General features: G+C 45.3%; 7 protein-coding genes and 1 long non-coding RNA gene across 8 annotated transcripts; 5 read left to right on the top strand and 3 right to left on the bottom strand.

Annotated features, from left to right (window-relative positions):
- Window positions 1-9,314: 9,314 nt before the first annotated feature.
- LOC112349000 (pentatricopeptide repeat-containing protein At2g33680-like) lies at window positions 9,315-12,016 on the bottom strand. The gene is made up of 3 exons (XM_024682560.1): window positions 11,947-12,016; window positions 11,806-11,887; window positions 9,315-11,750 (listed from the first exon to the last, which is right to left on the bottom strand). Exon 3 carries the CDS (start codon window positions 11,748-11,750, stop codon window positions 9,555-9,557), a length of 2,196 nt encoding a protein of 731 aa, XP_024538328.1. The 5' UTR covers window positions 11,806-11,887; window positions 11,947-12,016; the 3' UTR covers window positions 9,315-9,554.
- Window positions 11,991-14,906, bottom strand: LOC9655746 (phosphatidylinositol/phosphatidylcholine transfer protein SFH3). The gene is made up of 14 exons (XM_002977309.2): window positions 14,576-14,906; window positions 14,179-14,518; window positions 14,007-14,106; window positions 13,679-13,945; window positions 13,545-13,622; window positions 13,389-13,490; window positions 13,289-13,338; window positions 13,135-13,234; window positions 13,025-13,081; window positions 12,881-12,973; window positions 12,606-12,813; window positions 12,252-12,550; window positions 12,120-12,194; window positions 11,991-12,061 (listed from the first exon to the last, which is right to left on the bottom strand). The coding sequence occupies exons 1-14, from the start codon at window positions 14,607-14,609 to the stop codon at window positions 12,038-12,040; spliced, it is 1,827 nt and encodes a 608-aa protein (XP_002977355.2). The 5' UTR covers window positions 14,610-14,906; the 3' UTR covers window positions 11,991-12,037.
- Window positions 14,907-15,141: 235 nt separating this feature from the next.
- On the top strand, window positions 15,142-17,086 carry LOC9655745 (cytochrome P450 71A1). The gene is made up of 2 exons (XM_002977473.2): window positions 15,142-16,340; window positions 16,397-17,086. The coding sequence occupies exons 1-2, from the start codon at window positions 15,447-15,449 to the stop codon at window positions 17,015-17,017; spliced, it is 1,515 nt and encodes a 504-aa protein (XP_002977519.1). The 5' UTR covers window positions 15,142-15,446; the 3' UTR covers window positions 17,018-17,086.
- Window positions 17,087-17,181: 95 nt separating this feature from the next.
- Window positions 17,182-19,206, top strand: LOC112348904 (pentatricopeptide repeat-containing protein At2g35030, mitochondrial-like). The gene has a single exon (XM_024682259.1). It carries the CDS (start codon window positions 17,182-17,184, stop codon window positions 19,204-19,206), a length of 2,025 nt encoding a protein of 674 aa, XP_024538027.1.
- Window positions 19,207-19,660: 454 nt separating this feature from the next.
- On the top strand, window positions 19,661-22,554 carry LOC112348999 (putative leucine-rich repeat-containing protein DDB_G0290503). The gene is made up of 9 exons (XM_024682559.1): window positions 19,661-19,776; window positions 19,841-20,110; window positions 20,171-20,383; window positions 20,440-21,183; window positions 21,232-21,260; window positions 21,314-21,444; window positions 21,499-21,800; window positions 21,846-22,070; window positions 22,124-22,554. Exons 1-9 carry the CDS (start codon window positions 19,702-19,704, stop codon window positions 22,523-22,525), a joined length of 2,391 nt encoding a protein of 796 aa, XP_024538327.1. The 5' UTR covers window positions 19,661-19,701; the 3' UTR covers window positions 22,526-22,554.
- A 7,389-nt stretch (window positions 22,555-29,943) lies between these two features.
- Window positions 29,944-31,185, bottom strand: LOC112348940 (glucan endo-1,3-beta-glucosidase 11-like). Its single transcript, XM_024682363.1, has 2 exons — window positions 31,021-31,185; window positions 29,944-30,963 (listed from the first exon to the last, which is right to left on the bottom strand). Exons 1-2 carry the CDS (start codon window positions 31,166-31,168, stop codon window positions 29,945-29,947), a joined length of 1,167 nt encoding a protein of 388 aa, XP_024538131.1. The 5' UTR covers window positions 31,169-31,185; the 3' UTR covers window position 29,944.
- LOC112348903 lies at window positions 31,099-39,529 on the top strand. The gene is made up of 10 exons (XM_024682258.1): window positions 31,099-31,188; window positions 31,265-31,338; window positions 31,395-33,938; window positions 34,104-34,448; window positions 34,536-34,682; window positions 34,939-35,127; window positions 35,239-35,544; window positions 35,972-36,040; window positions 36,404-36,976; window positions 37,245-39,529. Exons 3-10 carry the CDS (start codon window positions 31,428-31,430, stop codon window positions 39,498-39,500), a joined length of 6,396 nt encoding a protein of 2,131 aa, XP_024538026.1. The 5' UTR covers window positions 31,099-31,188; window positions 31,265-31,338; window positions 31,395-31,427; the 3' UTR covers window positions 39,501-39,529.
- Window positions 35,702-36,072, top strand: LOC112348941. Its single transcript, XR_002993225.1, has 2 exons — window positions 35,702-35,922; window positions 35,972-36,072. It is a non-coding gene; the product is annotated as an uncharacterized LOC112348941 (long non-coding RNA).
- Window positions 39,530-69,539: the final 30,010 nt, after the last annotated feature.

Below are 69,539 nucleotides of genomic sequence, written 5' to 3'. Positions count from 1 at the left end.
CAAGGATTAACTTCCCACACATAGAGACATCCAGCTTTAGTAATGGCAAAAGTTCACTTGAGCAGAGCCATTTAATTCTTGGTGTTCTTAGGCAGTGACGAGGAAATATTGGTGTTTATTGGGGAGAGATGATCCCCATTGGATTTAAGGAAACACAAAATCATAATTATGATCTCAAGTTCTATTTTGAGCTCTCATCATAATGGCTTTGAGAATTAACCATTTTGGTTATAAATATCTACTAGATTTTGGGAGGTTGCTTAGAAAAAGTCTATCAGCTAACACAATGAATGGCTTAAGCTAGGAGAAATTAGGAAGGAAATGATATTTACTTCAAGGATTAACCTCCCGCACATAAAAACATCTAGCTTTAGTAGTGGTACAAGAAAGGGATACATACTCGTTATAGTATTGTGTAAGCGACTAAATTTTCCATTCTACTTTAGTCACTTAACCACACCTCTGACCACTTGGAGGAGTCTCATTCACAACCTCCATAAGTCCAATCCAGGACTTGGGACTTGCTAGCCCCGAGAATAGCATCCATGCCACTCAACATTTGCACTTGGTCCAAGTGCTCCACGTGTCCGATCCCATGACCGACACTCAAAGGTACCACCGACATAGCAGCCCGTTACGCTAAGGCCATGCCCAATCACCTTTGCCACACTGGTAGTCCAATACCACTTGCATCACCGTCTTGGCTCTCCAAGACTAGGCAAACCATCCGTGAGTGGTCATCTCAGATCCACTCCTTAGCATCCTTAGGATGCCCACCGACAAGGGGAATAGCCTTCCCCAATATCCCTCTGTCAGTCCCCACTAAGTCCCTTTTTGCCCCTGGCCGTGTTTGTCAACACTGCCACTGGATCGAGACCCACAGGCCCGACCACTAAGTCCTACGGTCCTCTGGGACTTCCTCACCACACGACTGTGTCCTTGGTCACTACCCCAGAGGACTGCTCCTCTTCCTTTCCACAGTCTGGGCCTTTGGGACAACATTTCGGAACACCGTGGCCTTACGCGAGCCACCTGGGTACTCTCCTCGCCTTCTGCCCTTGGGTGCTCTAGCCATGGGCTTAGAGCGGGTTCCGTTGAGCCACACCAGGTATCCAAGTAGGTAGTGCCACCCAACCTTGGACTGGGAGCATCGGCCAGTCGATCTCCCGGGGGAACTAGAGCCGGCTCTTGAACACTTCACCAAGCTACCCCGCTTGTCGGTCTGTGTTCACTCTAGTCTTGGACTTCCCAGTGGGCAGCTCATCACCCAACACTGGGTCCGGCCTTCCTGGGCCAAACTGGCCTTTCCTGGCCAAACTGGCTCCACTGCAGTCCTCCCCCTACTATACTTTTGGAGCTCACCAAACCCCCCAGGGTCTGGGAGACGAACGCTTTGGGCTTTCACCCTCTCAGGCTCCGGACTCGGACTCGGACTCGGACTCGGACTCGGATTCGGACTCGAACTCGGGCTCGGGCTCGGTCTCGGCCTCGGCCTCGGTCTCGGTCTCGGTCCCGATCTCGGTCTCGGTCTCGGTCTCGGTCTCGGTCTCGGTCCCGGTCTCGGTCTCGACTTCGGACTCCATCTCGGACTCCATCTCGGACTCCATCTCGGGTCCATCTCGGGTCCATCTCGAACTCCATCTCGGGTTCCATCTCGGGTCCATCTCGGACTCCATCTCGGACTCCATCTCGGGTCCATCTCGGGTCCACCTCGGACTCCATCTCGGACTCCATTTCGGGTCCATCTCGGGTCCATCTCGGACTCCATCTCGGATTCCATCTCGGACTCCATCTCGGACTCCATCTCGGGTCCATCTCGGACTCCACTTCGGACTCCAACTCGGGTCCATCTCGGGTCCACCTCGGACTCCACTTCGGACTCCATCTCGGACTCCATCTCGGGTCCATCTCGGACTCCACTTCGGACTCCAACTCGGGTCCATTTCAGGTCCACCTCGGACTCCACTTCGGACTCCATCTCGGACTCCATCTCGGGTCCATCTCGGACTCCACTTCGGACTCCAACTCGGGTCCAAACGTGTTACGCTCGTTTGGCTCTCGCTTCGGCCACTACCATGTGGCGCCCTTCCGGCTCCACTTTGGGGCCTAGGGATTTTGTGTCTCACATATTGTTTAAAGATCAAACAAAAGAGATGATAATATAATGCTTTAAACATTAGATTTATGAGACTATAGATGGCCATGAGATGGGGCCATTGGTAGGCAGTTGTCTTACATAGATCTGTTTGACACATGTTTTGAATAAAATTTCATACATTATGTTTTCACACATTTATAAATTGCACATTATATCATTGATTGAGTAACCTTCTCAATCACATCCTTAAACAATGCATCCCCTTTTCTTTTATTTCATTTGAATTTTAAATTGCTTTGCAAAAGGTACTTATAGCATGAAGTTATATATATGTAAGCTCCTGAGTTTGGACTTCCCGGGAGGTCACCCAGCCCAGTACTATTCAAACCCAAGGACGCTTAACTCCAACTATCCCAAGACCCTTAACCGATTGGAAAAGGGGGTGCACTCTTATTCATGGGCCCTTTCCCTCTATATTTGAACCCCAACGGATCGTCTCTCGAGTCGTTCCCTTTGGTTGCTTACAATATACTCTAAGGTTAGGATCCATTTTACTAGGTTTAGATTTTAGTCCCACTCTCTCTTTTCTCTTTATATTTTTTCTTTCTTCTTTCTTTATTTTTTTTCTTTCTATAGATTTATCATTCTCTATAATATTAGTGATTTATCCTTTCTAATAATGTTTACCTATAAAAGGATATAGTAGGAAAAATATAGATTTGTGAGGGCCAAGTGTACAGCTATTACCACATACTAATATTAGCGTAGTGGGATTTTGGTAGCCGTCGGATTGGTTTCAATTTGGACCACTCGCTCTTGTATATAAACTAAGGTTTTTGGGCTAATTGATATGCATATTTTCTATATTCCCTTTCCATATTCCAAGCACTCACATTGGTGGAGGTGAGGGGCACCTTTGATTGTCCTTAAGGAGTGCTTGTATTTGGGATTTTGGTTTAGATTTAGCTTTTGCATTGTTTAGATCTAGCTTTTTCCATTTCCTTTATTTTGTTTTTCCCTTTCAGGATTTTGGTTTAGATTTAGCTTTTTGCATTGTCTAGATCTATTATTTCCTTCTAACTTTTTGTTATTTCTCTTCTTTTGCTCTTTCTTTTCGTTCATCTTCATGGCAGATCAACAATCTCCTCCTTTGACTCTAAAGTAGCAGTTGATCCAATTGCTTGATGCTATATGCTTGCAATTGGACAACCAAACTCAATTGATGGCGGCATTCATGGCACGTGGTACAACTCCCCCTCCTCTAGGTGCTAATCCTCACATTTGGCCGAAGTTCTTTTGCGGGAATCATGGGGATGATGTGTACCATTTATTCAATCACTTCACAGTGATTGCCACATATCATTCTTGGGATGATGCTCAACGTTTGCGTGAGTTTCCCACGTGTCTCCAAGGGATGGCATTGTAGTGGTACAATGGTTTGAGTGCAACCACTCGTGGGGATTGGAGTGTTCTCCCGGATGTCTTCAAACGCGCGTTCGGCCATGCCGATGATTATGATGATGCCTTTCAACAATTGCATCGTCTTCGCCAAAGGCCATCTGAGTCAGTGATGCAATTTGGCGTTCGTTTCCAAAGTCTTTTGCTTCGTGTGGAGCCCAATATGTCGGAGCGGATCAAGCTAGGAATGTTGTGGCTAGCACTTCGTCAAGATTTTATCGGACTTGTGCATGCACTTGCTCCCACCACCCTTGACGGTGCTCTTCGCTTGGCACAACATTATGAAATGTCGCCTCTTCCACTTCTCACTGCACGTCCTTTAGCTCCACTTTCTATGGGTGATGGTCCTGTTCCAATGGAGGTTGATGTTGCTGCTGCTCGAGTCCAAGGACAAGGGCGAGGACGTGGTCGTGGCCGTGATGTTTACTGCTAGGCGTGTGATGAAGTTGGTCATACTTATCGCCGTTGTCTGCGTTTTCTAGATTGGCGACTTCCATTTCCTGGGTGGAGACCTTGGCATGAGAAACGTCCCGTTAGTGCTGCTGTAGTGGAAGGTTTGGACATCGAGATGCATCTGGGAAACGAGGAGTCGCGCAAGTAACGGAGGGACCTTGTGCAAATAAGTTAGTGATCCTTTCATCTTTCTTTTGGGAGTATCATCAAAGGGTTCACTCGGCACCAGTTCATCCACTGTTTACTTTCCAAGCTCGTTTTTATAACAAAAGGTCTCCTATTATTCTCTCCATGTTGGTTGATACATGTTCAAGTTTATCTTCTATTGCTCGACTTGTTGCCATACGTTGTTGTCTACACTTGCGTCATGTGGCAAAACCAATTTTCATTCTTTATGGCAACGACCGTACACATGCATGTGCACAGGATGAGGCAGACCTGGTTGTGCGTGTGGGTGATCTCGAGCTTGAGTTGCAGTTATTGCAAGTGGTGCCGAGTCAAGCTTTTGACCTCATTTTTGGTATGGATTGGTTGCAGCACAATCATGCTAAGTGTGACTTTGAGGCTTCTCCCCCTTATCTCATACTTCCTTATGTTTCATCCATTCCTCTCACTTCTGTACCTCTTCGTCCCTTTACTTCTACCTCTTCTTCCATTATTTTTGTTCCCCCACTATTTCCTCCTGTGTTTCCATCTTGTTTTGCTCTTCCCTTTTCCGATCCCTCCGATGATCTTTGTGTTGCAGCTGTTGACTGGCTCATGAAGGAGTATTTTGATCTCTTTGAATTTGACCTATCATCTGGGCCAAGATTGCCGCACGTCATCCGATTCCCACTGGGGATGCTTGTCCAATCAAGGTTCCTGTTCGTCGTCGGTCACCCAAGGAGATCAAGATTTTACATGCAAACGTCAAGGAGATGTTGGAGAAGGGTGTTATTCGGAAGTCGCGGAGTCTTTAGGCATGTGAACCTCATCTTGTGATGAAACCTGATGGGAGTATTCGTTTTTGCATCGACTATCGTCCGTTAAACGAAGTGACGATCCCGGATGTGTACCCTCTTCCTCACATTGCTGATTTCTTGGATTGTCTAGGGTGAAGTCGTTGGTTCACCAAGCTAGATCTTGTTTTTGGGTACTAGTAAGTACCGATGGCCGAAGAAGATATTCCTAAGACTGCTTTTCGTACATTGTTTGGTTTATGCGAGTTCTTGGTGATGCGTTTGGTTTAAACAATGCTCCAGAAACTTTCCAGCAGATGATGGACGAAGTTCTTTGTGATATGCCAGAGGTGACTGCTGACTTCATTGATGATGTCTTGATTCACTCGGAGGGGACGTGGGAGGAGCATATTCGTGATGTGTGTAAAGTGTTGGATCGGCTACACGACGTTGGTTTAAAGTTGAAGCGGTCGAAGTGCGTGTTTGGGTCCAAGGATACAACTTATCTTGGGTACCGTATTTCTCGTGAGGGTTTGCAAGTTGATCCTGACAAACTTGTGGCTGTTCTAAAGTTCCGTACTCCGAAGTGTGTGAATGATGTGCAACACTTCTTGGGCAAGGTGCAGTATCTCGGTCGTTTTGTGGATCATCTTTCTGATCGCACTGCACTATTGCGAGTGTTGCTAAAGTCATCAACATCATCTTTCTTTTGGTCTCCAGATTGTGAGCGGGCGTTTGGGGATCTCATAGAGCTGTTGACGACTCCTCCGGTTTTGGCATATCCTGACTACATTTAACCTTTTATTTTGCGCGTAGATGCTTCTGATATTAGTCTTGGAGATGTGTTGATGCAAGAGAGCTCGAGTGTGTTTGGTCAGCACCATCCCATTGCGTATATAAGCCGTACATTACAACCAGCGGAAATGAACTACTCCACAACAGAGAAGGAGTGTTTAGTAACAGTTTGGGGTTTCGAGAAAGTTCATGCATATCTACATGGTTCTCGAACTTTACTTGAAGGTGATTATGCTGCTGTTACTTCATTATTGAAGCGGAAGAACTTGGTTGGTCATTCTGCTTAATGGGCTTTGAAGCTTCAGATATATGATTTTAATGTTGTTTATCGCCTAGGGAGTTCTATGGCTGATGCTGATGCCCTTTCTCGAGCTCCTCTTCCTTTTTCATTCTCTTTTCATGTTTCTGATGAGCTTGTTGTTCCAGCCTTTGTGGATTTTCTAGACGATGATTCTGTGCCATCGGCGGTTGCTGTACTTGACGTTTAGTGTCCACAAAGTGCAAAGCAAGATCTACCTTCTTTTGATGAGGTTCGCGAGGCTCAAAAGATTGAGCCATGGATTCGAAGGCTTCGAGATGGGTTTGAGAATCCTGCATCACTTGCTGATGACTTGCCTTTCCAGCATTTACATTCTCAATATCGCCTTGAAGACGGCCTTCTTTATTTTGTAGGGACAGATCCTGATGATCATTTACAGCTAGTGGTGCCTTCTATCTTTATTCTGCGGTTTCTTCATGCCTACCATGATTCTCCTGTTCTAGGTGGGCATATGGGACATCGTTGTGTAACCGAGAAGCTGCGCAGGTCTTTCTATTGGCCGAAGATGCGACGTGATATTATCCGGTATGTGCGTAGCTGCGTTTGGTGCCAAGCTCGTAATACTCCCCCTCAGGCTGCGGAAGGACGGTTGGAGTCAATTGCAGTTTCCCGTCCATTTGAGTTGGTGGCATTTGATCTTATAGGACCTTTTCCACAGTCAACTGCTGGCAATGAATATGTTATTATTGCTTCTGACTACTTGACTTATTAGGTGGAAGTTGGTGCTCTTGCTAGCGCCTTTGCAACTTCTGTTGGATACTTCCTCCTCAATCGAGTGGTGTTCCAGCATTCTTGTCCAAAGCGGATTCTTTCGGATAATGGTCCTGCATTTATGGCTAAGGCATTTCATGTTTTGACTCGGTTGGGGATACGCCACACTTTCACGAGTGCTTATCATCCACAATCAGACGGTCTGGTGGAACGGCTCATTCGGACATTCAAGGGGATGATTGCGAAGTATATGAACTTTCAGCATTCGGATTGAGATGGTTATTTGCTGTCTCTTCGGTATGCATATGTCACAGGGGTGCAGAGTTCTGTTGGTGCTTCACCATATAAACTCCTATATGGTCATGATCCAATATTACCAATGAAGCTAGGCTTACCTTCGCGATTGCCATGAGCTGCGGATGCTAGATCATGGGATTAGTATTTGACGAGTATTCTTCCACTTGTCCGAGCGGAGTCTACCGAACACTTAGGCCGCGTACAAGTGGGACAACAATGGCAATACAACTCCCATCATCGTCCATCTGCAGAATACAACGTGGATGATTTGGTGTTAGTCCATTTTCCCCATCTTACGGTACGTGGTTTATCTAAGGGGCTCCTTGCACAGTGGAAAGGACCGTATCGGGTGTTGCGGCAAGTTGAATGACAAGTTTATGAGGTTTGGCATAACGTCCAGTAGGTCGATCCTCCAAAAATTGTGCATGTGCAACGGTTGAAACACTTCATACAAAGGGATTAAGAGCAGTTAATACCACCTACAGATCCGCCGATGCCTCCTCCTGATGTTCCTCCAAATCCCGGCCCGTCTACAAGAGAACTCTGATGGTCTTCCATTATTCTGAGAGGAGGGGATGATGTGAGGGCCAAGTGTATGGCTACAATGCCGTATACTAATATTAGCGTAGTGGGATTTTGATAGCCGTCGAATTGATTTCAATCTGGACCACTCGCTCCTGTATATAAGCTAGGGCTTTTGAGCTAGTGGATATGCACATTTCTGTATTCCCTTTTCATATTCCATGCACTCATAGTTGTTGAAAAAAACACTATTTTAAATTCTTCTTTATCTACCCTATCTTCACTATATAAAATAATCCAATTATCTATACAAATAAAATCGTTTAGACATAGTGCTTTCTTACAAAACTTACATTTTAATTTTAAAAGACTATAATTTATTTTTTTTCTTGAGAAACATAATTATAGTTTAAGAAATTTATTACAAATTTTAAATTCACTATATTTATCTAAGTGTTATTATTTTTTACATAACATATTCCTCTTTAAAACCCTCAATACCTTTAATAAATTTTGATATTTAAATTTTTTAAAAACATTATAATAAAAGTAAAATGTGTTTCAATTATAATTATGCGAGCTACTATTTAATCTTTCCTTGAAAAGGGAAATAGATTTTTCCTATGTCTAGCTAAGCATCAAGAAGTATCAATTTATGATTTTTTAGGTAAATGAATGTTGATTATTATCATCACTTTTATTTTAATTATCAATTTTATAATGTTTTAATCACTTTTAACTATATTTATCAACTCTTTTACCACTAATTTTACTAAAAACTTATTCTTATTATTTTTCTAAAATTAATATTAATTTAATATTTTAGTTTGAAAATATCTTTTATTTTCTTTTTAGATTTCAATCATAAAGGAAAGTTCTCAATATAAATTTTTTGCTTAAAACTATATTTTATATTTCTTAAAAACCTTTAAGCTTAAATGTTTAATTAAAATTTACCATACAATAGAAAGAATGATCTTTGTTAGATATGATTGAAAAACACATGAACAATTATATATGGTTATATAAGAAAAATAATTATATGTTACTAAATTTAACATTTTTATTATAATTATATATATATTATTATATTATAATATTTTCTATATTATATATTATTTCTATATTTATAAATGAATAATATTTCTTGTAATTGTTTTTCACATTTGCTTAGTTTTATTTACCCAACCACAAGAAAAGTCATTTGTTGATATTTTGTAACATTTTGCAAAAATATTCAATATAAAAGGAATTAAAATGAAGGTGTTAAAGGGTTTTATGACACAATCTTTAAAATGTTATTATTTATGACATAATGCATAAAGTATTAAATTAATGTTAAATTTTATTATAAAGTGTATAAATAATTGTAACCTCCATGAATCAACAAAAGCCAAAATGTTATTTTTATCAATAACACCAAAGAAAGCTTTTGTGCTAGGATCCACTTTCATTTTCTTTTCACCTCTTTTAATAAAGGAGGAGAAAAAATTTTAAATGACATTGTGAGAATTTCATTGATATTTTTTTTGGCCATAAAAAATTGAGAATTTTAATTGTTAAAAAAGACATTTTTCTTGAATTTTTTTTCCATCTTTCCAAATCATTAATTATCATTTATGTCAAAAAAAAATCCCAATTATGCTAAAATGTGCATAAGAAATTTTTCTCAAAATTCTGGAGTCTATGTGACATCCTCTTCATGCTTCCTCTAACAACAATGTCAGCATGGTAGACAAGGAGTGATCAAAGATCAATATATACTCATTGTGTTTCAACGAAATCTAAGTGGGAATGCTTGCAGCATTTGCCCCATTTGGGCAAATTCTACAGTGGTGCATACTTTTAAGGCATTTGCCATGAGCTTTAACTCCCAGAGATGCAACCATCAACAATATGGCCTGAGTGCCATGCAAATGCAAACAAGCTAAAACACAAAGAGGTTACCCCATGTGGCCCACAGCTAGCTAAACATTGCTTTGTCCCTCATGGCCCCAATCTCCTCTTGTTCCCTCCTCAGCCCCAGGCCCCCATAGATATTCCCCATGAGCACGTACGCAGACTCGGCCCGTGCATCCAGTGCCACCACCCGATCAAACGCGAGCTTCCCCAGCACCGCATTTCCCCACTTGTGGCACGCCCCCAGCACCGTCGTCCAAGTTACCACCGTCGCCTCAAACGGCATCTCCTTGGCCAGCTTCACTGCCTCCACCACCCGGTTGGCCCGCCCCAGCATGTCCACCACGCAATGGTAGTGCTCCACGCCCGGAGTCACGCCATACCGCGGCGCCATCGATTCGAAGTAGGACAGCCCTTTCTCCACCAGGCCGCCGTGGCTGCACGCTGTGAGAACGGACAGGAAGGTGACGCCGTCTGGCGGTATGCCGCTGGCACGCATCTTCTCCAGCGCCGCAAACGCCTCGTCCGTGGAGCCGTGGCAGCTATAGCCGGAGATGAGCGCGCTCCATGCCACCAGGCTCTTGCTCTCGAGCGCGGAGAAGACCGCCTCGGCCTCGTCCATGCAGCCACACTTTGCGTAGAAGTCCACCAGCGTGTTGGCGAGGAAGGCGTCCGTGTGGAAGCCGGCGTCTCGGGCCTGCGAGTGGATCCTCCGCCCGACCTCCAGCGCCCCCAGCCGGGTGCAAGCGATGAGCACCGCCACGAACGTCCGCGCGTTTGGTCTCGGCCAGGAGGTATCGACGTGTTCGTCGCTGCTAGCCAAAGGAGTGATGGCCCCGGTGGTGCTCGTGGTCGTCATCCGGAAGAAGAGGTCCACGGCCAGGCCGTTGAGTCCGTTGTCGCTGTAGCCGAGTATGAGCGCCGTCCAGGAAACCACGTCGTGGCGCTGCATCCGATCGAATACTCTCCGGGAGTCGAGCATGCTGCCGCACTTGGCGTACGCATCCACCAGCGTGTTGCCGAAGAAGATCTGGCACTCGCCTTCCTCCCTGGTTACCCGAGAGTGAAGAGACATGACCTTGTCCAGACACCGGAGGTTCAGCGGCATTGTCAGGTTGATGTTGCTGCTGCCTTGCTGCTCCTGCGAGGCCAAACTCCCGCAAGCCACCAGCGCGGATATGAAGCTGCGGATGTTTGGCTTGCAGCCACTGGCTTCCATTGCGTCAAAAGCCTCCACAGCTTTCTCAGGCTGGCCGTTTTCAGCGTATCCCAGCACGAGTGTGTTCCACAACACTGCATCCTGACGATGGCTCTTGTCGAAGACGCGCTGCGAGTCGTCCATGCTCCCGCACTTGGCATACATGTCAATCAGAGTCCCTGCTACGTAGCTGTCCCTGTCATATCCAGAGCTTGCAGCTCGAGAGTGTAAGTCCCGTCCTCTCTCCAGGCATTTCTGTTTCACAGGCTTCCCGTCGACCACCACCGCTGTTTCCTTGTCTGCCAGGCTCGCACATGCCACTAGAGCAGCGACGTAAGCCTGAGAGTCCCGTTCGAGGTCCATGCTCTCGAAAACTCCCAAAGCCAGCTCGACTTCCCCGTTCTCTACGTAGCCCAGGATCAGAGAATTCCACGAGACGACGTCGTGAGATACCATCCTGTCGAAAGTCGCACGGGAATCCACCATACTCCCACACTTGGCGTACATATCAACCAGTGTACTTGTCAAGAAGATCCTGGAGCCATAACCGGACTTTTCAGCCTGTGAGTGAAGAGCCATTCCCCTCTCCAGACTGTTCACTTTCACTGTTCCTGTACCAAAATTCCTCCCCCGTTCACTCGCCGCCAAGCTCGCGCATGCCGTTGCGGCAGCTACAAACGTCAAGTCGTCGGGTGCACAGTCCATTTTCGAAAAGAGCTCCCAGGCCATCTCGCTCTTTCCATTCATCACGTATCCCTTGATGAGACTATTCCAAGTTGCCGCATCTCGAGCTTGCATGCTGTCGAAGACCTGCTTCGCATCGACCAGGCTCCCACACTTGGCATACATGTTGACCAGGCTGTTAGTTACGTAAGGATTTGAGTAGTGTCCGCTGCCAATGCCATTCAAATGAAGGGCCTTACCAAGTTCCAGCTCCTTGGAGTTACTGGATGCTTTGAGAGCGGTGAGCAAAACGTTTACCTTCAGCTGTATTCCGCAATGGTTGTTCCTTAGCTCCAGTTCCACAAAACTCCATTGATCCATTTTGGCCAACATCTGCATCTGCCACGAAAAACAATCAGAACAAAAAGAATGAAGCAAAAGACAGCGAACTTGCCTTGTTGGGTCGATCAAGTGTCCAGAATGTCTGACTCGTACACCGGCGCTCGAAACAGCAGCATCTACGGGTAGCGAGTTTTCTGACTGACATGAGGCTTCCATCTGGAAAACGCTTCAAGCTCAACTACCTACAGCATACCTCTGGCTTCCATTTTTAGGGATTAGGCAAACGACGCAGGCAGATGAAAAAAACGCATTCCTTTCCACCACTATTTACACAGAACAAAGTACTAGCACCAACATTGTACCTTCTTCTGCAATTTCGGGAAAGATGTCAAGCGTACAGACAAATCAAAACGAGCACTTCCTTACCATCCACTTCAAATCCTTGAGCCGCTCTAAAGCCTCTAGAAGTTCGGTCTGTTTTACCAGTACGTCGCCCAAAGTCTGCATCAAGCAAGTGAGTATTCGACTGCAAAAACAATTTAAAAACTCGAGCTAAACCTTCTTAGTTTCCGCGACGTCCGCTTCCAGCGTCTTGATGCGTTCTGCAGCTAGCTCCTGCTTTGGAGGAAGTGTCGCCAAAGGCAAACTGCTTAGTTCTGTCAGCTTTTTCTCCAAGTCTTCCACTCGAGAATTAAGGACGACAGAAACGTTGGGCCCTTTCGTCACGTTTTGAGGTTCAGCAGGTGTGACTGGCCGAGGGCTCTCTTGTAATTGCTGCTCCCTCCAAATCAACCGTCGAAAAAAGCTTAAGATTCCCATAAAAAACCCGACTAAAACTGAAACAAAGCTGTCATTATCTGTAAAATGTTGAAGTTCATCAGCTAGTAGCACACGCAAACATGTAAGACGTACCTCTTTTTCGAGCTGGTAATGCTCTTTTTGGTACCATGTTTTGCTGAGTTTCGTTGCTCTCCGGCGTAGACTTCTGAACCTTACTGTCGTCTATTGTAGTGCTTTCGGTTTGTTGTTCGGAGGAAGAAGTCCCAGTCGCTGGTGAATCTACGATCTTGTCTACCACCACAACATCATCTGTTCCTAAGTTCCTTGCAATGCCGTCTATCTGTCATAAAATTAAGAACAGGAGTTAGATGAACCAACAATGAAATGGGATACAAAAGGTACTATACTTCTTCCTGGACGGGCTGCATTCGCGATGTTTCTGCGAGCGTCTGCGTCGAGGACCCGACTACCTCGCCGGGGGGTGCATCACTCTCGCCGGTCTAAAGAGCAAAAGCTCAAAACATTCCGACAGAAGCAAGGTGTTTTTCTACCTGAGAATTTATGCTGACAACCTGTCTTGAATACTTTGCTTTGCCAATCATTACCGCCTGGAAAAGAACTAATAGAACTTCACGGGTGTGCTTGCCAACTTAAAACTTACCTTCAATAACTCTGGATCCTTCCAAGGTCCTTTATCAGATCTCATACATCCTCCTTCTCCAGGACATGTGCACGTACCACCTATAAACTCTGGCAGCTGACTGTATGAAGAAAACACGTCAAATTTATGCATACAATCATGTTTCAGATATTACCTTGCATCCACCACTTCCAGGAGATTTGGCTGGTACTTGTATCCTAGAACCTGGAAAGTAACAACGTTTCTGCGGGCGTAACCAGTAAGTTTTATCTCACAGTGATTTTAGAAGTCGTTTTGGGATCTAGGAACCCCTTCACTGTGTTCCATAACAGCCTGAATCCAGCACCAGCATTGATAATAAAAAGCTTGTGCAAAGTCTGCAACAATCAAAATGTTTCTTTTCAGCACAAAACTAAAGGCAACAGACTTACTTCCGGGTAGTTATCCCCATCAACTTTCTGAATTCTTATAATAAGGTCCCGTGCAGTCTTACTGAAATTTTTGAGACCCTGCAAGACAAGTGGATTACCTTAAGAGACTAGAAAGAAAAATTCCAAACCCATACCACACCAGAAACATCCAGAATCGTTGTTCCGGAGTCAATGTGCCGTTTAACTGCAAGCGAGCATGCCGGGAACTTGATTCTCAAAAGCTTCTCAAACTCCTGAACATGATACTTCAAGTATCTCTCCAATGTTGTCACCTGCATCAATTTGTTGGGCTCAACCTTTCCCAAGCGCTCGATGTAAATGGGCCTCCCTTCTTTGTCAACCCCATGGTGACCTTGAGGATAGTATTTTTTCACTTCCTCGATCTCACCAAACTCGAAATCCTGTACACAAACGAAGTTTTCCTCACAGTGACAAAAAGATATACAATGAGATATCATTTACCTCCCCAATGGTGTCCACCCCGTTCTCCGCTCGCCACTGCAGCATATTTGACCACATCAGTTTAGCCTTGTCAATATCAAGTCCACGAGCACGCAAGAACCTGAAGGATTAACATTAGAACTATACAAAAATTCGAAAACCATCCATCGCAAGCATTAGAGTATACGAGTACCTTCGCAGCTCGTGATAGTCGTCATGGCTTTCCGGAAGTAAATTCTCGGACACCAGTGTGGTTCTAAAAGTTTGCACGATGACTTGCTCCTCAACGTCGCGGATGTCCTGGATGGGAATGGACTGCCTCCGATCAAAGATTTTAGACCTCCTCCTGAGTGCTTGCTTGAGCTTGGACGAAGCGATGATAGCCTTGAGCGCGGCCTTCCTCCTGCCCTTCTTGCTGCCACTGCTGTTATGCTTCTCCAACCTCGGAGAGGTCAATCCGCTGCTACTCCGGGCAGGCTCTCGCGCATCCTCCAGCGCCGGAGGAGGCGGCTTCATTGAGCTAGAGGGGACATCTAAACGACGGAGCAACATTTCACCCCAAGATCCAATGCAAGAAAAGAAATCCCTACCTTGAGATTGCGATTGCGCCCGTGGTTCCTCCATATTACGAAGAACTCATCGCCGCGAGGGGGCCATCCCTGGACAAAGGAGGAGACGAAGAATCTAGGCGCCAGGAGCTATGATCGGGCGAGCACAACGAGATTGTTCCAACGAACCGGAAGAGCCAGCGCGATCATCATCCGTTTCCAGCGACATGGAAACTAAGCGGCATTTGTTCTGCCCTATTCCCCCGCTATCGTACAAGACTTGCGGCGAGCCGTCGGGTGCCAACAGCCCAAAAAGCGCCACGTCACCGGCGTGTCGACCGTTATGTTTTGTGAATTAGGGTTCTTTGCGCCAATCACTGCGTCAAGAAAATCGATGAATCCAATTCCTCTGCAAAAAATGTTTGGGCGCCTCGGTGGGCGCGGCAGATCGTGGCAGGGATCATTCTCCTTTCTCAGCAGCGATCTTTCAAATGCTAACCCTCGGATCGTGGATCTCCTCTCCACGTTTGCCCTTTGTGGGCATCATGGGGAACCACAAAATCTTTTTGACACAATTCAAGAACGCGATCTAATAGCTTGTATTGTAATGCTCACAGCGCTCACAGCTTTTTACGTATTGAGGAGGGCCTTGGGAAGAAATCGCTGAAAGAGATCGTCTTGCCTGGACTGCCATGGTTGCTGCAAATGCCGGAAAGCAGATTGGAAAAGTACCCAAGATGTTTAATCAAATGCTTCTCCACGTCAAAGCAGCAGGCCGCGTGTTCGATTCCAAGACCACATTGAAGAATTTCGATGATCCACGCTTCCTCAGCTTTCACATCGATCTGGTCTGGTCTCTGAATTTTTCCATCAAGCTCGTGCAAAATTCTTCATAAGTTTGCCATTCTTTCATATGGATGTGTTCACAGCTTCCATCCTGCTCATCTTGATCTTGCTTCCACTTCTCGGATTCTACTTTCGCCAGTCATGGCTCAAGCCGCCCTTGCCACCATCGCCATCTTCCGGCCTGCCGCTAATTGGCCATCTCCATCTCCTGGGAAAACTCCCTCACCAATCTTTCCAAGCACTGGCCGAGAAGCACGGCCCCATTTTCTCGCTGCGATTCGGCTTTCGCCATGCCGTGGTGATCTCCAGCACTGATCTGGCGAAAGAGGTACTCAGGGTTCACGACGCAACGTTCGCTTCCAGGCCTTCCAACGTCGGACTGGACATTGGGTTCTACAAATACTTCATGGGAGGAGCACCGTATGGCGATTTATGGAAGCAGCTGAGGAGGCTCTACAGCGTGGAGCTCCTCACCTCGAAAAGAATCGATTCCTTCCTCCCGCTGCGCTTGGAGGAGCTCTCTCTCATGCTGTCGGGCTTAGCAAGAGCACACGAGAGGAATGAGGCCGTGGACATGAGGAACCTCTTGACATGCTTCACCTTCAACACCATCACCCGGATCTTGATGAACAAGAGGTACTTCCAGCACCAAGGAGAGGAGTTGCACGGCATTGATTCGAGCGAGGCCAGCGTCTTCAAGGCCATCCTGGTGGAGTTGTCCGAGACCGCTCTACAGTTTCGCATAAGCGCGCTGCTCCCTTCCTACCTCAGGTGGATCGACTGGAGCGTCTACTGGATCCGGAGGCTACACGCGAAGCAGGACCAGTTCCTGCAAAAGATCATCGACGAGCATAAGAACGAGAAGAACACATCGACGTCAAGCAAAGACATCATGGATATGATGCTGGGGCTTCTGGCGGAGGACCCGCGAGGAGAAGACATAGTGAAAGCTGCCATGACAGTAAGCCACTGTTAGTCGAATGCCTAGAGCTTGGTGGATTTACTTGGCGTGCGCAGGAGCTTGTATCGGGCGGGACTGATACATCCGCGACGGTGATTGAGTGGGCCTTGGCAGAGATCCTTCACCGTGCTCCGCGCGTCTTGGACAAAGCACACGACGAGCTCGACGCCGTGGTTGGACGCTCCCGGATGGTGGACGAGGCCGACCTTCCGCGCTTACCTTATCTCCAAGCCATTATCAAGGAAAACTTTCGACTCCATCCCCCGGCGCCACTCCTCGTCCCTCACATGCCGACGCACGAATCCAATCTAGCGGGCTACCGAGTTCTAGGAGGAACCACCACCTTCGTCAACGTCTACGCCATCGGGAGAGATCCAGCCCTGTGGGACGAGCCCCTCGAGTTTCGTCCGGAGAGGTTCCTGGGCAGTTCCATGGACGTCAAAGGCCAGGACTTCGAGCTGCTTCCGTTTGGCTCGGGACGAAGAGCGTGTCCGGGGATGGGGCTCGGGCTTAGAACTGTTCAGCTGGCACTCGCGAACTTGATCCACGGCTTCCACTGGAGTGCTGCCGAGGAGAATGCGCTGGAGGAAGCTGGCGGCGCTGTCATCTGGGTCAAGACACCACTCAAAGCCATGGCTTCTCCGCGACTTCCAGTTGAGGTGCTCGCATGGAGTTGAGCATTCCACTCCTAGAGTTGAGCATTCTACTCCTATAGTTGAATGAAAATCTAACCTTTTTTTGAGTCACCATTTCGTGTAGAATTCTCTTAGCGCCTTGGACTCTCACGTCCCATCCCATGCTCTTCAGGCGAAGCGTCTGCCTGGAAGAGATCCAATCGTGCATGTCACCTCTCCAAGCGCGAGAAATCTATGCATCGATTCCAGGAAATTCGCTCCAAATTGACGCATTCCTCTGCAACAAGCTCGTTCAGATGTTTGGGCGCCTGGGCTGCGTGGAGCGGGCGCGGCAGATCTTTGACGCCATTGCCGACAGGGACTCCTTCTCCTGGGGGATCATGCTCTCCATATACGCGCGCAGCGGCGATCTCTCAAACGCCAAGGGCGTCTTTGATCGAATGCCGAGGTGGAGTCTCGGATCGTGGACTGCTCTCCTCTCCGCATTTGCTCTCTCCGGGCATCACGAGGAAGCAAAAACGCTATTTGATACGATGCAAGAACGCGATCTGATAGCTTGGACGATAATGCTCACAGTGCTCGCCACATTTTCTAACATTGAGGACGCTAAATACCACTTTGATCAAATGCCCGAGAGGGATCTCGTCGCCTGGACTGCCATGCTCGCTGCAAATGCCGAGCGAGGGCAAATGGAAAACGCTCGCGAGACGTTCGATCAAATGCCCGAGCGGAATCTCTTCTCATGGACGTCTCTTCTTAGCGCGTACGGACGCTCCGGTGACGTCAAAGCAGCAGGCCGCGTGTTCGATTCCATGCCCGAGTGGAATCTCGTGGCATGGACGGCTATGCTCACGGGATATTCCTTGAGCGGGGATGTTGTCAGGGCCAAGCGGGCGTTCGATAGCATGCCGGAGAGAGATCTTATCGCCTGGACAGCAATGCTCTCCGCCTATGCTTTCAACGGGCATCTTCGCTACACGCGAGAAATTTTCCAGCGAATGCCGGAGCGCGATCTAATTTCCTGGGCAACGATGGTTGCGGCACTTGTGGAGAACGATCTACTGGAGGAATCGAAGGAGCTGTTTGATCGAATGCCGCGGCACTGCGCTCTCTCGTCTAATACTCTCCTCGGAGTATATGCCCAAAAGGGGTACGTCCACCAGGCGCGGAGATTGTTTGATTCCATGGAGGAGCGCAATCTGGTGACGTGGTCCAAAATGCTGATGTGCTATGCCCTGGTTGGTGGGGTTGACGAGCTGGCGGCGCTCTCAAGGGGGCTCAAGTTCCACACTCTTGCCACGTGGAACGCTTTGCTGACTGGATATGCCCAGGCAGGGGATGTTGAGGAATCGATGCGAATATTTGACGCTATGAAGGAGCGAGATCTCGTGTCATGGACCACGCTTTTGACAGTTTTTCTTCATTCCAAATCTCTTTGCCCTTATGAATCTGTAAAACACGTATTTGATAGAATGCCTGAGCATGATCCAGTGTCTTTCAACTTGTTATTCACATCAGTAGCGCAGTTTGGCAATTTGGACTTAACCATAGAGTGTTTCGATCAGTTACCTTGTAAAGATTTAGTCGCATGGACGACATTGTTATGTATTTACGCTCATCATGCTTGTGTAGATGAAGCTAAAGTCCTTTTCAGTCTAATGCCAGAGAGAGATCTTATTGCTTGGAACTCGATGCTCACGACATATACCTCAAATGGGCATCTTGCAGCAGCTGGCCGCTTGTTCGATTCCATGCCGGAGCGAGACACAGCCTCCTGGAACGCAATGCTGGCGGCATACACACAGCACAACCAGCCTACCCATGCCCTAGATTCCTTCTTCAGCATCCCACTGATCCTCCCACCAAATGGAATCTCCTTTGTGTGCTTTCTCGTAGGCAGCAGCCAGCTCGGTAGGGTTTGGGACGGGCGGAGCGGCTGGCGGTCAATGGTAGTTGACTATGGAGTCAACCCAACCAAGCAACACTATTGCTGCGTGGTTGACCTTCTAGGCCGCGCGGGGTATGTGGGCGATGCCCAAGACCTAATCGCGGGCATGCCCTTCGTGCCAGATGCCCTAGATTGGACGTGCTTGCTGGGCGCGTGTAGAAGCAGAAGCAACACTGATCGCCAAGGAGGCGTGGAAGCTAGCAAGAGCGTTTTGGATTTAAACGCGAGCAATAGCGCGGCATATTCGCTTCTAGCCAACTCCATTGGCGGGAATCTTCCGTGAGCCTATTGTCTGGGGCGTCCGACGTGGCGCCCGGGCAAGCTTACCGGCCGGCAGATTCCCACGCGGAATTCGGTGGGCCGGTTTTTATTATGACATGGAATGGCGACGCGATGGTTTCTCACATTTGGCGTGCGATCGCGCGGTTGCCTGGGCTCCCCGCCCTCTACTGGAATTCCTCCCTCTTTTCTTTCTCTTTCTCGCTTCCCTCCTTTGCTCCACACGAGCGTCTTGTGCGTGGCTCTGCCGCCTTGCTGCTGGAGCTGGATCGATAACGGATCCTCGTGATCTAGTCGCAATAACATCTCCTCTCGATCGGGCGGTTTTGTTGCATGCTGCTGCGTGTGGATTCCTCCATCGCGCTTAGCGCCAGCGGCGACACAGGTACTAGGTTTTCGGGATTGATCGTCTTATCTTTCTTGGCCGGGAGCGGCATTGAGGCATTCGGTTGGATGAGAGATTTCTCGATCGGATCGACATTTCTTGTTTATCGTTTCGATGGGAGCTATCGCAGAGGAGGCCAAGGAGCAAACCTTCTGGACGCGAATTACTGACAATCCTCCCGATTCTCAGGTGAACAAGCCCTCTTTTCCTCGTTTTCCTCGAAAACATATGCCAGAAAAATTCTTGTTTCCAGACAAGAGTGCGTTTCCTACTTGATGAGATTGCGCTTCTACAGTCACGGTTCGAAATCAAAGATCACTACGAAAGTAAGCTAGACAGAGATCAGCGAAAAAGTAGCGGGGATGGATTGGAAAGTAAAGTCGGAGAAGAAATCGAGTTGGTTCCTCTTCAGATTGATCAAGTGAAAGATGACGCGGCCGTGGCAGCGCCGGCGTTAGTTGACGAGCAGCGAGAGTCTCAGGAAGAAATCGAAAATCAAGAATGTGAAGACATCCTAGTCCAGGTTCACCATTTGAAAACATTTCAGTCAGCTGAACTATCCTTTTCGTTTTTGTTTTTGCAGGCTTTGGAAGAGAAAGCTCGAACTTTGCTCGAAGAGAGGGCCTGGTTCTTCGAGAAGGCGGAGAAAGAGCTAAGGATCGGAAAAGTGGAGCAGTCGGACCTTGCAACGCTGTTACAACTTGAGAAGGCCAAGTTACAAAGACACAGAAGCGAGCTTGTGGCCCTCGGGAAGAAAATTGTTTATAGCACTGTTGGAGCGGCTGAACTGGCACAGGTACGTGTTGGAAAGTTTTGTTGCTGCGATCTTCTAACGTGTTTGATATACTTTAGGATATTGTTGGAAAGTTGGAAAGCTTACTCAATGAACGTCAAAGCCTTCACTTGAAATTTGAGGTGCAAGTGGAGCTGGGGCATTTCTTCAGACTTTTGAAGCTGCTGGAACTTCAGAAGGCCAAGCATGACATTTCGAGGAAAGCGATTGAAAACAGTGTGCAAGATTTTAAAGCCCAGGTAGAACAAGCCAGGAGCCAGCGGCAAACGGGGGTCCCAGGGACACGTTTAGAGATCAGCGAGCAGACACCTGAAAAAGACGGAGGAAGTGAGCCAACAGAAGCTCTAAAGGAAACGATTCTTGATTTTCCTGAAGACAGCAAGGCTTCTTCTTCTTCTTCTTCGACTGATGCCACACATTCAGATGGAAACAAGGAGAAATGGTGGAAACTCAAGAAAGAGACCAAGTCGGAAGTTTTGAAGTTGGTAGCCGCCCAAGAACAACGGTGGAAAACGCAACAAGCCGTTCTCAAAGAAATGGAACGGAGGCTGGAGGTCACCGAGCTGGAAAGCCAACGGCTTCGTAACAGGTTGGAAGAAGCGGATTGCGGCGGTGGTTGTAGAACGGAGACTGAAACTTTTTCTTGGACAGCAAGTCTTCCGCAGGGCTATTCCAGCATTTATTTTTCTCCTATTTTTCAAGAGCGAAAGCCGAGCATGAAACCTCCAAAAGATGAAAAGGATGCTGAAATTTTCAGATTGAAGACGGAAATCGGTGAACTGAAGTCGCGTCTTAATCAGAAGGTTGGTTGTCTATTGAATTCGAGCCTAACGTCAGTGTTGTTTTCTTAGCAAGGCGAGGACGACAAGTTTCTGGACAGGTATGCCATGCAACATGTTATTACTGCTGCTTATCATGTTATTCGTTCGACAGAATTCAAGTTCCTTCGGAGGAAAAAACCATTTCCATTGACGCGACTTCCAATAAAACCGAGCTTAACAAAAGGTTGTTTAAAGTATTTGGAGGTTTTCAGACAGATGTATCTCGATTGTCATCTAGCGAAGGTAAGCAGCTATTGTTTCTACATTTTATCTCACTTACGAGCTGAAACCACGCAGATGATAAGCACTCAAGCATTGACTTTGGAGAGGATTTGTCGAAAAACTCGAGTGTAGCTCCCTCTCAAAACGATGAACTGGAAGCTGACATCCAGGCGATGAAGGCAAAACGGTCTCGCGCTGCTGACGAGCATGCTCAGCAGTTGGACTTAAAAGAAAAAACTTTAGCCTACGCGCAGGAATTAAACATGCGTTTGGCCAATGACATGTCCACTGCGGAGAATGCTTTGGCAGACCTACGAGCAGAACATACTGGCTTGAGAGCCTCATTCGAAGCGAAGTTGAAAAACTCGAGGAACGAAGTAAGCAAGTTCTACTTTTATAACCGTTCTGACATATTCTCACAGGCAGAGGAGCTAGCCAAAGGGCTAAGAATGAACATCAAGGCTCTAGAAAAGGAGCTGGCCGATAAAGATTGTCTTCTAAGCGACTGGAAGAGCAGGGTGGAAGCATGCCAGAAGGAAACCGACGCTGCTGTTTTCGAGAAAAACGAGGTCCTCACAAGGCTACAGCGTGTTATGAGCGAAATGGAGAGTCAGAGCGTAAAGATCACAAAACTGGAAGCTCGTGAGGTATGCTGGTCTTTTGTTTTGTTTTTCTTTTTTCTCATATAGATCGATTGCAGCTTTATCAGGAGCAGCTCTCGTCCGATCTTCAAGCGGCGAGAAATAAACTCAATATCGAAGCTGTCGAGCACGAAGCACTTGGACAGCGTTACAGCCAGCTCCAATCCAGGCTGCTAGAGACGGAGTACCAACTTTCGCAGCGAGAGGAAGCTTTGGAACGATTGACGCTGCACTTGGCAGCGTCAGCGATACAAGAGCAGCGCCAGAGGCTCGAGGAGAGCAGCCGTGAGTCCCTGAGGAGCAAGCATCGAAAGAAAGAGCGCGCGAGGAAATCCATCCTGGAAGCCGAAGAGAAAATTGCAAGCATGGTTGCAGAGATGTCTCGAGCCAAGCTCGAGATGGAAGAACTCAAGTCGCAGAGTTTCCAGCTGCTGTCTACGAGAACAGGCAAATATTACTAATACAAACCTGTAAAAACTTTAAGCCTAAACCTTAAACCCTAAATTTATTTTAGGGTTTTAGGCAGGAAACAGACATCCAGGAGCATCCAGACACACCGCAAGGGGGATTTGGATCACAAAGTCTGGTTTCTTGGCTCTGGAGATTATTAAGCTAGGTGGTGCTCTTAGACTCTGTGGGAATGTAAATGGACTGGATACGGGTACTTGGACCTGGTGATCCTCAAAAAAGTCTTTCAGGTCTTCCGTCTTTCGGAGCAAGCTCCGAGTGCGTGTCCTCGTACCCCGTGCACACAAACGCCCAGGCCTTCGTCCTCGTATCCGTCAAGATGTGCACCAGCGGCACCCTGGACGCGGCCGCCAGGGCGTAGAAATTCAGCTCCGACCTCTGCATGCCGGCCAAGCTCATCTCCTCCACACCCAAACCGCCGTCAGCCAGGAGAAGATCACTGCTGGCGGGCACAGACGGACGTGAACAGCACCCTCGAGCCATTACTAGTTCCTAACTTCTTTTCACTCTCTCGATGGCGGTCCTTGCGTATCTTGCCAAGCAGCTAGAACTGGACATCCAAAGTTCTTACGCCCTTCAAGTGTAAACAGCGGGAATCGCGATGCCTAGCATGCGCTTATGGATCTCGCCCATGCGACATACGTGATCCATGAATCGTTCTAGTTCTCTTTTGTTTTCCTCACAAGGATCCTCGAGAAGAAAACTGCATTTTGCTGCTCCAATGGACGTTGCCTCCGATGGATCCACATCCACAGAACAGCTCTATTCAGCGACGGGATTCACACGTCAATCACCCAGCACGATCGCGGTGATTCACAAACTGGAACTTTCACAGCATGGACGTGTTCCAGTTTGGCACCCTGGACATCCTGGCCAAAAGAATGGAAAAATCTCCGCAAGATGGTTTCATCCAGCACTTGATTCTTCCAGCAAGTCTGGAGGATGGGAGTATGGATCGTCATCTCGTCGAACGAAAGGCTAGATCGGAGAAAACTATCATCAAACAAAGAAGAAGAAGAAGAAAACACCATGCGGGAAGCGTAATGGTGAAGGGGTGGCGATTTTCTCCGGATCAGGTTCGTATTTCTTTCTTTTTCTCTTTTATTCCTTTGAGTGTTTTAAAGACAATTTCTTTGTTTTGCAGTGCTGCTAGAGGATGTGCTGGATAGTGGATTCTACCCGTAAGAATTTCCGGTTCTGGATGGTGTACGTTGTCCTGCCGTGGAAGAAAACTTACAGTGTCTCTACAACCATTCTATAGCACAACAAAGACCACTGTGCCCTTTAAGAATGGGCAAAAGCTCAACTCTGGAGTAGATGAAAGTTTCTTCGATACTCCTCTTTGTTTTTGTTTTTGATCCTGACCTTTTAGAACATGCAAGTCCCTATAGGGATCTTGTAGACCCACTTTACAAAATAAGCATATGGTGTGAATAATCTGTGGCACAGGCAGCTGGAAGGCCCTACAATGCTTCCAGGGGCTTCCAGCTGCCTGTGCAGCAGATACCATAGTCCCACTTTAAGGTGAAGAAGAATGTGCTGCGTAGTTTGCAAATTCAAGTAAGAAAAAACAGTTGAAGTAAGAACGATGAAGTTTTGCTGCGTTTTTGCTTAGGAACTTGTTAAAGCTAGCAAAGGAGAAGGGTGTCGAGTACATCCCATCTCTTGTTTGTTTAAATTTTCAGGATTGAGAGTTATGCAGACAATGCTTCCAAGATTTTGTTGAATACCAACAAAGAAAATGGGTGATCGGTTTTTTTATGTTTTTCTTTCTCTTCTTGCTTTGATCAATGGAACCTTTCTGCTTTTCCTTTCAGTAAATATATTTTGTTTTGGAGAATGCTTTCTCCAAGCTAAATACTTTTCATGTGGAACTGAAGCTTTTTAATAGGAAAATATTAAAAGTATATCAAGTTATCAACACCAACATATATTAATTTACCATAGACAGCATGTTGAGAATCCATCCTTACAATACTATAAAATGTTAAATAATAAAAATAAAATTATAAATTACTAGATGTGTAAGTGCATGGAATATGGAAAGGGAATATGCATATCAATTAACCCAAAAACCTTAGCTTATATATAGGAGCGAGTGGTCCGGATTGAAACTAATCCACCAGCTACCAAAATCCCACTATACTAATATTAGTATACGGCATCATAGTCGTACACTTGGCCTTCACATCATCCCCTCCTCTTGGAATAATGGAAGACCATTAGGGTTCTTTTATAGATGGGCCAGGATCTAGAGGAACATCAGGAGGAGGCATTAATCGATTTCTAGGTGGTATTAACTGCTCTTGATCCCTTTGTATGAAGAGTTTCAACTGCTGCACATGCACAATCTCTAGAGGATTGTGGACGTCATGCTGAACTTCATAAACTTATGGTTTCACTTGCCGCAACACTTGATACGGTCCTTTCCACTGAGCAAAGAGCCCCTTAGATAAACCACGTACCGTAAGATGCAGAAAATAGACCAACACCAAGTCATCCACTTTGTACTCTGTAGGTGAACGATGATGGGAGTTGTAGCGCCGTTGTTGTCCCACTTGTACACGGCCTAAGTGTTCAGCAGACTCTGCTCAGACAAGTGAAAGAATGCTCGTCAAATACTAATCCCATGACCTAGCATCAGTAGCTTGTGGCAATCACGAAGGTAAACCCAACTCCGTTGGTAATATTGGATTATGACCATATAGGAGTTTTTATGGTGAAGCACCAATAGAACTCTACACCCCTGTGACATATGCATATCGAAGAGAAGGTAAATAACCATCCCAATCCGAATGCTGAAAATTCACATACTTCGTGATCATCCCTTTAAACATCCGAATAAGTCATTTCACCAAACCATCTGACTGTGGATGATAAGCATTAGTAAAAGTGTGGCATATCTCCAACCGAGACATTAAAACATAAAATGCCTCAGCCATAAATGCGGGACCATTATCTGAAAGAATCCGCTTTGGACAAGAATGTTGGAACACCACTTGATTGAGGAGGAAGTATCCAACAGCAGTTGCAAAGGCGTTAGCAAGAGCACCAACTTCCACCCAACAAGTCAAGTAATCAGAAACAATAATAATATACTCATTACCAGCAGTCAATCATGGAAAAGGTCCCATAAGATCAAAGGCCACCAACTCAAACGGACGGGAAACTGCAATCGACTCTAACCATCTTTCTGCGGCACGCGGGGGAGTATTATAAGCTTGGCACCAAACGTAGCTACACATATACCGAATAATATCATGTTGCATCTTTAGCCAATAAAAAGACCTGCGCAGCTTCTCAGTCACACGACGATGTCCTATATGCCCACTTAGAATAGGAGATTCATGGTAATCATGGAGAAACCGGAGAATAAAGATAGAAGGCACGACCAGCCGTAAATGATCATTAGGATCCGTCCCCACAAAATAAAGAAGGTTGTCTTCAAGGTGATATTGAGAATGTAAATGCCGAAAAGATAAGTCATTAGCAAATGATGCAGGATTCTCAAACCCATCTTGAAGCCTTCGAATCCACGCCTCAACCTTTTGAGCCTCGCAAACCTCATCAAGAGAAGGTAGATCTTTCTTTGCGCCTTGTGGACACTAAACGTCAAGTACGGCAACTACTGTTAACACAAAATTCTCGTCTAGAAAATCTACAAATGCTGGAACAATAGGCTCATTAGAAACATGAGAAGAGAGTGCAAAAGGAAGAGGAGCTCGAAAAAGGGCATCAACATCAGTAATAGAACTCCATGGGCAATGAACCACATCAAAATCATATATCTAAAGCTTCAAAGCCCATCAAGCAGTATGACCAACTAGGTTCTTCCGCTTCAATAATGAAGTAACAGTAGCATGGTCACCTTCAAATAATGTCCGAGAACCATGTAGATATGCATGAAGTTTCTCGAAACCCTAAATTACTGCTAAACACTCCTTCTTTGTCGTGAAGTAATTCATCTCCGCTAGTTGTAATGTACGGCATATATACGCAATGGGATGGCACTGACCAGGCACACTCGAGCTCTCTTGCATCAACACAACTCCAAGACCAATGTTAGAAGCATCCACGTGCAAAATAAAAGGTCGAGTGTAGTTAGGATATGCCAAAACCAGAGGAGTTGTCAACAGCTCTTTGAGATCCCTGAACGCCCGCTCACAATCTGGAGACCAGATGAAAGATGATGTTGATGACTTCAACAACACTCACAATGGTGCAATGTGATCAAAAAGATGATCCACAAAACAATCAAGATACTGCACGTTGCCCAACAAGAAGCGTTGCACATCATTCACACACTTCGCAGTAGGGAACTTTAGAATAGCCACAAGTTTGTCAAGATCAACTTCCAAACTCTCACGAGAAATACGGTACCCAAGATAAGTTGTGTCTTTGGACCCAAACACGCACTTCGACCGCTTCAGCTTTAAACCAATATCACGTAGCCGATCTAACACTTTACAAACATCACAAATGTGCTCCTCCCACGTCCTCTCCGAGTGGATCAAGACATCATTAATGAAGTCAGTAATCACCTCTGGTATATCGCAAAGAACCTCGTCCATCATCTGCTGGAAAGTCGTTGGAGCATTGTTCAAACCAAATGGCATCACCAAGAACTTGTACAAACCAAATGGTGTACAAAAAGCAGTCTTAGGAATATCTTCTTCAGCCATCGGTACTTGCTAGTACCCAGAACCAAGATTTAGCTCAATGAACCAACGACTTTGCCCCAGACGATCCAAAAGATCAGCAGTGTGAGGAAGAGGGTACACATCCGGGATCGTCACTTCATTTAACAGACAATAGTCAATGCAAAAATAAATACTCCCATCAGGCTTCGTCACAAGATGAGGTTCACATGCCCAAGGACTCCATGACTTTCGAATAACACCCTTCTCCAACATCTCCTTGACGTTTGCACGTAAAACCTTGATCTCCTTGGGTGACTGATGACGAACAGGAACCTTGATTGGACGAGCATCCCCGGTTGGAATCGGATGATGTGTGGCAATCTTGGCCCCGGACGATAGGTCAAATTCAAAGAGATCAGAATACTCCTTCATGAGCCAGTCAACCGCTACAACACAAAGATCGTCGGAGGGATCGGAAAAGGGAAGAGCAAAACAAGATGGAAACACAGAAGGAAATAGTGGGGGAACAAAAGTAATGGAAGCAAAGGTAGAAGTAAAGGGACGAAGAGGTACAAAAGTGAGAGGAATGGATGAAACATAAGGAAGTATGAGATAAGGGGGAGAAGCCTCAAAGTCACACTTAGCATGATTGTGCTGCAACCAATCCATACCAAAAATGAGGTCAAAAGCTTGACTCGGCACCACTTGCAATAACTGCAACTCAAGCTTGAGATCACCCACACGCACAACTAGGTCTGCCTCATCCTGTGCACATGCATGTGTACGGCCGTTGCCATAAAGAATGAAAACCAGATCCGCTGCACGACGCAAGTGTAGACGACAACGTGTGGCAACAGGTCTAGCAATAGAAGATAAACTCTAACCTGTATCAACTAACACAGAGAGAATAATAGAAGACCTTTTGTTATAAAAACGAGCTTGGAAAGTAAACACTGGATGAATCGGTGCCAAAGGAACCCCTTGATGATACTCCCGAAAGAAAGATGGAGGGGTCATTAACTTATTCGCGCAAGGTCCCTCCATTACTCGTGTGACTCCTCATTTCCCGGATGCACCTCGGTGTCCAAACCTTCCACTGCAGTAGCACCAAGGGGACGTTGCTGACGCCAAGGTCTCCACCCAGGAAATGGAGGTCACCAATTCGGAAAGCGCAAACAACACTGATAAGTATGACTAACTTCATCACACGCCCTGCAACGAACATCATGGCCACGACCACGTCCTCGCCCTTGTCCTTGGACTCGAGTAGCAGTAGCATCAACCTCCATTGGAACAGGACCATCACCCATAGGAAGTGGAGCTGAAGAACGTGCAACGAGAAGTGGAAGAGGCGACGTCTCATAACATTGTGCCAAGCAAAGAGCATCGTCAAGAGTGGCAGGAGCAAGTGCATGCACAAGTCCGACAAGATCTTGACGAAGTGTTGGCCACAACATTCCTAGCTTGATCCGCTCCGACATATTAGGCTTCGCACGAAGCAAAAGACTTCGGAAACGAACGCTAAGTTGCATCACTAACTCTGATGGCCCTTGGCGAAGACGATGCAATTGTTGGAAAGCATCATCACAATCATCGACATGTCCAAAGGCGCGTTTGAAAACATCCGGAAGAACACTCCAATCCCCACAAGTGGCTGCGCTCAATCCATTGTACCACTACAACGCCGTCTCTTGGAGACACGTAGGGAACTCACGCAAACGTCAAGCATCATCCTAAGAATGATATGTGGCAATCACTGTGAAGTGATCGAACCAATGGTACACATCATCCCCAGGATTCCCACGAAAGAACTCCGGCCAAACGCGAGGATTGGCACCAAGAGCAGAAGAAGTTGGACCACGTGCCATGAATGCCGCCATCAATTGAGTTTGGTTGGTCAATTGCAAGCGCATAGCATTAAGCAATTGAACCAACTGCTACTCTAAAAGTCAAAGGAGGACATTGCTGATCTGCCATAAAGATGAACAAAAAAGAAAGAGCAAAAGAAGAGAAATGACAAAAAGCTGGAAAGAAATAGTAGATCTAGACAATGCAAAAAGCTAGATCTAAACCAAAATCTTAAAAGGAAAAAACAAAAGAAAGGAAATGGAAAATGCTAAATCTAAATGATGCAAAAGCTAAATTTAAACTAAAATCCCAAATCCAAACACTCCCCCTAGGGACAATCAAAGGTGCCCCTCATTTCCATCAATGTGAGTGCATGGAATATGGAAAGGGAATACAGAAATGTGCATATCCATTAGCCCAAAAACTTTAGCTTATATATAGGAGCAAGTGGTCTGGATTGAAACCAATCTGACGGCTACCAAAATCCCACTACGCTAATATTAGTATACGGCATCGTAGCCATACATTTGGCCCTCACACAACTAAAATTTTTAATCTTTTAGTTTTAAAAGTTAAAACATTTTAATTTTCAATTTATTTTTCACTGTATATAACAAGTAAAAGATTAAAAGTTTTAGTTGTTAGGTAGAGTAAAAAATTTTGAAAATTGAAATTTTAAAACTTTAAAAATCAATTCTTGATTTTGAAATTGTAAATCAATGAAAAATAAATAAATTTTCTGAGAAAAAATTAAAAGGTAACTAATTTCTTTTACAAAAAATTAGCTACATTAAAACTTAGTCTTATGTTTTGAACAGTGTTATATATTATTGTAATTCTAGTTCATTAGATTTTTAAAATGATATTATTTATCTTAGTCAGTTTATCTTTTATAAGGATATATTAAGAATATTCATTACCAGTTTATTTAAACATGTTTAAAGAAAACTCTACGCTATACACTTGTGTCATGTTGGGATAGAAGAGGCCAAAGTTGCGCTCTGCTGTGCTCCCCTGCTTCAAATCCTCGTTGAACAGCGCAAAGATGTATGATTCAATGGAAACTTGTGGATGCAATGGCGTTCCTAGTCCCTGCTGCTGCCTACGTACGAGATTTTGCACGAATTTCCTCGCATTCTCCATCCCAGCCCCGAAATTCCTCTCGTCGCCTGCCGATGGCCACCCAGTCTCGCCAACAATGACACGAACCTCGCCGTTGCCATAGCCCAGCCTGCCCATCGCGGCATAGATTGTGTCCACCTGGGCGTCGAGCATCGTCGGGTAGTGCAATCCAGTGATCCAATCCGTGGTCCCAGATGAGTTGGGGTCGAGAAGCGCAAACTCCAGATCGATATGCTCCCCCTTGTCGTCCCTGTACGCGAAATAGGGGTAAGCATCGATCAGGAACGGGGAGGAGGTCTCCGCCAGGAAGTCCAAGAGGGGCTTCATCGTCTCCTCCATGCCGGGGCGGAATATACCAGCCGAGGGCGGGAAAGAGCGCGAGAAATCCAGGACGTCCATCGCGTGGCTCGTTGTCAGCTTGATTCTGGAATCCAGGCCCCTGGTGACTAGGGTTTTGTGGAGATTTCGCATTGCCGGGACGAGCTGGGGCGCCAGCGCTGGATCTGCGCGGGTGAGTACCTCGTTGCCGAGCAGGATCATCTCAATGCTTGCGTTAGCCGCCAGGTGAGGGAGAATCGCAGAGGCGAGCCAGCTATCGGCTTGTTCTTGGCTCGAGGCCAGCTGCCAGATTACTTCGTTGTACATCGATACGGCGATCTGGATTCCAGTGCTGGCGAAGGCGGAGATCACCGATGGATCAGCGTCGTAGAGCTTTACCTTCGTGATCCCGTGCTGGATCAGGAGCTGTGCTGCCTGGGCTGGGGATGGGAGATTATCGCTCATTCTTCCGTAGTTGACGCCGATGCTGCTGGTGGAGGACGCTGGAATGGAGGAGCGCTTTAGAGAATCTCAAGGTGGTACGTTCTTTCGATTCATACCTTTGAGGGAGAGATTGACGATTATGAGCAGGACGAGAGCGAGGATCCATTCCCTTGGGGCGGCCATTTTCCTTGCTCGGAGAGAGGGAAAGTGCTCGAACATATATGAAGCTCCCGGCCCCCCAACGGTCCTCCACTTAGCGAGCATTAACAAAAGTAACAGCAGAGGTATATACTCTTGGCGTGACTTAGAAATTTAGGCAGCGAATCCATGCTAGCTTTAATGTGTTTGCTCTCTTTTCAGCTTCTCAAAACGAATAGATTGTTCGAAGATTACCTTAGACGTTCGTCCAGGAACTATTTCCCGAGTACAACACAGTACGTTTTGTAAGCCTGGGTCAAATTGATCCGTGCCTAAGCTCTTTATGTTTCAGATGGCCTAAGCTGCAGCCTGAAGATGACTTCTAATGTATCGGCTCACCTGTCGGACGAGGGTTTACAAGCAAAAACTATCATCAAGATGTTCCAGTTCCTTGCCTTTTGCGAAGGCTCCCGAAGACCAGAAGGTGGCAGTGGATGCCTGCAGTCTGATGGCTGCCCTGAAAGCATGCGGCCGCTCGAAGGACATAAAAGGTGGCCAGGAAATTCATGCAACTGTTTTGAAGAGCGGCCTCTTTCCGTGGAATACATCACTGGGGAACTCATTGGTGAACATGTATGCGAAATGTGGGAACATGCCGGAAGCTCACAAGGTGTTTCACCAGATGCCGGTTCACAGTGTCGTATCGTGGAACACGCTCATAGCTGGCTACGCAGTCAATGGAGAGTGTGAAGTTGCTCTCCAGCTCTTTGAAGATATGAGACGAGAAGGCAGCGAACCAAACGCTCGAACGTATCTTCCTGCACTGATGGCCTGTTCCAGCTGGGCGACAAAGGAAGAAGCCATGGAAGTCGGTGGGAAGCTTGTGAAGATGGGATGCTTACAGAAGGGAATGGCGATTCACTCTCAAGCTCTATCAAATAACTATCGCTCGGACGTCTTCATTGGAAGTATGCTCGTTACTACGTACGCGAAGTGTGGCAGCATGGTGGACGCTCGTATGGCCTTCGACAAGATGCCGTCACCTGATCTTGTAGCATGGAATGCACTGCTACAAGGATATGTGGATAACGGGGAGAGCGAGCTAGCGTTGGATTTATTTTCTGTCATGGCATCACTGGAACTGGAAGCAGATACTCGAACTTTTGTCGCTGCGCTCATGGCTTGTGGTAACTTGGCAGACAAAGAAGAAGGGAAGAGACTTAACGGGAAGCTTGTCAAGGCTGGAAGCATGGAGAGAGGAAAAGAGGTACACGTCCAGGCTTCAACTAGTGGTTGTTGCTCAAACTTGTTCGTTTCATGCAGCTTGATCGACATGTACGTCAAGTGTGGCAGCTTGAAGGATGCCTTTGCGGTCTTTGAGAGCATGCCTCGTCACGACGTTGTGTCCTGGACCGCGCTGATCTTGGGGTATGCGGAGAGTAACGAGGCTGAAGTGGCTTTGGAACTTTTTGAGCGGATGAAGGACGAAGGCTGCTTGCCAGATTCTCGTACTTTCGTTGCAGTGATGGTGGCTTGTGGGAATCTTGCTGGGCACCAGAACAACCAACAGGTCATGCTTGAAGTTGGGAGAAAGTTACATACAGAGGCTGCAAAGCAGGGATTCAGCTCGCACTTACGGGTCGCGAACACGATGGTGGACATGTATGCAAAGTGTGGGAGCCTGGAAGACTCTCGCAGAGTTTTCGAGCAGATGGCTCAACGAGATGTGGTCTCGTGGAATGTTATCATTCTGGGGTGCTTGGTAAACGGAGACGCAGAGATGGCCTGGAAGCTGTTTGAGCGTATGCAAGGCGAAGGCTGTACACCGAATGGTGGCACCTTTGTAGCAGCAGCAATGGCTTGTGGTCGACTAGCAGGAAAAGTGGAAGGGGAGAGAATCAACGGAAGGGTGGTGAAAGTAGAGTGGCTACAGAAGGCAACGGATATATACTCACAGGCCAAGAAAGGTGGATTCGATGTGCATGTGTTCGTTGCCAGCGCACTGGTGGAGATGTTTGGAAAGTGTGGAAGCATGATCAGCGCGCGAGCAGTTTTCGAGAAGATGACCTTTCACGACTTAGTGGCTTGGAATGGGCTGATCGTAGGCTATGCAGGGAATGGTGAGGCGGAGCTGGCTCTTGCAGCGTACCAGCAAATGCGGGAGGAAGGTCGGTTTGTGCCAAACAGCCGGACTTGTGTCGCTCTGCTCATGGCCTGTGGAGAGCTGGCGGCTCTTGAAGAAGGGACAGCAATTTACGCAGAGATTTGCAGGAACGGACTCGAGGACGAAGAGTTTGTTGCTACTGGTCTAGTGGACTTCTACGGGAAGTGCGGCAGCACCAGCAAAGCTCGTCGAGCTTTCGATTCGATGAAGAACACGGACTCGGTGACTTGGAGCGCTCTCTTGGCTGGATACAGTTCTGCTGGTGATACGGAGCAGGCTCTACAGTTTTTTCAGGAGATGGTGGCCAAAGAAGATGGTGGTGTCGATGGAGTCGCATTGCTGTGCGTCCTGAGTGCCTGCAGCCGCGCTGGTCTTGTGGAGAAAGGAAAAAGGCTGTTCCGAAGGATGGCATCTGGGGAGTTTGGCATTCAACCTGGGATCGAGCACTATCATTGTTTCATCGACATGCTGGGACGAGCTAATATGGTACAGGATGCTACAGAAGCTGCGAAGAGAATGCCTTTTCCTGCAACTGCCGTTACTTGGACGACCATCTTAGGCGCTTGCTTGAAGTGGAAAGATCTGGAAATGGGGAAGGTTGCGTTTGACAAGTTTTTGGAGACTGATACTCAGCATCCGGCAGCATACTCTTTGATGGCGAATCTGTACGGCAGTGCTGGGATGTGGCAAGAGCAAAAGAAAGTTTTGGAGCTGACGAGGAGACGACATTGCTAGAAGACGGTCGTACAAGCTGCTTTCTGTCGTGAATGCCGCGAAGAACAGCAAAACCTCGGCTCTTCCATGTAACTTTGCCCGATTCGGTGCAGCTGATCTCCGGCACGTACGCAACTCAACACAAAATGACGACGAAGTAAACAGGTAGCATTTTGATTGTAGTTGATATCTGAATTTATCAAATCAAATATGACAGGAGGTGAGCACCTCAACTTGAAGTCTAGGAGAACCCACTGCTTCAAGCGGCGTCTTCAACCAGATGACGGCACCAGCAGCTTCCTCGAGCGCATTCTGCCCGCTAGCTTTCCAGTCGAAGCCGTGGATCAAGTTTGCCAGAGCCAGCTGAACAGTTTTAAGTCCGAGGCCCATTCCCGGACAAGCTCTTCGTCCGGAGCCGAACGGAAGCAGCTCAAAATCCTGACCTTTGACGTCCATGGAACTGCCAAGGAATCTCTCCGGGCGAAACTCGAGGGGCTTGTCCCACAGTGCTGGATCTCGTCCGATGGCGTAAGCGTTGACGATGGTCGTGGCTCCTTTTGGAACGTGATAGCCATCTAGACTGGCCTCGTGCATCGACATGTGAGGCACAAGCAGTGGAACAGGGACATGGAGTCGAAATGCTTCCTTGATAATGGCTTGGAGATAAGGCAAGCGTGGAAGATCGGCCTCGTCCACCATCCGGGAGCGTCCAACAACGGAGTCGAGCTCCTCATGAGCTTTGGTCAAGACGTGTGGAGCACGGTGGAGGATCTCTCCGAAGGTCCACTCGACAGTAGTTGCTGATGTTTCTGTTCCGGCTGACACAAGCTCCTGCAAGTAAGTTTAATAAGTTCCTGGTTTTGAGACTAAAATATTGCCTTCGGCTTACTGTCATTGCAGCTTTGATCATGTCGTCGCCTTTGGGATCCCCATTTAAAAGCTCTAGCATGAGGTTTATGAAGTCTTTCTTTGAGGATTTGTTTTTCTCGTACTTATGTTCATCGACAATCTTTTGCAGAAACTTGTCCTGGTCAGCGTGCAGCCTCCTCATGTGATAAACGCTCAAGTCCATCCACCTGAGATAGGCTGGAACAAACTCGCTGATGTGAAACTGCAGGGAGATCTCTGTGATCTCGCTCAAGACGGCCTTGAAAACACTAGCTTCGCTGGAATCAATGCCTTGCAACTCCTCTCCTTGGTGCTGGAAGTACCTCTTGTTCATCAAGATCCGGGTGATGGTGTTGAAGGTAAAACATGTCAAGAGGTTCCTCATGTTTACGGCCTGATTCTTTTCGTGTGCATACAACACCGCTGACAGCATGTGAGAGAGCTCCTCCAAGCGCAGCGAGAGGAAAGAATCAATCCTTTTAGCGGTGAAGAGCTCCAAAGTGTAGAGTTTCCGCAACTTCTTCCAGTGATCACCGTAACCTGCGAGGGACATCCCCATGAAGTGGTAGCCAACATCCTCTCCGACAAGAAAGTAAGGCCTGGAAGCAAATGTCAAATCCTGATTCTTGAGTACTTCTTTTGCCAGATCAACGCTAGAAACCACCACAGCAGGGATAATCCCAAGTCGCAGGAAGAGAATGGAGCCGTGCTTCTTGGCCAGTGCTTGGAGGGATTGGTGAGGCATTCTTCCCAGGAGATGGAGGTGGCCGATTAGTGGTAGTCCGACAGATGGTGATGGTGGTAACCGCGACCGCCGAAAAAGGCCTCGAAGAATCGGGAGCAAGATCGCGAGGAGCACAATGAAAGCGGTGACAAGGTCCATCGAATGGAAGCAAAGGAGGGAATTTGGACGGAGGTCCCGGGATGGCAATTATATTTGGGAAGGCAGGCCGATCGCATTTTGGAAAGGCATTGCAAGACAAACATCAAACATCCATATCGAGTGGGCCACGATTCTATAAAGGTGACATCGCAATTGACACCAATGACTTTCGTGCAGAGGACAAGCTGTTATATGACACAGTTTGAGCATGGCATTTGCGCAGCGTCCAAGGTAGGAATCGCGAAACATTTACAGCATAGCTCTGGGCTCTATGTTTCAGGTGAAAGAGGCGCTTCTTTTTCCCTCGGTGATCTCCAAGACTGTTGCTTACGGAACGTTTTTCTTTCACGTTCCTTTATAACGAGAAGGATTTTAAAGATAGACTGGTCGGTTGATTTGCATCGCTGATTGTGTTCGTGCTGACAACATCCTTAGGTCATTTCAGAGTGGTACACCTGCATTGAATGTTAATCACTTTTGCCTAGATTACTACTGAATGCTGAGAAAATGAAGCCATACAATGCTCGGAGGAGATGGAAGTGGCCAATTAGTGGGCCATGGTGGCAAGGACTTTCTCGTGTAGAAAGTAGTGAACTTGCAAAGAGAAGAAACAGATCCAACGTTAGGTGGTCTTGATTCCAAAGACTTCACACTGGAGAACGCTGTAAAGTAACTTTTTTTTATTTTTCCTTTCCGTTTTGACGGTGGCAAGGATCTTGACTACCCGAGCCTGGCAAAGAAGAAATTACGAGGCCCGCAACCTCAAGAACACCTGCACATCGAGGATGACAGACAGCGGCGGGATCATCTTGTTGGTGGAGATGATCGCGTAGCCCGCGGCGGATCTAAACGCGCCGGTGCCACCGATGACGGCGATCTCGCGCTCCCGGTCCAGAACATTGTCCTGCCCGTGCAAGCTGATGGTCCCGTTGTTGAGCACCGCCGTGAATGTGATGAAGAGGCCCAGGCTGGAGATGGAGGCCGAGTCGCTCATGTAGAAGCCCTGTGCTCGGCCGACGAGGGGCGAGTCCGGGGATGGCCCCTCGGTGAGCTTGTCGTCGATCACCATCACGGATCCCAGCGATGCCAATGTGGCGAGGTTGTTCTTTGGGCCGGCGACGAGCGCGGTGGTGGCGTTGGCTGGGTTCTGGAGATTTACCATGTCGTGCATGAAGAAGTGGAGCCTGGTGGTGCTGGATCCATCGCGCTCCACTCCTGCTGCGCAGATCAAGCAAGAGAAACAAGAGATTGTCGCTGCTGCTGCCAGAGCGCCATGGATGCTGAGGCGCAGCATTGAAGATCAAAATCAGTTAAAGCGCTCTCTCTCTCTCTCTCTAGACTCTCTCTAAACTCTCTAGGCTCTCTCTAGACTCTCTTTTTCTTTTGTTCTATGAGTACACTCTCTTTTAGTTATTTTATAGGTAGGCTCAGTGCGCTGGTAGAGTCTGTGAGTTGATTAGAAGTTGATCCAAGTCATTCTCCATTGGCAACTTTCAGTCATGATCAGTCAGTCCACTCAGGAATTTCTATAACACTTTGTTTGACAAAACTAGATCGAGAATCTAGGGCAGAATATGCTTGTGCTCGGTTCCACCCTGTTTTTGGAATTCCCGGGTAGGCACCACCAAGAGCTTCAGGAGAGTCGGCCAACGAGCCTCTCTGCGAGGCACAGGTTTTCCAAAGATCACATCCAAGACGGCGATCCAGAGGGGCGGAACAGGTTGAGGCAGGCGATCGAGGATCTTGCCCGAAATCCTGGCCTGGCCAGCGAGCGCGGGCTTTTCTCCGACCTGCTCAAGGAATGCGGCAATGCGGCGGCGATCGCGGAGGGCCGGCGCGTCCACTCGATCGCGGCGAGCTGCGGCCTGGACAGGGATCGGTACGTGGGCAGCTTCTTGATCCAGATGTATGGCAGATGCGGCAGCGTCGTCGACGCGCGAGCGGTCTTCGACAATCTCCTCGCCCAGAATCTCTTCTCCTGGACCATCCTGATCGGCGCCTACGCGCAGAATGGCTGCGGCAGCGAGGCCATCGCCGCGTTCCGGGCCATGGACTGCGAGGGCATCCATCCGGACGAGATCACGCTTCTCAATGTCCTCGGCGCCTGCTCGATCTCTGGAAATCTCGGGGCTGGCAAGCTGCTCCACGCAAGGATCTCGTCCCAGGGCTACGACCGGGATCACGTCATCGTCTCGGCGCTGATCAACATGTATGGCAAGTGCAAGCGGCTCGATCAAGCGCGAGAGCTTTTCACAAAGGCGAACAAGAGAGATCCGGTGGCCTGGAACTCGATGATCGCGGCATATGCCCAAAACGGGCATCCAGCCCAGGCGGTGGAGCTCTACACAGAGATGGAGACCCAAGGCGTGGAGAGGAACAAGGTGACGTATGTGACAGTGCTCAGTGGTTTGACCACTCCAGGATCGCTGGAAGAGGGGAGAAGAGTCCACTCTCGAGTTGCGGGTGCCGGTTTGGAGGGCGATGTGATCGTCGGCACTGCGCTGGTGAACATGTATGGCAAATGCCAGAGCGTGGAGGAGGCCCGAGCAGCGTTTGAGAAGATCTCTCGGCCCAACGTCGTGTCCTGGAGTGCGATGCTTGCCGCGTATGCCCAGAACGGACATGCGAGGATGGCGCTGGAGCTCTACCGGGAGATGGGCTCCGCGAGGAAGGGGATGACTCCAAACCGGGTGACGTTCATCACCCTGCTCGATGCTTGCTCGTTTCTGGGAGCTCTCGCGGAAGGGAGGAAGATCCACGCCGCCGTCGCCGAGAGGGGCTTTGACACGGACTTGGTCGTGAGCAATGCCCTGGTGAACTTCTACGGGAGGTGTGGCGCACTGGGCGATGCCAAGATCGTGTTTGACGGCATGAGGAGGAGGGACGTGATCTCGTGGTCGTCGATGATCTCGGCTTTTGCTCAGCGCGGTCGCGTGGACGAGGCGATGGAGCTTTACCACCGGATGCTTAGCGAAGGAACTCTCCCCGACGACATCATCTTCATCAGCGTTCTCTTCGCGTGCAGCAACTCGGGGGTGGTGGAGGCCTCGGGGGATTTCTTTCGGTCGATTGTTGGAGACACTCAGGTTGAGCCGACGCTGGAGCACTACGCGTGCATGGTGGACGTTCTTGGCCGGGCTGGGAAGCTCCGCGATGCCGAGGATTTGCTCCGGCTCATGCCATTCCATCCGGGGCCGCTGCTCTACATGACGATGCTCAGCGCTTGCAAGCTCTACACGGATGTGGAGAGAGGAGAGGCCGCTGCCGAGGTGGTCTTCGAGCTCGACCCCGAGAATTCGTCTCCATACATCACGCTTGCCAACATCTACTCGGCGGCTAAACGGCCCAAGGACGCGGCCAGGATCCGGAAGCTTATGGAGGAGCGGGGAATAAAAAAGAAGCCTGGATGCAGTTGGATAGAGGTCTTGGATCGAGTGCACGAGTTCATTGCCGGAGACAAGATGCATCCGCAGAGAGACGAAATTTACGCGGAGATCCAGCGGCTGGGCAGGCAAATGAAGGAAGCAGGGTACTTCCAAGACACCAAAGTGGTGCTCCAGGATGTCGAGGAGGACGAGAAGGAGAACTTGCTTTGGTACCACAGCGAGAAGCTGGCTATTGCATTTGGGCTCATTAGCACCCCTCCAGGCGCTCCGCTGCGGATCGTCAAAAACTTGCGGGTGTGCTCGGACTGCCATGCCGCTACCAAGGTCATCTCCAAGGTCACTGGGCGAGAGATCTTGGTCCGGGACACAAACCGGTTCCATCACTTTCAGAATGGCATGTGTTCGTGTAACGATTATTGGTGATATATAGGAAACAAAATCTAGACTGTAAATGAGAAACATGCAAATACATTAATTTCTAAAGCTAGATTGAATCGGTGAACCAAAAAAAGTCATTTTGAAAATGGTGCTGCCTACCTTCCCATGACCACTTGGTCTCTAGGTAGCTCTTGACCTTCTTTTTCCTTTTATTTTTTCTCTCCACAAGAAAACTCAAACAAATGAGAAGTAAAATTCTTAAACTTCTACACTACCAACTTTATGGCTTCCATTCATAAGATCCATTGTGGCAGCTAAAGTAAACAATGGAAGAGTAAGATCAACAGTTCCAACTTAGAGGATAGAAGCTAAGCTAGTTTTGCATAGTAGAAGGCTATGATATCATTGTGTAAAATCTTTAAGGACTACAACGTAAAATCATATATTTGCAAAATGAATTGGGAGTTTCATTTTTTAACTAATAATTGCCCAGGTGATGCTGGGTAGTTCATGTCATTTCTAGAGGTTTGTTGAGGTTATGTTTGCTATTTGATCAACTTTGCAATTGAAGGATCTTTTAACTAAGACTTTCATTGGGATCACTATTTCTAGATCACCTGGAATTTACTCAATTTGTTATTGCTGGCTGCCATAGAGGTCCTAAATTAAGCAGCTGATTAAAGTAATCTAGCTGATTAAAGTAAGAAAGTGGAAGGTCGACAATGATCCCAAGTGAATCACAGCCAGCTCTACTTTTTTTGCATTCAGTACATGTATTTATGTGGACAATTTTACAAGCATCTCACTATCACTTTGTTTGGAGCTTGGGTTTGCATATATAGAAAATCAAATTATCTAGCCATTTCCTAAGAGATTGAAGAAACATGAACTTTAAGTCTTGGAATTACTTCAAGTGTGAACTTGAGCCATGGCCTAGAGATTCCACCAAAGATCCATCCCAAAAACATTTTGGATGCCATCACACTCTAGTGATCTTGAGGCTAAGAAGAATAGTTAGTGAGCCATTGCATGTCGACCTTGAGCTAAACTAGCTTTTGGAGTGGCCTTTTGATGAGCTTGAGCATTGTAGGGAACTAAGAAACATTATCAGCTTAATTGATTTCACATCACTTATTTTCTCAAGCATAGATATCAACACATTGATTTTGGTGCTCACCTTCACTCTTTCACCCATGATGCTGCTACACACGTCTAGAGAATGCTCTAGAATCCTGTGAGAGTGCAATAAAGGGATTAAGGGGCTAAGAATCATGGCACTCTAGAAGCAATTCAACAAAAAAATTGATGTAATGTATGCAGTTTTTACCCTTTACTCTATAGTATATTATTGTAGGACAACCATAGAGAAAAACCTAACCCTTGGACACAAGTGCAAAGGGTAATAGAGCAAGACACTAATTTCAATGCTTTAGGCTATTAACTAAAGGGTTAAAGTGTATATCTAAGGAGTGAAGAAAAAAAAGTAGACACAACACTAGAATACTCTTAGAGCTTTTAGCATTTTAATGCTAAGATTAACATGTAAAATAGAGTCTAGCACTACTTCAATATATTGATGGCTTAACATGAAGATATAAGTATTCAACCAGCTAGTATAGTATTAAACTTGGAGCTAAAACCTAAGTCAGATGCAAAACAAAAATAGATATACCCAATGAAGAGCCAAACATCTTAAATTGGTTGGCATATTCAATTCACCCATTTATATTTGAACACCCCCCCCCATAAAGCATGATTTAAATCCCATAAGATAGTCTCTAGGATAAAGTTCAACAAGGGCATGATAGTGAGGGTGTCTGGTGGACATGATAAGGTATCATACAGTGAATTTTGAAAAACTAACTTAATATCATAAAGGTTCTCAATACTAGTAAGTGCAAGCTAGCAAATGAATTTCTCTAATCATGTTAAGTATATTTAACTAATAGCACTAAGGAATTCCATTCTTATACTCTTTTGGTCAAATATACACATAAAGACTAGTTTCTCAACTAGCTTGAGTAAAGATTGATAAAAAGAACTAACAATACTAACCTCCTACTATCATAGTAGTAAGAGAAAAACTTCTAAAAGATAATTATTAATACCTGCAATTACATTTGTAATAGAAGAGTTGCATACTTAACATCTACAATTGGGCATTTTACACATCGAAATCATAATATCATTCCTTCCATTCCAATACTAGAGCTTTAGAGAAGAAGGTGTAACATAAATCACCATTCTCAAGTGACTGAAAAAACCACACATGAATCAACTTCTGCAAATCTAACTTTCAGTTCTCATAAAAGAATGAAACTTTCTTGCTAGGAAGAGAGCATGGAGATGAGAAGGAGAATAAACTATCAGTGTTACAACTCTTTTAATTGATCAATGCCTCTCATTTATAACTTTATTCATTTCAATAGTATTATTCCTTTCACAATCAATTACACAATTAATATGGGTGGCTCTTTAAAATTTTCATATATCTCTAGATTCTAAATGGTTGTATATTTTGTTAAAATATAACTTGTTCTTTACAAGGATATAACCAATTAAAACTCACAATATAGAAAAATATTTTTGTTCTTTTTTGTTAATTTCTCCCTAAATTTTACCTTAAATGCTCAAAAAAGGAGAAGATATGAGAGAATTTTACTTAAAGATTGATTAAGAGCCTTTATTATTCTCTCTAAGAGTGTTATAAAAGAGAACTTCTTTTGTAACAGATTTAAGCTGAAATTGGGATCAATTAGTTTAGAAAAAGAAAAATCCATCCTTCTCGACAATGATATGGATTCAATGGGATTTTAATAAATGTACAAGTCAAGAGATTTTAGTTACAAGATTTTTGAAGAAAGGAGAGGAGAGCCCTATGTCATAGCCAATTATGGAGTGAAGGAGGAAGTTGTTATTCTTTCCAGTGACGAAAATGAAGAAGATGAATTTTCAAATATAATAAATATAACTTCCCAAACAAGAAGGTGTGTTTCTTTTGGACTAATTTTTGAAGTATCAAATAAGGCATTTTTGCTAAATCATTATGGTTAGAATTAAAGGAATTTGAGTACATGAGAGGTGAGGAACTTCTGTTTTCCTACAATAAGAATATATTCTTTGAATTTCCACTAGCCAATTCATCAAATAGGAAGAGGGGTATGGAGATGCATCTTAATCCATATAATTAGTGTAGCATTTCAACAAATCTATATCTTTAATACATTGTGGTGGATAACTTAAGTGTGTAATTAAGAAATACATTTTTGATAGCAAGAATATATATTTCTTTGAAGGCTCAACAATAAATCCCTCAATCTGAATCAACACCAGTTTAAGGCTTCTTCTTTGTTTTCACTAGCTTTTTCTCTTTGTCTTTAGCATTTTCCAGTCTTGATCTTGTTGGGGGTCTTGACAATTTGATTTAGATTGTGGTTTTTGCTTTTCTTTTAGCTCGCTTTGATTCTTTGATTGCCTTTGTCTTTTTCCCCCTTTCTTTTCTTTCTTCTTGCCAATGGAGTCTCCAAGCCATCCTGATTTCTTTGCCGAAGTCCTTGCAAAAATCCAGTCTGAGAATACCGAGCTGAAGGCGACCCTTCTTCGCATGCAGCAGGAGCTTGCTTCACTTTCGGCTCAAGGATCCAACAAAGTTCCTGAACCGAAGGTGAGTTTCCCGGCGAAATTCTCAGACAAGCGTTCGGAGCTTCGTGGATTTTTGAACCAAATGGAGCTGATCTTTGCACTTCAACATCGGCGGTACCCCACTCCCGAATCTCAAATCGGCGCAATTGGGACGTTGCTCGAGGGTGCAGCCTTGTCATGGTTTTCTCCTCTTCTGGAGAAGAGCATGAAAGGGGTCGTGGTTCCGGAGCTAATGGATCTTCAATTGTTCAAAGAGAAGCTCGAAGCATGTTTTGGCGAGACGGATCGGGTTCGGGCTGCTACCACAAAAATGAGACGTCTCTCTCAGGGGTCTCATCCTACCTCGATTTACGCTACAGAATTCCAACTCCTTGCTTTGGACACTCAGTGGGATGAGCGGGCCCTGATTGACCAATTTCGTTTCGGCCTCAACAACGGTGTCAAGGATTTGTTGCTCACCATGGAGGATCCCAAGGACCTGTCGGATGCCATCAACAAAGCTGTTCGATGTGACAATCGTCTCTTTGAATGTCGTCAGGAAAGTCGCCGTGCCGCTGTTTTTCCGTCCCAGACTCAGGAATCCCAGCTTGAGTCTTCGGGGCATACTCCTGAACCTACTGCTCCGGTTCCGATGGATATTTCTGGTACTCCCCGACTCATTAGAGGGAAGTTGAGTCCTGCCGAGAAGCAACGTCGAATATCTCATAATCTTTGCCTCTATTGTGCTGATCCTAATCACAAAGCAGCTGTATGTCCCAAGAAGCCTCCTCGACTGCTCGAGTTCACTCTGCCTCAAAGTCCACCTCTATTGCAGTCGGAAAACGACCCTGTCCAAACAGAGTAGGAGCTGTCTGTTTGGACTCCCCGAATAAAAATCACTTTTCTTCTTTATCAAGCTCCTCACCACCTTTCATCAAAGCCACCACCAATTCCCGCAACTTCCGTGTCCCATGTCTCCTTTCTTTCACCGGACAATCAGGACTCAAGGCTCTGGCGTTACTGGACTCGGGTGCAACTTCCTGCTTCATGGACACGAACTTTGCTGCCCGACATCACGTTCCTCTTTCTCCTACCATACGGGATTTGAGGGTTGAAGGCATCGGCGGACATTTTGTGTCTCCATCTTCTGGACTTAGGGAAACGTTGCCCGTTCGAGTACACATCGAGTCCACCGTCACCGATATTGCCTTCAACATCATCAACAGCAAGTCCTCCTCTGTGGTGCTCGGTCTTCCTTGGTTCCAACTACATCAGCCTCAGATTCGTTGGAAGGAATTACAGCTCATCTCTCCCACGGCTTCCCCTGCTGTTCATCGAATCCGAATCAGGAACAGTTCCCTAAACTCAAATCGGGGTTCTGTTCCTGACTCTATAAAGTTTTCACCCTCTTCTTTTTCCTCTCTTCCATCTTACACTGGACCATATCCTCGTCTCATCATTCCATTTAGTCGTACGCCTCCTCCTATCTCCACAATCACTATGAAAGAACTCCTTCATGAAGAACCTCTTTTTCTTTTTGCTTTGCATGTTTCTCCTGTCAGTCTTCCTGAGAAGTATCATGATTTTGGGGATGTGTTTGACAAGAAAAAAGCTAATGTACTGCCTATTCATCGACCTTATGATTGTCCCATTGATTTACAGGAAGGAGCGTCACCTCCGTGGGGGCCTATCTACGGGTTATCCCCATCCGAGCTTAAGGCCCTCAAAGAGTACGTGGATGAGAACCTTGCCTCGGGCTACATTCAGCATTTGCAGTCCCCGGCTGGAGCGCCTGTCTTCTTTGTCAAGAAGAAGGATGGGAGCTTGCGGCTAGTCATCGACTACCGAGGTTTGAACAAGGTGACTGTTCGGAACCGTTATCCGCTGCCCTTGATCTCGGACCTATTGGAACGCCTCGGCGGTGCCCGCTTCTTCACCAAGATCGACCTCCGTGGAGCATACAACCTGATCCGGATCCGGCCTGGTGATGAATGGAAGACTGCGTTCCAAACCCGCTATGGCCACTTCGAGTACATTGTCATGCCATTTGGCTTGACAAATGCTCCAGCAGTTTTCCAACACATGGCGAACGACGTCTTTCGGGAGTTTCTTTATCAGATGGTGATCGTCTACCTCGATGACATCCTCATCTACTCAAAAACTCAGGAGGAGCATGACGAACATGTACGCAAGGTGCTAGCGAAGCTGCGAGAACACGGCCTATATGCGAAGCTTGAGAAATGTTCCTTTGATCAGCAGTTTGTGGAGTTCCTTGGGTACATTGTCACTCCTGAGGGTATCACGATGGATCCTGCCAAAGTCAAGACTATTCTTGAATGGAAGCCTCCACAATCAATGTCGGACGTTCAGGTTTTCCTTAGCTTCGCCAACTTCTACCGCAAATTCATTGATCACTACTCTGGCATTGTCCTTCCTCTCACACATCTCACTCGCAAGGATGTTCCCTTCTCTTGGTCTGCTGCTGCCCAGCAGGCCTTCGACACACTCAAGGCGGCCTTCAGTTTTGCTCCTGTCTTGATCTATGCTGATTCCTCACAACCTTTCTTCATCGAGGCTGACGCCTCCGAATTTGCCATTGGTGCTGTGCTGTCTCAACTCGGAGCGGATCACGAACTTCATCCGGTCGCTTTCCATTCTCGGAAATTCCAGCCTGCGGAGATCAATTACGAAATCCACGACAAGGAGCTCCTTGCCATCGTGGATTCCTTTGGAGAGTGGCGCCGTTTCTTGGAGGGGGCGAGCCATCAAACAACAGTCTGAACGGATCACAAAAATCTCGAGTACTTTGCCACTTCCCGAGTTTTAAGCCGTCGTCAAGCAAGGTGGGCACAATTCCTAAGTCGGTTTGACTTTGTTATCAAGTACAGACCTGGAAAGTTTCAAGGCCTTCCTGATGCTCTTTCAAGGCGCTCCTATCTTAGTCTCAGGCCTGGTAATCCTGCCTTCGATCAACAGGATCAAGTTATCCTCGGTCCTGATCGGCTTCAAGTTATGGCAATTTCCCTGGCCCCTCAGGACTCCTCCTTGATGGATGCAATCAGAAATGATCTTCAATCCGATGATCTCGCTAGCGACATCTTCCCCCATCTTCAGGCTGGACACCCAGTGACTCCCGACTGCCGGCGATTTGACGAGTTCGAGTTCTTAGATGGCTTATTGTACCGTGGGGAGCAGCTTTACGTTCCTGAAGGTGATGCTTGAAGGTTAGTCCTGATGGCGTGCCACGATAGCTCGACTGCTGGTCACTTCGGCATTGCGAAAACCTATGAGCTAGTTGCACGGGACTTTTGGTGGCCTCACATGGACGACTACATCAAAGCTTTTGTTACCTCCTGTGACACTTGTGCCCGGAATAAGGTACCTCGCCACCTTCCCTCAGGTTTGCTTCGTTCCCTTCCGGTCCCTTCAGGTCCTTGCGAATTCAATTGCTTCACAAAGATGGCGCACTTCTTGCCATGTACCAAGGAGTTTTCGGGCGAGGACATGGCAAAACTGGTATTCAGGGAAATTTTCCGACTTCATGGGATTCCTACAGATGTGGTTTCGGATCGGGGGCCTCAGTTCATCTCTCATTTCTGGCAACGGTTTTTGCAGCTGCTTGGAGTGAAGGCCAACCTCTCTTCGGCATATCATCCTCAAACTGATGGGCAGTCCAAGCGAACGATTCAGACGTTGGAACAATTCTTGAGGTGCTTCATCAACTATCATCAGGATAACTGGTTCGATATCCTTCCCCTTGCTGAGTTCTCCTATAACAACTCTGTTCACTCCTCTCTTCGAGTTTCCCCCTTCTTTGCGAACTCTGGCCGAAATCCCCGATTCAATCTTTCACTTCCTTCTCCATCTGAATCCTCCCGTTCAAATCCCCGCTCTGAGGCATTTATCTCCAACCTCCAGGAAATCCACAACTCCATCTCCTTCCATCTCCATCGTGCTCAGGAATCTCATAAAACATTTGCCAATGTCCATCGTCAGGATTGTCCCCCTTACAATATCGGGGATAAAGTCTGGCTCCTCAGGCGAAATATCTCCACCACCAGGCCCTGTCCAAAACTCGATTTCAAACGTCTTGGTCCTTTCCCTATCACTGCCATCATTAATCCTGTGACTTATCGCCTTGCACTTCCCTCATATCAAATTCACCCCGTTTTTCACTCCTCTCTCCTTGAGCCTTATATTCCCAGTCCTATTCCAAATCGGGTCATTCCTCCGCCTCCACCAGTGCAGCTCGAGGATGGGTCTAAGTACGAGGTTCAGGACATCCTTGATTCCAAGATTTCATGGTCTAAACTCTACTATCTGGTGGACTGGAAGGGTTACAGACCTGAGGAACGCACTTGGGAACCTGCGGACAACCTGATTCATTCTCCTGACCTTGTTCAGGACTTCCACTGCCGCTATCCTTCTCGTCCTAGTTCTCATTCTTTTTCTCCATCTTCCATCCCTCGCCGCTCATCTCATCCTCCTCTTCGTTCTCGTTCACATCCTCGTTCCACTCGTTCTTGAGGAGGGGGTGCTGTCAGGAATCCCCCAATTCTTGCCACATTCCTGACTCTCGCCGGATTCCTAACCTGCAGATCATATTCCTGACTCTTGAGACACTTCCCTATTCTTGACTCTCGAGACACTTCCCTATTCCTGACTCTCGAGACATTTCCCTATTCCTGACTCTCGAGACACTTCCCGATTCCTGAGTCTCGAGCCACATTCCTGATGATGATGTGGCACCTCCTCGACCTCAGCTATATTTAGGCCGTCCTCGATCCAAGAGTGGTGGAGCTTCATCAACCTATAGTATATATAGGTTAGCCTTGTTCCATTTCTCCACAATCTGAATCAACACCAGTCTAAGGCTTTTTCTTTGTTTTCACTAGCTTTTTCTCTTTGTCTTTAGCATTTTCCAGTCTTGATCTTGTTGGGGGTCTTGACACAATGTGGAAATGGAAATGCTAGTTCCCTTTAGCTCAGTAGGGGTTGTTAGTCAATAGTCAATGAAGATATTGATATCTCTAAAGGGGAGTAGCCCATTCTTTAACCATAGCACCAATGTCCTTGTGATATATTTTAACTCCTTTGTTAGCTTGATCTTTTCTTGGACACCTTTTGAAATGGAAAACATATATTATACAGTTTTCTCATTTCTAGCTAATTATGTATACTAGTCTAATGTTAATATTGGTGGTATAGTAGCATCAATAACAATATTTGAGGAAGTCTTTAACTTGAAACTTATTCCTCCAAACTTTTAATCTCTTCTTTCAAAAGATTATAACTTCAATCAATTAGCCACTTCTTTGGCATGGAATCTGGCTTTAAAATAATTGAGTTGTGGATTTGGCTTGTATAAGTATTATAAATCCTATAATATTAAATCCAACTTGACTAGCAGCCCTTTACCCTTAGATCTTGATAGCCCTAGAAACATGGCACTGTTAAAAACCTTAAATTTGAATGCACAAATGCAAGACTCTAACTCAATTTCTAATCATTCTAAAGTAACATGCATTGCTTTTGGCACTAACTCTTCAAGTTGCTTAGTTGATATGAGAAATTGGCTCACAAGAAATAACCTTTTCAACCTTTAGCATTGGATTTACTTGTATAACAATTAGCACCTCCTTCACTCCATGTTTGTGATATTAGTTGTAGGTAACATATCTTATTCTAGAGTGGAATATTCACTATAAAACAATTATAACAAATAAGATATTAGAAGTGTAGTATTCAGTTTAGGAATGACTCAAAAGAAGAAAATGTGTAAGCTCTCTTGCCAGCCTTTAGATCAACACAATAGTCATTCTAGTTTAATGGGAACTAATGAACACACTAAAAGTTTGATTCTAAAGTGCTTAATATGCCATTTTTTCTTGGGTCAAAAATTCATTTCTATATGCTTGAATAGTTTCTTGAGCACTGCCACAATTGCCACATAAATGATGTTCATTTCACTTATAATTATTTATAAGATATTGAAAGATGAGATGGCAACACACAAGTGCTATAGAGTGATAGTGATATGTGAGAATGACAATTTACAATTATGATATCTGACACTATCACTAACATCTGATGCTATCACAGACATTTGACATTGTTACCATCTGACATATAACAAGTTTTTCATTTTCATGTAAAAATGCAATTAACTTTCTTCTGCCTCATCATAAACATATTGATTCCTTTTATGCCTCCTTTTATATTAGTATTGTGGGGAAGATTCACCTTGCATTTGTCAAGAAGACTTCTAAAGCCTTTAATTTTAGAAACTCTAAGTGATTATGATTTATAAAATAGAAATAAATATGTATTCATGTAGCACACCGTATCTCTCTCTCCTTAAGCCAACTGGAAAAAGGGTAATTGTTTGATGAGAGAACCTTTAATGGCTATTTTATCCCCATTTATCCCCTAAGGTTCCAAGGATCCATAGTGATAGTATATCTAAATCTCATCCCATGATCACATGGGCTACACTCACCCCCCCTTTTAGAGATGTCAATGTTGTCATTGACTATTGACTAACAACCCCTACTAAGCCAAGGGGAACCAACACTTCCATTTCCATTATGTAGACCAAATATTTAATATGAGGCAACTAATCATTCATTCGTACCATAGTTTTACAGTGGATACCTTCGTCTATGAATACTCCACATAAAAGGAAGGACATACACATGTATTTAATGTGAGGCAACTAATCATTCATTCGTACCATATTTTTACAGTAGATACCTTCGTCTGTGAATACTCCACACAAGAGGAAGGACATACATATGTCTGATACCAATGTTAAGATCCTATCCCTTACACCCTAAGCCAACTAACTAAAGAGGTGATCACTTGATTGCAAAACTCTTTCTTTATTCTATTATCCTGACCTTGTGCCTAACAATCCTCCCTTTGTCAAGCAATATCACCTATGATCATACTTAGGCCACCCTTTAGTCACCATGGTCCTTCTTTTAGGGTCTACCAAACCTTGGTTCTCCCTCTAGATCCACCATGTTAAATATTCCTTTAGAATATTCTTGCCCCACTCTTCAGCCACGAGAATTGAACTAGGGTCCAATACCAATATAAATACCCAATAGGTACAATTTCAAATTTAGGGGTAGGAATATACCTTGCTCAAGGGTATATTATATTTTAAGGTAGCCACTAATCAATGGGAATCGAATCCATGCCATTTGCTCTGATACTAAATGTAGCGCACCTTATCTCTCTCTTTTTAAGCCAACTGAAAAAGGGGCAATTACTTGATAAGAGAGCCCTTAATGGCTATTTTATCCTTATTTATCCTCTAAGGTTCCAAAGATCCATGGTGATAATATATCTAAATTTCATCCCATGATCACATGCACTACAATTGAAAGCTTAATAAACATAATTTATTTCCTTGAAGTTGGAGGCAACTCACGAAATCCTCTGAGTCAACATTTGAAGAAATGATGTTCTTCAATAGCAAACACCGACCTTTCAGAGTCACATGTTGCCTCCACTATAAAATTGTTACTTATTGTGCAATCAATCATAACACCATCTGGTGGGCAATAAAGTTTAAGCAAGATTTACATCGCCAATGGAGTTCAAAATCAATACCCTAGAAACATGTTATAGATCTGCTCATCCACAAGGTTGGGTATGATGTTAGTGGAACTATTGTACCCAAGCAAAATGTATGTTAGACGTTCGCTATCACAAAACTTATCATGTGTGTTTCTACAAAAGGCATGATAAGTCCACATCATAACCTGGAAAATAAGAAAGTTTATAAATTATAAAATATCTACACTTTTTTAGGCTTCCCTTGAACACCTCTAGTATCAATGCCAATAGGATTTATGATGCACTTAAAAGAAAAAGACTTGAAACAAACTTTTACTATGCATATTATAAGTTTATACATCTAGTTGGAGTTGTTTGGTAGGATGAAGATGACATAACTAACTTCAAGCATAAGTGTTTCTGATAAGAGGAATTACATCACACATGTGGTCAAGTGTGAAAAAGTTTCAGTCCTCAACTTTCCCTTTGGAAAGTCAAAGATAATGAAGTTTGCAATTAGGAGTAAAGGCCTTTGTATCTTTTGGCACCAATGGTCGAACTAACACTATATGACCATGTTCATGTCATCTTCTATGAAAGATATTAGCAATCTACTATAGGAGTCAATGAAGACACCCATAGTGCCTTGGTATGTTATTAGAGAAATAGAATGAACCTATAAAAGAGTTAAATGAATGAAAAAAACAAGGAATGATATGCTACCATCATACGGCATATTGTTGATGAGAGTTCCTCCAACTCCTCGTCATGAGCATCTCCTTGAGTTAGAATAAAATTACTACCAATAATCATTGCTACAAAAAACATGTATTACCACATTTGCTTTGTAAAAGTCATTTTTACTTACCTTGAGGTCGACATGATATTCTATGAACCATTTGATTATCGTCATTTGCTAATGAAACCTGATCCAAATCTTGGACGTCTATTGGAGCTTGAGCTTGGTTGTTTGATGGTGGAATGTGAGTTTGATCTAGATCTTTCTCATCCTCCTCTTCATCATCACTTTCATTGCATCATTGTCAATATTGACATTCTTTAGGAGCTCTAAATTTTAAGGGCATTTTATCTTCCATGCCTTTGGAACTTTCATAAACATCATTGAATACATTCCTCCATCCCTTATACTCTTTGTAACAAGTTAAGTGCAAACTGGTGCCTCAAATGGCATGCTTCTATATCAAAAATACCTATAAATAATATATATTTAGGAAAGATCTTTGAAATCATGTTATACCTGTAAGTTGCATGTTGCATGAAATAAAGTTGACCATGTTGATAATCATTTGTTATACTTGTAGACTTTTTTAGCAGCCACCCCTCTTTGATCCCTTCTAATTATATGTTGACATAGGTGTCGAAAGACATGAATGTACCATTTTGATTGTCACCAATATATAGTGCCAAGAACTTCTTACCTTTATTTATAGTTTGTGTGATCTAAACAACCCTTTTCATCATGTTCTCAAATACTTCTGACAATCCTTTTTCTTTCTTCATCAAGTAGACATTGAGGAACTCCAAAGTGTCTATCTGTTACTTGTATGGAAGCCTTAATTTTGTGATATTATAAATTATGTCATTTGGAGTTATGTTCACTGCAAAAGAAATATATATATATCATTGAGAAAAATGAAGTATAATATAAGAAACTTATATTCATATACAAAAATTTCAACTATAATCTCTAGCCATTCCTTCGGCTTGTAATTTCTGCAATTCATACTAGTTTCTTTAACTTTGAAAATTTTATATATTGAATTTTGTGCTTAATTTGTATTGAGAGCTCTTCCCAACTCTTCTTTGGATATGTAAATTCATAAGCATTTTGCTTGACCTTCACTAAATGTTAGAAATCAAAACAATAAAATAAGCCCTTTATAAAGTGAAAGGGAAAGATGTACTTTACACCACACAATGAGCAAGGCCGAGATCAAGGTTGCTGGTTAAAATACCTAAAGTGGCCATGAAAATGCCTATGGTTACTAGTGAAAATACAAGGTGGTTGCTAGTGGAGGAGCAAAAGAAAAATATATAGAAGCAATAAAATGGAAAAAACTCACTCTTAGTGGCATTGTTACTCAACTTCCCACTTGTGTGTTAAATCTATTTTACTCTTGATTTTATGCTCTTGCACTCTTGATCTCAACTCACACACTCAATCTCTCTCACTCTCTCACTCTCTCGCTCTCTCCATCTCTCTCACTCTCTCACTCTCTCAATCCCTCTCACTCTCTCAATCTCTCTTGATCTCTTGATTTTTCTTGCACTCACATGCTTGATCTCTCATACTCTCTTGGACTCGTGAGCTTGATCTTTTAATCTCTTGCGCTCAACTCATAGCACAAACAGTAATTTAAGTTGCCCCAACCCTAACCAATCTCTAATTCTGGCCGTTCATTTCAAATAACTTAAATCTCAATTGTCACAATGTCCTCAATCTTATGGTTCTTTATTTTGTATATTTTAATGACGATATAACTAGCACTTGTCATCATTTCAATTATTAGAGATATGATATTATTTTTTCTAAATTAACTAGAAAGGATGCATTCTCATCAATATTTTGTATATATTTTGAAATTGTTACAAGAACTTTGAAGTGTATAAATAAGGCATGACAAAATATGTTATACTATATTAATCTATGAATGGATGAATCCTTATCCATAAATTTATTTTATATTGTATTAAAACCTCAAAAATAGGCATGTGCTTTAAATGTCATTGAGTAGTATTCACAATTATGGATAAAACTTGACTCATACTGAGAATCAAATCCATTATTGAAGAATTATCATTACTTAGCCTTAAGATTTGATGAGATTTATCATCACCTAGACTTAAGATTTGACAAACTAACACTTCATATATGCTGACAATTGAATCGGATCACTTGGATTTACATGCCGTGTTAGAATGTCATTATTGACATCACCACTAACAATCAAATTTCACATAATGAAAATTCATCCTTGGATCTTTGTGCATGTATGCATTAAACATCATAGTAGATGATAGTAATATTACAATTGTCATATTTGCACATGTTAGATATATTGTAGTATTTTTATTCTTTTTGTATGTTATTGATTTTCTTCTTATTGCTCTCTTTAAATTTCAATTTATGTTTCTCTGTGGAATTTTATAAATAGCATAAAGAGAGAGAGAACTCTAAAACTTATTGAGAAGGATGAAGAGGTTTCTTCTATATTTTCAAAATTACCCAACTCTTTCATTCTCTCAGAGTATTATTTTTTAAAATTTTTTATATTGGCATTTTGATCTTTATCTTACCTCTATTTTGTTAGAGGTTGTAATTCACAATGACATTAGTATACTTGCATGCTTAAAGTTTCTTTTTTCTAGTGTGGGTAAGGGCACACAACAATAGAATTTACAATATTCCAAATCAAAGGAGATTTGAATTTTTGGATCTCCAATCAAAGTGTCAAATGCATTCTAACCAAAGTGAATGTAAAGCAAGAGTCAATCATTATCCTCTCCTCCTCCTTTAGTTCAAGTGGAGAAGTTATGCTATTGTAAGCATTGAATTCACCATCTCCATCTTCACCAATATTTAAATTTGTTAGCAATGCTTTCCAATTTTCATGCCTCTCAATCAACATACACTATTTTTATATAGGCCCATGAGCAAACTTCCATCCTTTTACAATAGCAACATTTTTCTTTGAGTTAACACCTCTCGTTAGTAGCATAGGTTCCAAATAGAAAGGGATGGAAACTAAGCAAAATGTCCACAATTGATATAAAATCAAGATTACATATTTCCAACACTTCAATGGTATCACACACTTCTTCACACATACTTCACACACTTCCACAATATCTATAGTTCATTGTAATGGGCAATTAGATTGTATGGATGAAGTATGCAATAGAGATCATTATAGAAATTTTATATTTTCCAAAGGGTCTATAATCAACCTCCTACCCACAACATTACTATTGGATTCAAGTGTCGATTCTGCAAAATTTCTCCTATATGTGTCATCTATGAAGCTAGGATGTACTACTTTTTCCACAGGATGGAGTGGTTAGAAGAGTTGAGATGCATGTTGGCATATATATGTATCCAATGCAAGAAGGGATACAAAAGAGTTCTCTCAACCATTTCAAAAATATTGTGTAGAAAGAGACTATGAGAAATTCATTTACAACTCTGAAGTAAGTTCAAAAGTCCGCTCTTAAGGATTTTATCACAAGTAAGCTACTCAATCTAGGCTGCCAAAATACTCAACTAAACAAGGTTAGCTTGCAAGACTTACTACAATGCATAAAACCTACTACTAGCCTAAGGAGGTATATCTATTGTATTTCATATGTTACAATAATATCTTTTTCTTACATTATGTTATTTAGGATAAAATCTTGGATATATAAATCTCAAGAGGGGAAGTTGTAATAAAAATTTGACTCCATCCTTGAATTAAAATGGACTTCTTTATACAAGTTCATTCACAAAAATTTGTTTCCAGACTAAATTGTCATTAAGCATGAGTGCCTTTTCATCTTTAAGATATCTATAATGAGCCTTACCTCAAGTGTAAATTTTGTCTCCCAAATAGATATATTTGAGTCCAATTGTAAACTCCTGAGTTTATGCCTTTTCATCTTTAAAATGTCTATAATAAGCCTTACCTCAAGTGTAGATTTTATCTCCCAAATGGATATGTTTGAGTCCAATTGTAAACTCCTGAGTTCGGACTTCCTAGGAGGTCACCCAACTCAGTACTATTCAAACCCAAGGACGCTTAACCCCAATCAATTAAAAAAGGGGGTGCACTCTTATTCATAGGTTATTTCTTTTTATATTTGAACTCTATTGATCGTCTCTCAAGTCATTTCCTGAAAACTCTATTTTTCCTGCGCCTCCTTTTGGTCGTCCACATCTTCTACTTGATTTTCCTGTGCCTCCTCCTGGTCGTCTTGCTCCTCATCCTCTTTTTCCTATGCCTCGCTCCCATCGCTATGGTTGTGCTTCTCCTTCATTGCTTTCACCTGGGCGTGAGGGACGATCACCAATGCTCTGTTATTGTTGACTGACAAAGCCTCAATATACGGGAACAACGTTGTTGTAATTTTCTTCTTACTCTCTAGTGCATTGTAAACCTGTGAGAGTTCCCTATGGAACTTAGTGTAAACATATGCTCCCAAGTCGACTTGGACTCCATTGTTCAGGTCCTCGTAGATGAAGGCAACATTCTTGCTCACTGATGTCGCCGTGTGTCAGAATTCCAATGTCGCGAGAAGGAATTTAAAAATCCCTCGGAATTTTTCCTTCACATTGGAGAGCTGCAGAGATGCTGCTGTCTTGTAATTTGCTGCACGCTTCATGATCTTCGGATCAATGGCTCTGTCTTGCGGAGCTGTCACTTGCTTTCCCCTATTCAGTAGCTGAAGAGCTTTGGCAAAGGCTTCTTCTTCAATCGTGATTTTTCCGCGTGCAAAATCGATAATCTTCCTCTCGATTCCCTGCTGGTCGGTGCTTGTCGTAGCTGTCATCAGGACCGAAAAGCCATAGAGTTGATGCTTTTGCAGCCACGCATCAAGAGTCTCATCGCGAGACCATACCAGATTGCCCACTTGGAAAACCGTGCATACCTTGTTCTCCTTGTCGGAGAGATCTATCAGTTCTTCCTCTTCCCGTGGACAGCATGAAGCCCTTGACCCAACTCTAGTCCTCATTGAAGCTGTGCTTTCACCAGACCAAGAATCGCTACAGTCTTGATCACTGTTTGCCCCAAGTGGGCTCCCTTTTTCCTGATGCACTGTCTCCCAGAATTCTTTTCTTCTCACAGCCGCCAAGATTAGGGTTAGGTCCCATTCTTGTTGAGGCAAATTTTCTCTAAGTGTTTGCATGCATTCGAATGTGTTTTCGTTGATTTCTCTGAGCATTTTCTCTTGAAATTTCTGGTATTCCACCATAGTGTGAAGCACTTGTGGTTGCTTGTAAATCCTCAATTTGTTCAAGTTAACTACTTGCAATTCTTCATCATCTAAAGTTGCAAGTTTGCTGTTCCTGGGATTTGTATACTCGTAATCTTGAATGGTCCTTCCCATTGATGAACGAGTTTTCCTTCAGTTTATCCACATTGCCACAATACCATAATACAAGATCTCCTACTTTATAATGCACTTTGTTTTTCTTGACTTGTTTGCGATCGTGATAAACTTTTCTTCTAGCTTGTATTGCTTCAATTGTCCATATTGCACTTAGTCTTTCTTCATCGAGTTTCTCAAGCATCGCAAGTCTTTTTTTGATTGATTCTTCTTGATTAATTTCAAGTTCAATGGCCATTCTCAAGGATGGTACTGTGTACTCTAGTGGTGTTAACGCTTCAAGGCCATAAGCAAGCTTGAAAGGTGTAGAATTTGTTGAAACTTTGTAGGCTATTCTGTAAGCCCAAAGAGCATCATAAATCTTTTCATCCCAATCCTTAAGGTTTGTCTTGACGATTTTTTTGAGTATGTTTTTAAGCGTTTTGTTTGTTGATTCTGCTTGTCCATTACCCTGGGGGTAATATGGTGTTGACTTCTTATGGTTGATGATAAATTCTTTAACGAGAATGTCGATGGTCTCATTCAGAAAATGTGTTCCTCGATCTGTAACAATTTCTCGCGGTAATCCATATCGTGTTATAATTATTTCATAGAGAAACTTGGCTGTATTTTTCGTTGTGGCTTTCTTTAGTGGGAGAGCTTCTGCCCATTTTGTCATATAGTCAATAGTGACCAAAATGTATTGATTTCCTTTGCTATTTTTTGCTATAGGTCCAACAAAATCAAGTCCCCAACGCTGGAAGGGTTCCAATGCTGTTGTTGGATTGAGTTCCTGAGTTTTCCTCGGTGGAAACTTCATTCTTTGACATATGTCACATTCTTGATAATGTTGAGTGGCATCTTTCCAGAGTGTTGGCCACCATAATCCAGCTTGTAACACTTTCTTGACCGTAATTTCTTCGGCAAAATGACCTCCTGATCGTCCTACATGAGCTTCATCGAATAGATCCTTAATCTCTTCTTGTGATTCTATGCATCTTCTCAAGATGTTATCATGTCCAAGTTTATATAGTTTGCCTCCCACGACTGAATATCGTCATATCCTCAAGATTTGGAATCTTGGTTGTCGTCAAGAATTTGTAAATATCCTGGAGCATGCCTTGAGTTGTGACCTTAAAAAGGTGTGAATCAGGTAAGTCATCGTTAGTTTTCGTAACTTGTTCCCCTGTGGTAAGTCGACTAAGATGATCAGCCTGTGTATGTTGTTTGCCTGGCTTGTGAATAATCTCAAAGTTGAATTCTTAAAGTAGAAGAAACCATCTTGCAATTCTTCCAATGAGTATTGTCTTGTTGAGTAAGTGTAAGAGCGCTTGGTGATCAACCATGATCTTGACTTTGTTTGAAAGGAGGTAATGTCGAAATTTGGTGAGTGCATAGACCATTCCTAATGCCTCTTTTTCCGTGGTTGTATAGTTCATCTCTGGTGGGGAAAGTCTGTGGCTTGCGTAGTATATTGGATGGTCTCGATTATCAGTTTTTCTCTGGCAAAGTATAGCTCCAAGTGCATAATCAGATGCATCTACTTGTACAATGAATTTCTGTGTCCAGTTTGGTTGAACTAGTATAGGGGCTTTTGTAAGCTTATCCTTAAGTGTGTCAAAGGCCAATTGACAAACTTGTGTCCATGCATAAACTTGAGATTTCTTAAGTAGCTCCATGAGCAGTTTAGCAATCTTTGCATAATCTTGAATAAAACATCTATGGTAACCCATTTTTCTAAGAAATCTTCTCAAACTTGTTAAATCCATGGGTGGAGTCATTTTGACGATGACCTCTGTTTTTGCTTTGTCAATGAGAATTCCATCTTTACAAACAACATGGCCAAGGAGTATTCCGGATTTGACAAAGAAAATACACTTTTCTGGATTAAGTGCAACTTGGTTTTATCGACATTTAATGAAACACTTTTCTAAGTGTTCAAGGTGTTTTTCTTTTGCTCCAAAAACGCTGAAGTCATCCATGAAGACGCGCATAAAATCAGTCAAGTATTCCTGAAAGGTGTTAGTAATTATCTGTTGAAAAGTAAATGGTGCATTCGTTAATCCGAATGGCATTTGGGAGTATGCATATGCGCCCCATGGACTTATGAAGGCAATCTTGTATTGATCTTCTAGTGCTATGTGAACTTGATTATATCCCGAAAATTTGTCAAGGAACGAATACATCTCATGTCCTGCAACTGCGTCGAGTATCTCGTCGAAGAATGGTATGGGAAATGAGTCTTTTTCCGTCACATCGTTCAACTTTTTGTAATTGACACAAATTCGCAATTTGCCATTCTTTTTCGGGACGATAACCAATGGTGACAACCATTGTGCATTCTTGATAGGGTAAATGAATCGAGCATCTTGTAGTTTATTGAGTTCTATTTTGACTTTATCAGCGAAGTTCGGGTTCATGCAATAAGCTATTTGCTTAATTGGTTGAGTTCCTGGTAGCAACTCTATGCGATGTGTACATAGTTCCGGTGGTATTCCCTTGAGATCTTTGTATGACCATGCGAAAACGTCCTTGTAGGTTATGAGTAATTGTTGAGCTTTGATCTTGAAGTTTTTGTCAAGATTTGCAGCAATGATTATGTTGTGTGGATCTTCTTGAAATCCGAGATTGAGTTCTTCAGTTTCTTCATTGAGGTTAATTCGGGGTGTAAAGTCGTCATTTCCAGTTTGTAAGGCTGGATTATCATCAATCTGAATGTTGTATTCTTTAGATTGTAATTGTTCAGGCTTGAGAGTTGGCTTCTCGTTTTGTTGTTTTGTCTTTAATCTTTGTTGATGTTGAGTGTGTAGCTTTGTAGAGTAGAGTGGTTGGTCCATTGAGTTTAAGTCGTGGTGTTGGTCTTGAGCCACTACTGTGTAAGCCACAAATTTTTCCTTTCCAATTTGCCAGCTTACCTCGCCTATCCGTCCAACACCGCCTTGGCTTTTGCTAAGTTCCCTTGCCAAGGTTCTCGCCTATGGTACCAGCTCCTACTTGGTCTCAGCTACTCACTGCACGAGCAACGGAGTGTTAGCCACCATCCACGGATTCCCAAATCACTCCCAATCCCCCTCCCCGGGTTAGACTGGACTTAAGGTTCGGCTACACTCCCCGCAAGCACAAGCAGCCAAGCACACCAAGCTTCCAGGTTCCTAACATCTTTTGGTACCACAAGACTTGATCATGGGACCCTCTAAATCCCAAGTCTTGAGTGCAACACTTGCTTCGGGACGCCGGGGCGAAACACCGTGGCCTAGCGGCCCGGTATGGGTACCTCTCGCCCCCCACTTCCATCCCGAAGGAAGGCCCAAGCCCCTAGGCAGGGCGAGGACCAATGAGCCGCATGGTACTCAAGTGGGGCACCACTCCACATGAGCCGGGAGCACCGCAATCGGTTTCCCTTTCGGGAGTGGGAGCTGCTCTTGAGCACTTCCTTGGATGGCCCCTCCGGCACCAGCCAAGTCCATGCTCACTCCCACCCAAGGCCCCTTAGTCCCAGTCCCAACCTCAAGTCGGTTTGGAAGCCCAACTGGAGAGTCCCTTCAAAACTGATTCCTGGACCTCACTATCCCTACTATACTTTTGGAACCCCCTGCAGCCCCCCCCCCCTGGGGGACGCACGCTTTGGGCTTTCACCCCTTGACCCGTATTAGTATTTGGACTTAGTCTCTGGCTCGATCTCGGATCCGATTTCGGATCCGACTTCGGATTCGGTCTCGGACTCGATCGCGGACTCGATCTCGGACCCGATCTCGGGCCCGACCTCGGACTCGACTTCGGACTCGGTCTCGGACCCGATTTCGGATCTCGGACTCCGTCTCGAACTCGGTCTCGAACTCGGACTCGAACTCGGTCCCCGAGTCGGTCTTGGACTCGATTCCGGACTCTATCTCGAACTCGGTCCTAGAGTCGGTCTTGGACTCGATCTTTGACTTGGTCCCATCCGATGAACTCTTTGTCATTTTGGTCATGCTTTCGGGGTTCCCTTAGCCTACGACACCTCGGCGAGTTGGTTCCTTACAACTCCACCACCCATAGAAGAAGTTCGATGCCCACATCGAACGTCTCTTTTTTATCCTACGACTTGTTGACCATGTCTCCGGGGGCATCCCCCCACTTAGCGGTGTGCCTAAGTTAGCCTCCCCGGCCAAGAGCGCATGACAACGGAATATAGGTGTCCCTATACTCCTCCCCTCACCACGCCCTAGTATGGGGTCGGGACTTGAACCCAGCCTTGCTTTACTAGGGGGTTGGGACTCGAACCCAACCTCCGTAGAATACGTCTACGGATTCGACATCCCCGCAGGGAGTCGGGCGTAGCTCCCTACGCCTGGTCGACCTAGCTAACCCATGCTAATTAGCTTACCTTCGGCGCGCCTTCGGGTCCCAACATATGCCATTGCTCAACTTCTCAAATTGATACTTTTAATTGAACTTTGCATAAGTACATAGAGTTCTGCCATGCAGAAATTCCTCCACTAGATCTCGCGCGTTCGCTAGGTTCTCCTCCGGTTCCCATGTTGCTTCGCAGTGTGGAAATCCTTTCCACTTCACATGGAACTCTCTCACCTCGCGTCCGTGTCGCTTGCTCTTGCGCGCATTGAGGATGGCCTCGACTTCGTATTCCTCCTCCCCTTGGATAACCTCAGGTAAAGGTCTTACTTGGTCCTTGCGAAGAGGATCCTCAAAATACGGCTTGAGTAAGTTCACGTGGAACACGGGATGCATCTTCCCCATCTCCCGAGGAAGTCGGAGACGGTAAGCCACTTTACCGATTCGAGCCTCAATCTCGTAAGGCCCCGCGAACCTGCTTAAGGAACTCAAGATCAATTCATTTACAGGAATACATGCATTTTTACCTTTGGGTCAACTTCCGGCTGATCCCACTTGGTAGCCTGAGGTTCTTGGTGTTCAGCCACACCTTCTCCCCAGCTTGGAACTCCACATCTCGACGCTTTTGGTTTGCGTACTTAGTTTGCCTTTGTTGAGCCCGTTCCAAGGAATCCCTCACTAGATTCCAAATGTTGAGTTTTTCCGCCGTGAATGCCTCCACTGCGGGTAACTCTCCATGATACTCGGCCACACCGAGTTCCACAGGACCTTCAATAGCTCGCCCATTGATGACTTCCCATGGACTCACCCCGATGCTCGAATGTGGTGAGTTGTTATAACACATTTCCGCAAGTCCCAAATGACTTACCCAGTCGGTCTGGTCTCCCGAGACATAGCATCGCAAATAATCCTCCAGCTGCCTATTCACCCTTTCCGTTTGTCCGTCTGTCAAGAAGTGTTAGTGCCATCAATCTTGACTCAATACCCATTACCTGTCTGTGGGTGATAGGCCGTGCTGAATTTCAACTTGGTGCGATACTGTTTTAGGAGTGTCCTCCAGAACCTACTGGTGAAGATCTTATCTCGATCTGAGATAATCTCTTCCGGCCTTCCCCGCACTCGAACCACTTGTTCGAAGAACAGCTTCGCCACACCTTCCGCATCCACATCCGTTGTGGTGGGTATGAAATGTGCCATCTTTGAAAATCGGTCCACCACCACGAATATCGCATCGAACCCCTCGCTTGGGGGTAGTCCCGTGATGAAGTCCATCGTGAGACATTTCCACGGACGATCTGGAATGGGGATGCTTTGCAACAAGCCCCCACTAGCCTTCGTCACGGCTTTGACCTGCTGACATGTTGGACATGTCTTTACATAGTCTTGGACGTCCTTAGCCATATCTGGCCAGTGATACTTCCTTTTGAGTAAGCCCATCGTCTTGGGCACTCCGCCGTGTCCCGCGAGAGGTCCGTCATGACACTCTTCCAAGGCTACTTTCCTTAGTTCCCCTTCTGGAACATACACCCTCGTTTGCTTGTAATATATGAGTCCGTTGCGTTCCGCATAGCCCGTTTTCTCTTCCGTTGGCAGCTCACCTCTCTGGTGAGCTTCCCGCGCCTCCAGATTCCTCAGCAACACTTCTTGTGCTAGACCATCACTCTCGTATGCGGTCCGCACATCGTCCCAAAAGGTTGCTGTTGCGCTAGATATCGCCAACTTCAAGCTCGCTTTTCGACTTAGCGCATCTGCCACGATGTTGCTCTTCCCAGGCTTGTACAGGATCTCGCAATCAAACTCGGCCAAAGCATTGGCCCACCGACCTTGTTTTCCCCTTAGGTCGGGCTGTGACAAGAAGTGTTTCGTTGCCACATTGTCCGTGTAAACCTTGAAGTGTCTCCCAAGGTAGTGTCGCCACTCCTTGAGCGCCTTGACCACCGCAAACAATTCCTTCTCGTGGGCAGGCCACTTTCGTTGAGCCTTGTCCAGCTTCTTCGAGAAGAACGCTACTGGATGGTTGTCTTGCTTCAAAACTGCGCCCAACGCAAAGTCCGAAGCATCCGTGTCTACCTCAAAGTCTTTACCAAAGTCTGGTAATGCCAACACCGGAGCCTTCCTCAACTTCCCCTTGAGGTGGACGAATGCCGCCTCGCATTCCGCTGTCCATACCATCTTCCCTTTTCCTGTTTGGTCCGTTAAGGGCAGGGCTACTCTCGAATAGTGTCTGATAAACTTTCGATAGTAGTTGCATAGCCCTAGGAACGCCCTCAACTCATGTACATTCGATGGTCATTCCCATTCCTGGATCGCTTGGACCTTCTCCGGGTCCACCTTGAGCCCGTCCTGGCCCACCACATGCCCGAGAAACTTTACCTCTTGTTGAGCAAAGTCACATTTGCTCTCTTTAGCATACAGTTTGTGTTCCCTTAGTTTCTCAAACACCTTCGCCAAGTGTTCGGCATGCTCCTCTAGCGTCTCGCTATAGATCAGGATGTCGTCAATATAGACGACCACGAAGCGATCCAGATAGGGTACAAAGATGTGGTTCATCAACGCCGAAAACGTTGCCGGCGCATTGCACAGCCCAAAGGGCATCACCAAAAACTCAAAGCTCCCATACCTCGTTCGACAGGTTGTCTTCTCGACATCTTCCTCAGCTACCCTGATCTGGTAGTATCCTGACCTTAGGTCAATCCTCGAGAAGTATTTTGCCTTTCCCAACCTATCGAACAGGTCCTCGATCCTTGGCAAAGGGTACTTGTTCTTCTTGGTATACTTGTTGAGCAACCGGTAGTCTATGCACATGCGCATAGATCCATCTTTCTTTTTCACAAATAGCACCGGCGCCCCATACGGCGACTTGCTCAACCTAACATACCCTTTGTCCACCAACTCCTCTAGTTGGCTCTTGAGCTCCTTGAGTTCTTTTTCGTTCAATCGATAGGGTGGACGAACCACCGCCTCAGCACCCTCGACCAGCTCAATCTTATGTTCTATCGGTCGTGTGGGGGGCAACCCCGCCGGTAGCTCCTCCGGCATCGTATCCTGGAATTGGTCCAGCACCTGCTGGATCACTAAAGGTACTTCTTCCGTTCTTGTCTTTTTGTCACTCTTCACCGAGAGTAAGCACAAAAAGGCTGCCTTAGTTCCTTTAGTGAGTTGTCCTCTCGTGGACACCAGGTTTAAGCATGACTCTTTGGCCTTGCTTCGCCCTACCTTTAGATCCTGGGCCTCCACCCTAGATCTTCTTCCTTGGGCATTCGCCAATACCACAAGGTTCCTACCTTGTCCATGTAGGGCTACCACGAACCGATTAAACCAATCCATTCCGAAGATCACGTCAAATCCCGCCATGTCCAAGACGGTGAAATCCATGTCCACTTTCCATGTCCCCACTTCGACTCTCGCTTGTCGAAGTACCTCATCGGTGCTTTGGCTACCTTGAACAAACTCTATAGTCCTTGGTTCGCCTAGCCGCTGCACCGTTAGTCCGGCTTGCCGGACTATGTCTGCAGCCACAAAATTATCCGAAGCACCCGTGTCAATAAGGATCTTAACAAAGCTACCTCCGAGCTTCCCTCGGAGGGCTAGTAGATGTCGCGAACGACTCTCTACCAAAGTTGCTCGTGTAATGAGTAACTTTGAGTTAGGGACTGGATCACATACCTCAGTTTGGACTTCACCCGACTTGATGGCCATATTGGCTCTAGCCTTCTTCGGGTAGGGACATTCCCTCGAGAAGTGTCCCGCTTCGCCGCAGTTGTAGCATACGTTGTTGCCCACGCTGCTATACGACTTGACCTTCTTATCCGTGGGTTTGTCTTTTTTCGCTTGACTTCCCCACGTACTCGCTCGCTGGCCACCGGATTTGCCTTTCCGGAACCCCGAGGACTCATTCTTAGAGAAACTCTTCTTGAATTTCCCCTTGTTATATGTTCCCCTCGGTTTGGCCCCTTTGTGAAACGTGGATCCCGACCCCGTCGTGTTCCCCTTTCGCAGGTTATCGTTGAAATGCACCTTGATGGCCGCATCCAACGCTTCCTTGTAGTTGGTCGGGTTCCAGCGCATCACCTCACCGCGAGCCCAGGTTTGCAAACCTGATATAAAGGCATGGAACGCATCCATATCCCCCATGTCCGTGATAAGTATCCTCTTTGCCATGAACCCATTCACATATTCCTGGATGGTTCCAGTCTGCTTCAGCCTACTCAACTCATCTCTCAGATGCAGAGTGGCATTCGGAGGAACGTATATCGCGCGGATCCTCGCCTTCATCATGTCCCAGGTGGCCACCGGTCCTTCGTTGGCCTCCGTTGTTCTCCACCAAGACTTGGCATTATCTGCCAAGTATGGTTTTGCACATGGGACCTTCTCCAAGCTCGGTAACCGCAACGCTCGGAAGTAGTCCTCCATATCGTAAAACCAATCCTCCACAACCTTATAGTCGTTCACTCCCTTGAACACCGGTGGGGGCTTTGGTTTGTACTTGGGAACTGCCTGAGGGACTGATTCCACTTCGGTCTGTTTGACCTTGTCTGGTTTTGCCTCAGTCCCTGCCGAAGGGTCCGCACCTTCTGCGCTGCCAGCATCCGCAGTCTTTTGCTTTTTCTTCCGCTTCTCGTCACGCTTTAACTTGCGTACGAGAGTCTCCAGCAGGGCATTGGTCTGTGCCAACTGTCCTTCTAGCACGTCCAATCGAGCCTTGGACGACCGAACCTCGCCACTGGACTCCTGTTTGGAAGTTTCCTCACTAGAGTCCTCCTCATGCAAGGATTCCTCATCCATAGCCTCTTGTTCGACCGGAGGCTCCAGCTCCGGCAGAGGTTCCGTCTCCGCCTGGGTTCGCTTACGCCCTGCCCTTGCCATCTCCCAGCAATCCGCCTCTATCCTTCGCTAGAACTGAGATAAAGGCTCCGATACCAAATTGTAAGCCACAAATTTTTCCTTTCCAATTTGCCAGCTTACCTCGCCTATCCGTCCAACACCGCCTTGGCTTTTGCTAAGTTCCCTTGCCAAGGTTCTCGCCTATGGTACCAGCTCCTACTTGGTCTCAGCTACTCACTGCACGAGCAACGGAGTGTTAGCCACCATCCACGGATTCCCAAATCACTCCCAATCCCCCTCCCCGGGTTAGACTGGACTTAAGGTTCGGCTACACTCCCCGCAAGCACAAGCAGCCAAGCACACCAAGCTTCCAGGTTCCTAACATCTTTTGGTACCACAAGACTTGATCATGGGACCCTCTAAATCCCAAGTCTTGAGTGCAACACTTGCTTCGGGACGCCGGGGCGAAACACCGTGGCCTAGCGGCCCGGTATGGGTACCTCTCGCCCCCCACTTCCATCCCGAAGGAAGGCCCAAGCCCCTAGGCAGGGCGAGGACCAATGAGCCGCATGGTACTCAAGTGGGGCACCACTCCACATGAGCCGGGAGCACCGCAATCGGTTTCCCTTTCGGGAGTGGGAGCTGCTCTTGAGCACTTCCTTGGATGGCCCCTCCGGCACCAGCCAAGTCCATGCTCACTCCCACCCAAGGCCCCTTAGTCCCAATCCCAACCTCAAGTCGGTTTGGAAGCCCAACTGGAGAGTCCCTTCAAAACTGGTTCCTGGACCTCACTATCCCTACTATACTTTTGGAACCCCCTGCAGCCCCCCCCCCCTGGGGGACGCACGCTTTGGGCTTTCACCCCTTGACCCGTATTAGTATTTGGACTTAGTCTCTGGCTCGATCTCGGATCCGATTTCGGATCCGACTTCGGATTCGGTCTCGGACTCGATCGCGGACTCGATCTCGGACCCGATCTCGGGCCCGACCTCGGACTCGACTTCGGACTCGGTCTCGGACCCGATTTCGGATCTCGGACTCCGTCTCGAACTCGGTCTCGAACTCGGACTCGAACTCGGTCCCCGAGTCGGTCTTGGACTCGATTCCGGACTCTATCTCGAACTCGGTCCTAGAGTCGGTCTTGGACTCGATCTTTGACTTGGTCCCATCCGATGAACTCTTTGTCATTTTGGTCATGCTTTCGGGGTTCCCTTAGCCTACGACACCTCGGCGAGTTGGTTCCTTACATACTGGTAGTACATGGTGTAAATCGATTTCTTGAAAAGCTCGTAGCTCTGGGTAAGCTTCAAAGAGTTTGGTTTCTTCAAGGTCGTCCAAACCTTCTTGCCAATTGTATTCTTAGGCTTGAATTGGTTGAAATCTTTTCGGAATTTTCCTGGTTGTAGTTGTAGCTATTTTCGTTTGTCCTTTGTCCAATTGTATACAAATTTCATGGTCCATCCAATATTAAGCATAAACTGCTTTGTTTAGCCATGGTCTTCCAAGCAAGAGTTCGTAAGAGGATTCTTCAATTGGCATTTTTAATACCATGAAGTTGATCTTGAACTTGTGTCCTTTGATTCCAATGGTGATATCTTGTATTATGCCAGCTAGTCTTACAACATGTTGGTCTACCATGCGGACACCAAAAAGAGCAGGTTGTATGGGTCCAAGTCCCATTACTTTACATATACCATGCTCGATTATATTCACGCTTGAGCCTCCATCGAGTATTGCTCCATTGATTTGATTCTTGCCTATGTTGAGGTCAATACATAGTACATTATCATCATAATCTCCAAGTTGGATTTTTACATTATCCTCTTTCCCAGATTTAAAAGGAAATTGCTTTTCTTGAGTGCGAGCATCAGGAATTTGTGGACAACAAATCTTAAGTATTTGGCTCTTAAGATATGGTGCTATTTGAAGTATTTGTTGTAAGGTTAATGTGATTCCGTGTTGCAGTATTTGTTCTACAAGTGAGGTGTGCTCTTCTTCAGAGAAACTTGTTGTTTGTTGATCATTGGATGGTTTGTCATGGTCTTCAATAACCTGCGGTTCTTGTTCCTGCAATTCAGCCTGAATTGCTTGAAGTATTTTCTTGCTTTTCTTCCATTCGGTTTCTAGAATAATTTCAACTTCATCATTGTAATTTTATTCTTCCAGATTATCTAGTTGCTGACACTTGTATTGTTGTCTTGTGATAGTTCGTATTGCTGGTTTTTCAAAAGTTTGTGGTTCGTCAATTTCCACCTCAACATTCCGTGCTGCTGGTGGTCTTGGCCTCGGAACCTGATTGTTTACTCCTTGGTTATTTTCACGATTTGCATTTTGGTAAGGTTGTCAAGGACGATTATCTTGTTGCGGTGCAAGTTGCTAGTTGTAATTGTAACCTTGAGCCTGGGGTGGTCTTTGATTATAATTTTGATATGGTTCTTGATCATAATTGTAATTTCGTGGGGGAGGACGTTGGTAGTTGTCATGAGGTCTATCACGTTGCTGATATGTATTGTAGTTTCTTCCATAATTTCTAGTATAGTTGTTTGGTCTTTGATCTTGAGGGGGTATTCTATTGTAGTTGCTATTGTCTCGCTGGTAATAGTTTTGTCTTTGATTATACAAATTATCATCACGTTGATAATAATTGTTGTATCTTGGAGGTTGATTTCATGGTGGTCGTGCATTTTGATTCCAGTTTCCTTGATATTGAGGATTGGGCTCTTGACAAGGAGCATTCTCAATTCTTGAAACTTCCATTGTATTCCTGTATCGGCATTTTTTGGCTGTATGGCCTTCTCTTTCACAAATCTAACACTTTGGTAGTTGTAATTTGCATTCCAAATATGTATGTCCCTCGTTTTTACACTTTATACACCACACTCCTGCTTTGAGTTTGGTTTGTGAGATTTTCCTGATTATATCCTTTAAGTCTTGGTCTTTTGGTGTTTTCTTCTTTGTCTTAATGCATATTTCTTCCTCTTCTTCATCATTTGAACCGTCATCGGTTTGTGAAGGTATAGCTTTTGTGAATTGCTTGAATCGCTTTTCCAATATGAGGATTTCTTTGGAGAGTGTATCAACATTTTCATCATCTGGATTCTCTGTTGCAGCAGCAATTGCTACCATGTTTCTATAGATTTCTTTTAGTCCTTGGATATAGGATAAGCTCTTTCCTTTATCTGTTATCAAATCCTTGCAGCGCTTTGCATGAAACTTAAATCTTCGAGTGTATTCTTGAATTCCTTCACATGATTTTTGCTTGAAGTTTTTAATGATCTCATAGTGTTCTTCTGGAGTTCCACCGGTCTAGAATTGCTCCTTAAATTGTGTGACCTTTTCATCATGGGTCAAAGCATCATCGAGTGTATTATGCCAATTGAGTGCTTTTCCTTTAAGTGTGTATGGGAAAAGTATTTCTCGATGCATTTCCTGTTTGTTCATCTTTACAATTTGATCAAATTGTTTAAGATGCTAGTTTGCATCTTCAGTTTTTCCACCAGTAAAAATGGGATAGGAAATCATGTTCCCTATGGTTGTCGCTGGGTTGATGATTGCCATTTGAAGTTGTAGACTTTGTTGGTGAAGTTGTTGTTCTGGTGAGTCTGGAATGGAGTAAAACTTTGGTGCTATATATTCTGCTTCTTCAAATGCCTCAAA

The sequence above is a fragment of the Selaginella moellendorffii genome, unplaced genomic scaffold (genome assembly GCF_000143415.4).
Source record: "Selaginella moellendorffii unplaced genomic scaffold, v1.0 SELMOscaffold_34, whole genome shotgun sequence".
NCBI lineage: Eukaryota > Viridiplantae > Streptophyta > Lycopodiopsida > Selaginellales > Selaginellaceae > Selaginella > Selaginella moellendorffii.
Note: the sequence above shows the minus strand (reverse complement) of the source record. Positions and strands in the feature narration are given on the sequence as shown.

Coding starts and splice junctions, on each gene's coding strand:
- LOC112348999 (XM_024682559.1), top strand. CDS start 19,702: ATGGGAGCTATCGCAGAGGAGGCCAAGGAGCAAACCTTCTGGACGCGA. Junction 19,777..19,840: donor ACAATCCTCCCGATTCTCAG/GTGAACAAGCCC, acceptor TCTTGTTTCCAG/ACAAGAGTGCGTTTCCTACT. Junction 20,111..20,170: donor GTGAAGACATCCTAGTCCAG/GTTCACCATTTG, acceptor TTGTTTTTGCAG/GCTTTGGAAGAGAAAGCTCG.
- LOC9655745 (XM_002977473.2), top strand. CDS start 15,447: ATGGATGTGTTCACAGCTTCCATCCTGCTCATCTTGATCTTGCTTCCA. Junction 16,341..16,396: donor TAGTGAAAGCTGCCATGACA/GTAAGCCACTGT, acceptor TGGCGTGCGCAG/GAGCTTGTATCGGGCGGGAC.
- LOC112348904 (XM_024682259.1), top strand. CDS start 17,182: ATGTCACCTCTCCAAGCGCGAGAAATCTATGCATCGATTCCAGGAAAT.
- LOC112348940 (XM_024682363.1), bottom strand. CDS start 31,168: ATGCTCGCTAAGTGGAGGACCGTTGGGGGGCCGGGAGCTTCATATATG. Junction 30,964..31,020: donor CGTCAATCTCTCCCTCAAAG/GTATGAATCGAA, acceptor CCTCCATTCCAG/CGTCCTCCACCAGCAGCATC.
- LOC112348903 (XM_024682258.1), top strand. CDS start 31,428: ATGTATCGGCTCACCTGTCGGACGAGGGTTTACAAGCAAAAACTATCA. Junction 33,939..34,103: donor TGACGAGGAGACGACATTGC/TAGAAGACGGTC, acceptor TTTTGATTGTAG/TTGATATCTGAATTTATCAA. Junction 35,545..35,971: donor GCCAGTGCTTGGAGGGATTG/GTGAGGCATTCT, acceptor TCTATGTTTCAG/GTGAAAGAGGCGCTTCTTTT.
- LOC112349000 (XM_024682560.1), bottom strand. CDS start 11,750: ATGCAGATGTTGGCCAAAATGGATCAATGGAGTTTTGTGGAACTGGAG.
- LOC9655746 (XM_002977309.2), bottom strand. CDS start 14,609: ATGGAGGAACCACGGGCGCAATCGCAATCTCAAG. Junction 14,107..14,178: donor GACTATCACGAGCTGCGAAG/GTACTCGTATAC, acceptor TTAATCCTTCAG/GTTCTTGCGTGCTCGTGGAC. Junction 13,946..14,006: donor GGGTGGACACCATTGGGGAG/GTAAATGATATC, acceptor GTTTGTGTACAG/GATTTCGAGTTTGGTGAGAT.